The sequence below is a fragment of the Eptesicus fuscus genome, chromosome 1 (genome assembly GCF_027574615.1).
Source record: "Eptesicus fuscus isolate TK198812 chromosome 1, DD_ASM_mEF_20220401, whole genome shotgun sequence".
Lineage (NCBI taxonomy): Eukaryota > Metazoa > Chordata > Mammalia > Chiroptera > Vespertilionidae > Eptesicus > Eptesicus fuscus.
In genome coordinates this window covers 4,108,628-4,179,340 of record NC_072473.1, presented here as the reverse complement: position 1 = coordinate 4,179,340, position 70,713 = coordinate 4,108,628, and the positions used below count along the sequence as shown (strand labels likewise).

The 70,713-nt window shown below is 47.6% G+C and overlaps 2 protein-coding genes across 7 annotated transcripts; one reads left to right on the top strand and one right to left on the bottom strand.

The window, feature by feature from the left end:
• Window positions 1-29,085: 29,085 nt before the first annotated feature.
• On the bottom strand, window positions 29,086-45,018 carry MSL3 (MSL complex subunit 3). Of its 4 annotated transcripts, XM_054720362.1 has the most exons (13): window positions 44,861-45,018; window positions 43,531-43,613; window positions 43,044-43,139; window positions 42,605-42,702; window positions 41,483-41,568; window positions 40,824-40,946; window positions 39,639-39,799; window positions 38,500-38,658; window positions 37,511-37,770; window positions 36,557-36,666; window positions 33,533-33,632; window positions 33,068-33,152; window positions 29,086-29,811 (listed from the first exon to the last, which is right to left on the bottom strand). In XM_054720362.1, exons 1-13 carry the CDS (start codon window positions 44,960-44,962, stop codon window positions 29,712-29,714), a joined length of 1,563 nt encoding a protein of 520 aa, XP_054576337.1. In that variant the 5' UTR covers window positions 44,963-45,018; the 3' UTR covers window positions 29,086-29,711. The 4 variants fall into 4 exon arrangements, with proteins under 4 accessions (XP_054576337.1, XP_054576357.1, XP_054576348.1 ...); XM_054720382.1 differs by lacking the exons at window positions 43,531-43,613; window positions 44,861-45,018 and adding an exon at window positions 44,438-44,526; XM_054720373.1 differs by lacking the exons at window positions 41,483-41,568; window positions 43,044-43,139; window positions 43,531-43,613; window positions 44,861-45,018 and having other exon boundaries at window positions 42,605-42,671.
• Window positions 45,019-46,095: 1,077 nt separating this feature from the next.
• On the top strand, window positions 46,096-57,560 carry LOC129148944 (claudin-34-like). 3 transcript variants are annotated; one of them, XM_054715415.1, is made up of 2 exons: window positions 46,096-46,115; window positions 56,714-57,560. In XM_054715415.1, exon 2 carries the CDS (start codon window positions 56,733-56,735, stop codon window positions 57,375-57,377), a length of 645 nt encoding a protein of 214 aa, XP_054571390.1. In that variant the 5' UTR covers window positions 46,096-46,115; window positions 56,714-56,732; the 3' UTR covers window positions 57,378-57,560. The 3 variants fall into 3 exon arrangements, with proteins under 3 accessions (XP_054571390.1, XP_054571397.1, XP_054571386.1); XM_054715422.1 differs by lacking the exon at window positions 46,096-46,115 and adding an exon at window positions 46,457-46,480; XM_054715411.1 differs by lacking the exon at window positions 46,096-46,115 and adding an exon at window positions 50,446-50,495.
• Window positions 57,561-70,713: the final 13,153 nt, after the last annotated feature.

The window sequence follows — 70,713 nt, the reverse complement described above, 5'->3', positions numbered from 1 at the left end:
CCGGCAGAACCACTTCCGGGGTGAGAAGGTGAAACTCATCCAAGAAGATGGGTGACACCTGACTCACCTCCGCAGGCAGGCGGCCGGCCCCCAGGGGGGGCGGGGCAAGTATTTCTTCAAAAGACTCCCCCTTTGAGGGGCCCCTCTGCATCCCCTGGTGTCTGGCTTTTACCTGAGCCTCTCCCAGAACTACTAGCCATTCTTTTAACTGCCCTGGATCCCTCTCCCATGCATTGGACTGAATGAAACAATAAAGCATTTTGCAGCAATAAAGAAAGAAAGAAAGAAAGAAAGAAAGAAAGAAAGAAAGAAAGAAAGAAAGAAAGAAAGAAGGAAGGAAGGAAGGAAGGAAGGAAGGAAGGAAGGAAGGAAGGAAGGAAGGAAAGAAAGAAAGAAAGAAAGAAAGAAAGAAAGAAAGAAAGAAAGAAAGAAAGAAAGAAAGAAGAGTATACTATGGCAGTGGTTGGCAAACTCATTGGTCAGCAGAGCCAAATATCAACAGTACAACGATTGAAATTTCTTTTGAGAGCCAAATTTTGTAAACTTAAACTTCTTCTAACGCCACTTCTTCAAAATAGACTCGCCCAGGCCGTGGTATTTTGTGGAAGAGCCATGCTCAAGGGGCCAAAGAGCCGCATGTGGCTCGCGAGCCGCAGTTTGCCGACCACTGTACTATGGTAAGTGTTGGGGTTGAGTTTTTGTTTTGTTTTGTGAGTTTATTTTCCCCACACCGTGCCCTGTGCGTCTCTTCTCTGTGACTGTTCCTGAGTTCTATCTTTTTATGATAAACTGGTGGTCTGGTAAGTACAATGTTTCTGAGTTGTGCGAGCTGTCACCCCAAATTAATTGAACCCAGGAGAGGGTTGTTGGAACCTCCAATCTATAGCGGGTCTGTCAGAAGCACAGGTAACAACCTGCATTTGATACCATCTCCAGGTAGATAGTGTCAAAATGGAGTTCAAGTGTAGGACACCCGCTCTCTCACATTGAAGTTTCTCTCTCTCTCTCTCTCTCTCTCTCTCTCTCTCTCTCTCTCTCTCTCTCTCTCTCCCTCCTTTCCACTCTCTTTAAAAATCAATGAAAAAATATCCTCGGGTGAGGATTAAAAATATAATAATAATAAATTCAAGTGTAGGATACCAAGCTGGTATCAGAGAATTGCTTAGTGGTGTGGGGACCCTACCTCCCATACACATGCACCACACACACACACACACTCATACACACACACACACACACACACACACACACACACAATGGAATTGGGTGTCACAATCGTTAGAAGCACTTTAGACAATTAAATGGCAATAACATCAAGTCAGAAACATCAGTGAGAGAGGAACATCAATCAGCTGCCTCCTGCACACTCCCCACTGGGTATGTGCCCACAACTAAGGTACATGCCCTTGACCGGAATCGAAACCGGGACCCTTCAGTCCGCAGGCTGACGCTCTATCCACTGAGCCAAACCAGCTAGGGCCAGCTTTATTTCTAGAAGGAAAGATAAGCTTGGGTTACACTGCTAGGTACACTAGCTTCCTGAGTCTAAGAGAAAGGACTCTACTTTCCCTTTATCATTTCTGTAGACATTGAGCCACATTGTATGCCTATGTTTACTTTCAAGTAAGCAAGAATTAATATATTCATTATACTAAGCTTTGAATGCATGCAGTCCTCTATGACAAGGTTTGAGATAAGTTCTACTGCTTTGGAAAAAACGGGTTTTATGATAAAATCTTTTGGTTCCAAATAAACTAATAGTCAAAAATCTGCTAAATATGATTGTGATGGTTACATTTTATATGACAAGTTGTCTAAGCTGTGGTTGGTTGGTCAAACACTATTCAGTGAAGGTATTTTGTAGGTATGATTAACATCTACAATCAGTCATCTTGTTTTAATATTTTTATAGATTTTAGAGAGAGAGGAAGGGAGAGGGAGAGAAAGATGAGCATCAATGTGAGAGTGAAACATCAATAGGCTGCCTCCTGCATGCCCCTACCCAGGATCAAGCCCACAACCTGGGCTTGTGTCCTGATCAGGAGTGGAACCAGCGACCTTTGGTTGCACAGGATGATGCTACGCCAACTGAACCACACCAGCCAGGGCTATAGTCAGTTGTTGTTAAGTAAAGGAATTGCTGTCCCTAATGTGGGTGGGCCTTATCCAATCAGCTAAAGGCCTGAGAGCAAAAACTGAGGCTTCCTGGAGGAGTTCTGCCTTACGACTAACAGAGAAGGAGGCAGCTGATCGATGTTTCTCTCTCATTGATGTTTCTAACTCGATGTTATTGCCATTTAATTGTCTAAAGTGCTTCTAACGATTGTGACACCCAATTGCCTGAGTTTCTAGCCTGCTGGTCTACTCTACACATTGAGACCTTAAGACTTTAACATCGACTCCTGTCTGAGTTGCCAGCCTGCCAGCCTGCCTTACAGATTTCAGACTTGCCAGGCCTCACAATCCTGTGGGCCAATTCCTTAAAAGAAATCTCTTTAATGTATGCATATATACATATGTATGCATAATATATGTACATACAGGCGTGGGCAAATGTAGGTTTACAGTTGTGAGTACACAAAACACAGAGTTTATTATTGTATTATTTATTAATCATTGTATTATTTATTTGTATTATAATTATAAACCTACTTCTGCCCACTCTGTACATATACACACATATGCATGCATATACACACACACACACATATACCGAGTGGCCAGATTATTATGATCTCTGAACACATAATAATATATATATATATATATATATATATATATATATATATATATATATATATTAGAGGCCTGGTGCATGAATTCGTGCATGGGTGGGGTCCAGCCAGCCTGGCCAGAGGGAGGGGACATGGGCGGTTGGCCGGCCTGCCTGCTGGTCGAACTCCTGGTCAAGGGGACAATTTCCATATTAGCCTTTTATTATATAGTATATACACTGAGTGGCCGGATAATTATGCATTCAGAGATCATAATAATCTGGCCACTCAGTATATATATATCCTATTGGTCTGTGCCTCTAGAGAACCCTGAGTTATTTATGTATATATTTAATATGGCAAAAATTAATAAGAAAATTACATTAACCTGGCTGGTGTGGCCCAGTGGTTGAGGGTCGACCTATGAACCAGGAGGTCATGGTTCGATTCCCGTTCAGAGCACATGCCAGGTTGCAGGCTCCATTCCCAGTAGGGGGCGTGCAGGAGGCAGCTGACCAATGATTCTCTCTCATTGATGCTTCTCTTTCTCTCCCTTCCTCTCTGAGATCAATACAAATACATTTTTAAATGGGATTATAATTGAAAGAATGAACGAAATGTAATTTCTGAAAAGGATTAAAGTGGGGTGAAGAGCCTGATCCGCATGGCTCAATGGTTGAGCATCAACCTCTGAACCGGGAGGTCACAGTTCAATTCCCGGTCAAGGGCACATGCCCAAGTTGCAAGCTCGATCCCCAGTGAAGCACGTGCAGGAGGCAGCCAGTCGATGATTCTCTCTCATCATTGATGTTTTCTCTCTCTCTCTCTCCCTCTCCCTTCCTCTCTGAAACCAATAAAAATCTATGTAAAAATTACATGGAATGATCAGGAAGTATCCTCGGTGCTCCTGTGATTACGTGGCCCACCCGGTACCCTGGTACCCGAGGCGCTTCGGATCTCTGATGGATGGAGAAGGAGAAAGGGAGGGAGGCAGGTCCACCGGGAAAGTGAGCTCCTCTGGCGTTTCTCCTTGGAAAGGGGCTGGAGGTCGCTCGGAACAGCTGGCCGAGCTGCTGATCCAGACCGCCCGCCCTCGGCACCTCTTGGCCGCTTCGCCACGTGCCACTCAGAGAAGAAAAGGGCTGATGAGCGCTTCCGCACAGACGCCGAGGGAAGAGTTAGCTATTTCTAGAGACAATGCGCGATGCCTAAGAAATTATTTCCGATTGCGGAATGCATCTGTGGCAAAGAAACGCGTGTGAAAGCCGGCACACTCCTTTGTTCGCCAAACCCAGTTCAGCCAGATAATCTTGCCCACATGATCACAACGTGAGTTTTACAATAATTAGCAAGCTCTCTGCCAACGCCACGGAAGGCAGCTGAGTCTCTCAATTGCTGGCTTACCACTCCACAATCTCATGTTAACAGACCACTCTGAATAACTTATTTTTAGGACGTATGTTTTGCATGCCATTATTTTCACAAAGAGATGTTTTGTCCAATAAATTGTTTTTCACGTCCCTGACGGATTTTTACATAAGTAGCAAATGGCTTAAATGTAAAAGCACAAACCATAAAATTTCTTGAGGAAACCATAGGCATAGATCTCTTTGACCTTGGAGTCAGCAAAAATTTCATTAAACAGGACCCCAAATCATTAACCATAAAATAAAAGTGGTACGTTGCACTTCATCAAAATAAAAAACCTGCTCACCAAGACACCATTAAAAAAATAAAAAGGGCCCAGCCAGTGTAGCTCAGTGGTTGAGCATTGACCCATGAACCAGGAGGTCATGATTCAATTCCAGGTCAGGGCATATGCCCAGTAGGGGGGCGTGCAGGAGGCAGCCGATCCATGAGTCTCTCTCATCATTGATGTTTCTATCTCTCTCTCCCTCTCCCTCCTTCTCTGAAATCAATGAAAATGTATATTTTTAAAAAGGAATGCACTATTGATATATACAATGACATGAATGACTCAAAAATCAGTCTGTTGAGTGACCAAAACCAAATTGGAAAGAACACATATTGTATAGTTCTATTTATATCAATTTGTAGAAAAAAATAAAACTTTTATAGTGAAGAAATACATTTTCATAAAATGTTTCTGTTATCTGAGAAAAGTATTTTCTTTCAGATACACCCATTGACCCTGAGCTCACTCACTGTCTGAAAAATAAAGAGGCCTTGTTTTGGTCTTCTGCCCATCCATCTGCGTGTAGGAACTGACTAACCATAACTCAAGTCGAACATATTCATAGCCTGGAATAAAAAATCGTTTCTGCAAAATTAAGTCTGCATTACACTTGAGAACACTAATGTCAAAGAGACACAGTCTAAGGAAACTGTTTGGTCCCGGGCTGTAAGGCGACAGACTGAAGTTCAATGCCGAAGGCTGGCCCTGGAGTCTATTCTTTCCCACCCTGGCCACTGCACTGCTAAGACGGAAGATGCGGCCCATCGATTCTGCCAGCTGCGCTGCAATGTTGCATAGCTTGTAATCTCTGAAGCTTAAAAGAAAATCCATTTACAAAAATTCAGAGATACATCAAAATGACAGGGGAATAAAGTGCCTTCATTTTCAATTAACACCAGCCAGAGCTTTCGAAAACTGTAGCACCCTCACCCCCCTTTTCTTTACTTCGTCTGCCATCTCCCAACTTGATCATAAACATGTGTGGGAACAGAATTGATGGGATGTTTACAAAACAGATGTTTTCAAGGGATGTTAATAATATATTTAAACCTAACATCTACTTTTCCAAAGGGATATAGATTATAAGTGACAGAGTATGAGGTACACAAGAATGCATTAAAATATATGCCACAGAGAGACAAGGTCACGGGAGATGCTGTCTACTCGGTATTCACTGAAGAGCCACTCTGTAATGGAAAGTTCCCCCATGTCTCCTGAAGAATTAGGATTCTTTCACACTGTCACATGATGGACTATTTAGAAGCTAACTCAAAAAGTATAATATTTCACTGTACTTAGAACTGACAGGGGAAGAAATAAGAATATTTAGGATACTTTCTTCTTATGAACGACTCAATGAAGAATTTTAGCCCGGCCTGTGTGGCCCAGTGGTTGAGAGTTGACCCATGAATCAGGAGGTCATGGTTTGCTTTCCAGTCAGGACACATGCCCGAGTTGCAGGCTTAATCCCCAGTAGGGGGTGTTCGGGAGGCAGCCGATCAATGATACGCTCTCATCATTGATGTTTCTATCCTTCTCTCCCTCTCCCTTCCTCTCTCTGAAATCAATAAAAATATATGTATTTAAAAATAATTTTTTTTTTTGTGTGTGTGTGTGAGAGAGAGAGAGAGAGAGAGAGAGAGAGAGAGAGAGAATGTGTGTGCCCTTGGGACACTTGGCAATGTCGAGATAGTTTGGATTGATGCCACTGGGGAAGGGGTGCTAGTAGCATCTAGTTGGTAGAGGCCAGGGATGCTGCGAACTTTCATGGAATGCACACACCAGCTCCTCCCACTGTGAGGACGAACAATCCAGTCCAAAATGCCAGTCATGCTGACATTGGGAAATCCTGCCCTACAGTTAGGTGTAACTAGGTAGGTATATATTTACATATTATGCTTTTATTATATCCGATATGTAAATTGACCAAACGGCAGAACGACCGGTTGCTATGATGTACACTGACCACCAGGGAGCAGATGCTCAACCCAGGAGCTGCCCCTGGTGGTCAGTGGCTCCCACAGGGGGAATGCCGCTCAGCCAGAAGCCGGGCTCATGGCTGGCAAGCGCAGCAGCAGTGGCAGGAGCCTCTCCCACCTCTGCTGCAGGCAGGCGGTAAGGAGTAAGGGGTCCCGGACTGCGAGAGCCCCGGACTGTGAGGGTGATGTCCCCTGAGGGGTCCTGGATTGTGAGAGGGTGCAGGCCGGGCTGAGGGACCCTCCCCCCCAGTGCACGATTCTCGTGCACCAGGCCTCTAGTATATATATATATTAAAGGATCCTTCAGCATATATCAAGTTTGCATATATCATGCAATAGACACAAGGATAACAATTTGCATATTTAAGAAACACAATAATAATGTATATATAATAATGAATCCAGCCTGGATTATGTTTGTCTATGTCAAAACAGTAGTAAAATGGGATTTTGAATATTTTCGTGGCAATGGAGCCCATGAAAGCATCTTGGGGAGACACACAGATCTGGGTTCCGAGTCCTGGTTTTCCCTTGTTGGCTGCGTGTTATTTAGCTCCGTGTCTCACGGTCAGCTAAGCGGGGCCACAGAGCCCTCCAGGAGCTGCTGGGAGGCCTCAGTGAGCAAGGCTATGTAGCTCCGGCTCAGCAGGTGCTAAACGATGGAGCTTCTCTTCCTCTCTCTTCACAGAAACCCCCCAACAAGATTGCACAGCAGACATTTTAGGGGGCACTTAGCCAAGATTCGCTCCTCGACCTTGCCTCTCAGTTTCCAAAATCTCTTGCCGGGTAATTCAGCCTGCTCCGTGCTGTGTGTGTGAGGGATTCAACAGAAATCATAGAATGGATCTCCTACTTTTCTGTGGAAAAATCCCAATTCTGACCGAAATAAACAGGTAAATGAAGGAGCCACGTTCTGGACCTCACCCTTTCTGATTTTTAAAAAATATATATTTGTATTAACTTTAGAGAGGAAGGAAGAGGGAGAGAGAAGGGAAAACATCAATGATGAGAGAGAATCATTGAGGGCTGCCTCCTGCACGCCCCACTACTGGGGATCAAGCACACAACCTGAGCATGTGCCCTGACCAGGAATCGACCCGTGACCTCCTGGTTCATAGGTCGATGCTCAACCACTGAGCCACTCATCCGGTAGCCTTTCTGATTTTCATCCCCCAGAGCTGAGAAGTAGTCAGAACTGACAATAGAAACAGAAACAGGAAGAATGTATGGCTTGATTAACATAAAGATCTGTCCCTGGCAAGGTGCAGACAAATCCAGTTTTCATAGTTAGGATTGTACTTACCTTTCAAAAACACATGAAAACTTAGAGATGATTCTTTGCTGTTTTAATTTAAAAATAAGACTACAACATTAGCAAAACCACTCCAAGTTCAGAGCATACTTAAAGCAAAACTGCCCAGCTGGTGTAGCTCAATGGTTGAGCATTGACCCATGAACCAAGAGGTCACTGGTTCGATTCCTGGGCAGGGCACATGCTTGAGTTATGAGCTCGATCCCCAGTAGGGGGTGTGTGCAGGAGGCGGCTGATCAATGATTCTCTCTCATTGTTGTTTCTATCTCTCCCTCCTTCTTCCTCTCTTTCTCAAATCAATAAAAACATTTTTAAAAGATAAAATTTTAAAAAAGCAGAACCGGATGCTTTAAAACTATGGGGGTAGTATGCACAACTGTCTGAAAGTAAACTAGAATTCACTTTGAAGACTGAACAGAATATGTGTGTGAAAATGTGTGTGTGCATATAGGAAGATAGAGTAATAGGGATGCGTACACACACACACACACACACACACGCACACACACACACACAGCTAAGAGGAAATTAGGGTCCAAGAGTGACTCATGAGCCCATGCCCAACCCCAGCTGAGTCACCTGGACTGACACGCAGCTGGGAGCATGCTCTACCTAAGAAAGATGCTTCCACCCTTTCTCCCTGTGAGAGGGACTCACCTGAACTCAGATCGCCATAGGTGCCCTTCGTGACACAGAGGGTCCATTTTGTTCCCATGGACCCCAAAGGCTTGGGTCCTGGGTATTTAGCATTTCTGGACAAGTCCTGCCAACAGCTGGCAACCAAACCTAGACTTCCCCATGCCCATCTCCAGGTTGTTCCCCTTGGCCAGGGTGCTCTCATGCTCTCCTATAAGAATGAAAACTCACGAGGGGCAGGGTGACTCCACTAGGACATTGTGCCACACCAGCATGGCCATGGGTGAACCTGAGATGGTGTGGTGAAGGATTGAGAAGACAGACAAGAGAATAAAGCAGGGGCTAGGTGGGATGCTGCCCTCTGATTAGAGAGACAGTGCCACAGCCTGTAAGCCGAGTCTTTATTTTATAGCCAGATTCCATGAGGCAAAGTAAGGGCATGGTCAAGATGTTTACAACATTCTAGCAGTTTCGAATCTACTCAATTACATGCACCTGAACTCTATCAAGCTTTGTTTTGGCAGCACTTGCTGCACCTCCCGCAGACTACCTCACTTAGCCACCATGGGACCACAGGTTTGGACCATAAGGTCAAGCTTACAACCATAGCCTTTGGCTATAATTGTTCTGGGAGGGCTTTGCCCTCCAAGCTGGGACTTGCATGTGGCTTTGCCACGAGAGGATTTTGCCCTCTCATTAGTCCAAGGCTTGAACCAGTCCACTGTAGCCGCTCTCCACAGGACATGGCCTCAGATGCATATACAGAAAAAACCCTCCTTTACCTGCTCTCTGTGCAATACTGGGAGGGTGGGGTGCCCATGCCTCTCGTCTCTTGCCAGCCCTGTTCTTATAAGTCTACCCTTTCCCTAAAGGGCTTACTACTTACTCTATACTATGTAACATACAGTTTATCCAAATCTTTTTTTTTTTTGAAGCTACCATTTTTCTAAATAGTTTATTGATTTTGAGAGAGAGCGAGAGAGAGAGCGAGAGAGAGAGAGAGAGAGAGAGAGGTGAGAGAGAAGCATCGATTGGTTGCCTCCCACACATTGCCCCAACTGGGAATCAAACCCACAATCTCAGCATGTGCCCTGACCAGGAATCAAACCCGAAAACGTTTGGTGTATGGGATGATGCTCCAACCGACTGAGCCATCCAAAGTCTTCATACATGACCTGTGGTCAGACAAAGGAGCCGCCTGCGTGACAGAGTCAGCAGAAATATTGGGGATCATGTCTGGGTGGTGGAGCTGTGCGCGATGGCGATTTTCTTGTTTCTACTTTCCTGACTTGGTAAATTGCCTACCTTTGAGAACGGAGGAGGGGCTAGTCATTAGCGACAATGAACTTGACACCACCTCAATAGTAGCCCCTCAAAAGAAACAGCTCTACTTGGTGATTTGGCCTTGAAGTAACCGCTGGTTCCTCTACAGATGTAGTCTGTGAGATAGCGATTGTGAAGCTAATGTCATCTCAGCTCCCTGTTTACCCCCGTCAGCGCTGCGAAGAAAGAATCCGGTCCAGGTCTCTTTGCTTCGGCGGGTGACAGTCTCTGTCACAAAAGATTCTTTCTTCGCAAACGTCTTGCTGCATCTTTACAAAGTCGGTCTCCCTCCAGGACCTGCGGGGAACGCTATTCTTGTGAGAAATAATAAATCAAGCGAAATAAACTAGGGCCTAAAAAGGGATTTACACTTCCATTTACGAGAATGGAGAGTGGCAGTAGATGAGTCAAAGCCGCCTCATGGAATTCATTGTCCTAAAGAGGGTGCTTATCTGGCTCCCCAGCCCATCGGAGTGAAAGAAGCGAGTTAGGAGAGGGTTGGACAGAGAAGGCTCTGTGGGCTGCGAGGCTGGCGGCAGGGGGCAGACGGAAAGAAATGCCTGCCTGACTTGGTGAAAAAGAGGTATTAAGAGAGAGTTTAAAAGTAGATATAGCCCCGGCGGCCGGTTTGGCTCAGTGGATAGAGCGTCGGCCTGCGGACTCAAGGGTCCCAGGTTTGATTCCGGTCAAGGGCACGTACCTTGGTTGCGGGCACATCCCCAGTAGGGAGTGTGCAGGAGGCAGCTGAGTCGATGTTTCTCTCTCATCGATGTTTCTAACTATCTCTCTCCCTTTCTCTCTGTAAAAAAAAAAAAAAAATCAATAAAATATATTAAAAAAAAAAAGTAGATATAGCCCTGGCCGGGTTGGCTCAGTGGATAGAGCATCAGCCTGGGGACTGAAGAGTCCTGAGTTCTATCCCCAGTCAGGGCACATGCCCAGGCTGTAGGCTCGATCCCCAGTAGGGGTGTGTGCAGGAGGCAATCGATCCATGATTCTCTCTCATCACGGATGTCTCTCTCTCTCTCTCTCCCTCTCCCTTCCTCTCTGAAATCAATTAAAAAAATATTTTTAAAAGGTACATTGCAAGACCCCCCGTGGATGCCTGAAGCCGCGGATAGTACCGGACCCTATACACACTCTGTCTTTTCCTATATACTCATACCATGTGGGAAGGATCCTTGTCACGCCAAGGCAAAACGAGTATTACAGAACCAGGGAGCAATTCCCCGGTGAAGCCACTTAATTTCATGCAATTTAAAGCAGACGCCTGTTGATAAATTAGCTCCAGAACCGCCAACTGTGAAAAATGGGGCTGCAGTCAGAGGCGCCAAGACATAGATTATTTGTCAACAGGAGCAATGAGCCCCCAAAGCAAGTGACCCAGCTGACGGCGGGCCACGCCATGATTCCAGCAAGTCCCCAGCGAAAAGCACACGGTTGCCATTAATTACCAGATATTAGCTGTGTAATTCCATCTTAATCCCTTTCGTTGTGGTGGTGGTTAATCCTCGCCCGAGGATATTTTCCCATTGATTTTTAGAGAGAGCAGAAGGGAGGGAGAGGCAGAGAGAAACATCAATGTGAGAGAGAGACACATCGATTGGTTGCCTCCTGCATGAGCCCCGACCAGGGCCGGGGAACCTGCAACCGAGGTACGTGCCCTTGACCTGGAATCAAACCTGGGACCCTTCAGTCCTCGGGCCGATGCGCTATCCACTGAGCCACACCGCCTAGGGCTCAATCCATGTTTGAATCGGACAAAAGAAGCGCAAATGCTCTTTGCTTGTCTTGGTCGACATACATGACTCAGTCCTCCACACAGAACACTTTGCATCATGCGCTCTTTTCTGCATCCCCTGACAGCAGCCTCATTTTGTGGTGCATCCCGGGAAAGATTAGATTTGCTTCACATAGATAGAGAAAATCTGGGAACCAGAAAAATATCCTTGCGAAAAGGCTATCCTTCTTAAAGTATTGTTTGCAGTGGGACATTAAAGCTAAAATAAGCAGTTTACAAGTATCGAACAGTCGATCGGAAGAGTAATTTCTCAAAAAAATACGCGGACTGTCCACGGAAGGCACACAGATGTTTCTATTAAGGCAGCCGGGCCGAGAAGCGAATGGCGTGCTGTAAAGTGTGCATTCCCCACCTGCCAAGGCCCAGATCCTTATGAGGCAGCAATTTACACAGTCATCTAGGAAATCGAAATGAAATAACTGTCATTTCGAAGTCTTCTAAAAACTCGTTACTGGCACTTATAAATGACTCTGTACCTTTTAGAAAATATCGGAAAATGGGTATAGCCACTCCTTTATCCGCAGGAGATATGTTCCAAGACACACCCCACCCCCGTGGATGCCTGAGGCCATGCATAGCCCTATATACTAGTATACTGTGTTCTTTCCTATACATACATACCTAGGATAAAGCTTAACTTATAAATTAGGAGCAGTAAGATATTTTTTAAAATATATTTTTATTGGTTTCAGAGAGAAAAGGAGAGGGAGAGAGAGATAGAAACGTCAATGATGAGAGAGAATCATGGACCGGCTGCCTCCTGCATGTCCCCCTACTGGGGATCGAGCCTGCAACCCAGACATGTGCCCTGACCAGGAATTGAAACATGACCTCCTGGTTCATAGGTCAGTGCTCAACTACTGAGCCACGCCGGCCAGGCAGGCACAGTAAGATATTAACATCAATAACTAATAATAAAGTAGAACAATTATAACAATATCCTATATAATAAAAACCTAATATGCAAATTGTCCCCTCGATCGGGAGTTCAACTGCTTGCTATGATGTGTGCTGACCACCAGGGGGCAGCGAGAAACATGGCAGGCGTCAGCGACACCATGCTGACAGCGAGCAGCAGTGGAGGCACTGCCAGCCCCAATGGGCCCTGATGAGAGCAGGATCATAGCGGGATCATGGAGAGATGGTGGAGCAGGTGAGCAGGTAGTGCCAGGCCAAGGTGGGTGCGACCAACAGTGGTGGTACTGAGGGAGCCGGGTGGGGGCCCAGTGACTCAGGTGGAGGGGGTGTGCAGAGGGCCTGGAGGCCCAGGTGCTGCCCAGGGCCCAGAGGTCAGCTGGGACCTGCCCTTCCATAGCTGGCCAGGCCTAGGGACCACACCCATGCATGAATTTCATGCACCGGGCCTCTAGTACTATAATAAAAGTTATGTGAATGTGGTCTCTCTCTCTCAAAATATGTCATTGTTTGGGAGTCACCTTTTCCCTTTAAGGAAGTGCTTTACGGCTTCTCTGTGGCTTGCCCGAATGGCCGGCACCAGTGCTCTGTGCCTTGGGGCCATCAGTAAGAAAAACAAAGGTGACTTGAATGCAAGGCCTGCGGTACCACAGCGAGTGATCTGATAACCAAGACGGCTGCTAGTGCTAATGTGCGGGAACGTACAAAGCGTGGATGCGCTGGACAAAGGGAGGGTCCAATCCCAGGTGGAACAGGACTGGATGGCGTGAGATTGCATCACAGGCCACACAACAGCGAGCGAATGTAAAACATGAATTGTTGACTTCTGGGATTTTCCTTTTATTATTACCATTTCTCAAATATACTTTTATTGATTTCAGAGAGGGAGAGAGAATCATCAATGATGAAAGAGAATCAGGGATCGGCTGCCTCCTGCATGTCCCCTACTGAGGATCAGGCCCGCAACCCGGGCATGTGCCCTTGACCGGAATCGAACCCAGGACCCTTTAGGCTGTAGGCTGATGCTCTACCCACTGAGTCAAACTGGCCAGGGCCCTAGCGCAACCTTGGCTGCCTTCTCAAACCTGGCAGCACTGACGTCAGTGATCAGCCTCACAAATGTATTTAATGTCTCAATCTCGGTATCTCTGCAGAAGGTAACTCAACAGATGGTGGGAAAGGAAATAGGACAAACATCAAAGGAGACGTTCTGAAAGGCAGCTTCGTAGGGGTAAGGAAAGTGCCCGTCAGCTGGCCGGCGAATGAAAGGAAAGAATCTTTGCATCGCTGTGGATTGATGTGGGGAGCCGGCACGGCCATGGCATCCTCAGCCCCAGGGTGCCTTATGTGCCGCGCCAGCTCAGCCAGGTTCAGTGACCCTGAGAGGGGGCGGTGAAGGATTGAGAAAAGACAGACAAGAGAATGAAAGCTGGGACTCGGTGGGACACTGCTTCCTGAGAGACAAGCTGAGTCTTTATTTTGTAGCCAGATGCCAGGAGGCAAAGTAAGGGCGTGGTCAAGATGTTGACAACATTCTCGTGAGTTTCGATCCTCCTCAATTACATGCACCTGATCAAGCTCTGTTTCCTTGCAGCCTATATCACTCAGGCACGTGGGGCCAGTGTTCGGACCACAGGTTCAAGCTGACAACTACAGCTGTTGGCTATCACTGTGCTGGGAGGGCTCTGCCCTCCAAGCTGGGACTTGCACGTGCCCATGAGAGGACTGTGCCCTCTCATCAGTCCAAGGCTTGAACCTGTCCAAACACTGTAGCCGTGCCCCACAGATTGACTTTCCTCAAGGAGGCTGAAATGAACACAGCACTTCCCAGACACAGGCTGAGTGCCCAGCGCTGAAGCGAAACCTCGTGAAATGGAAAGGTAATGGGCAGGAAGCGTCCATTCGCAAGGGCCTAAGAGGCAGGCAAAACCCACTTCCACCTACAACCAAGATTACTCTACCCAGCCAAGCTATCATTCAGAATTGAAGGTCAGATAAAGAGCTTCACAGACAAGAAAAAGCTAAAGGAGTTCATCACCACCAAACCAGGATTACATGAAATGCTGAAGGGTATTCTTTAAGAAGAGGAGGAAGAAGAAAAAGGTAAAGATAAAAATTATGAACGACAAAATGACATCAAATACATACCTACCAACAAGTGAATCTAAAAATCAAGTGAATAAAAAATCTGATGAACAGATTGGACTGATGAATATAATAGAATCAGGGACATAGAAAGGGAGTGGACTGACAATTCTCAGGGGGAAGGGGGTGTGAGGGGTGCAGGAAGAGATTGGACAAAAATCTTACACCTATGGATGAAGACAGTGGCGGGGGGTAAGGGCATGGGGTGGGGAGGGAAATCGGGTGGAGGGGAGCTATGGGGGGAAAAAAAGAGGAACACCTGTAATAATCTGAACAATAAAGATTTATTAAAAAAAAACCACACAAACCCACTTCCAACCAAAGGTGTTAGCAATGAACTCTGTTTCTTTTTTATGTCACCTTGTTTATTGTTTATTTTTGGTTAATCCTCACCGGAGGATGCTTTTCCATTGATTTTTAGAGAGAGTGGAAGGGAGGGGAGAGACAGAGAGAAACATGCATGTGAGAGACACACATCGATTGGTTGCCTCCTGCACGTGCCCCAACCAGGGCCTGGGATCGAGCCTGCAACCGAGGTACATGACCTTGACCAGAATGGAACCCAGGACCCTTCAGTCCGAAGGCCGATGCTCTAGCCACTGAGCCAAACCGGCTAGGGGGGCATCTTTTTATTTCACTTTTGAGGCGGTTCCTGGAGACACTTGTGGGGGCACAGGAGCAGAACAGAGGGACGCCCGAGGGCAGGAGCGGGATGAGTGGACAGCAGTCCCCCCCCTCCCCCCCATGTAGGAGGCACTTGGTGTGGTCTGTGTGAAGCCACTGAATGAAGGGCCAGTGCTATTTTTAAAAAATAGATTTTTATTGATTTTTTACAGAGAGGAAGGGAGAGGGATAGAGAGCTAGAAACATCCATGAGAGAGAAACATCGATCAGCTGCACCCCCCACACTGGGGATGTGCCCGCAACCAAGGTACATGCCCTTGACCGGAATCGAACCTGGGACCTTTCAGTCCGCAGGCTGACACTCTATCCACTGAGCCAAACCGGTTTAAGCCAGTGCTATTTTTAAAAAATATATTTTTATTGATTTCAGAGAAGAAGGGAGAGGGAGAGAGAGAAACATCAATGAGGAGAGAGAATCATGGATCGGCTGCCTCCTGCACACCCCACACTGGGGATCGAGCCCGCAACCCAGGCATGTGCCTTGACCAGGAATCGAACCATGACCTCCTGGTTCATAGGTCAACGCTCAACCACTGAGCCACGCCGGCCGGACCCATGCTATTTTAATCAAACATGAGCTATCCAGACAGGAGTCCCAAGAGAAGCTAAAGTCCCTTCCCCCTTACAGAGCGTCACTGGGTGGAAGTGACTCCTGGCGCCGTGGGTGATCTCACGCCCTCTGTGCATACAGTGGCGCATACTCTCTGCAAACCTCACTGCACTTCCCTGGGGCAGAGACCGGGAACTAGGCCTGAGGCCCCTCCCTCTGTGGCCTCTGTGGGGGGGCAGCCGGAACCAGGTTGCAAGCGGGGAAATGTGGCCTCAGGACAGCAAAAGGCAACGCTTCCACAGTGGCCCCTGCAGACTGGCAGGGCGACCCCGCGGGCAGCTGGGGCTCTTCTGGTGTCTCACTTGCAGGTAGCAAAGAAAGTTTGTTAACTACAGAGGCCGCCGCAGGGTCTGAGAGTTGTAAAGGGCAATGGCATGACTAACATTTTGAAGAACACTCATATACTGTGCAAGATTGCATATTGGCCCTGCCCGTGTGGCTCAGTGGTAGGGCATCAACCTAGGAACCAGGAGATCAGGGTTCGATTCCTGGTCAGGGCACTTGCCCGGGTTGCAGGCTTAATCCCCAGTGTGGGGCGTGCAGGAGGCAGCCGATCAATGACTCTCTCTCATCACTGATGTTTCTCTTTCTCTCCTTCTCCCTTCCTTTCTGAAATCAATAAAGATATACACTGAGTGGCCAGATTATTATGATCTCTGAATGCATAATAATCTGGCCACTCAGTTTGTGTGTGTGTGTGTGTGTGTGTATATATGTGTGTGTATATATATATATATATATATATATATATATATATATATATAAAATTAGAGGCCCAGTGCATGAATTCGTGCATGGGTGGGGTCCGGCCAGCCTGGCCAGGGGGAGGAGACATGGGCGGTTGGCCAGCCTGCCTGCTGGTCAAACTCCTGGTCGAGGGGACAATTTGCATATTAGCCTTTTATTATATAGGATAGACATTGAGTGGCCAGATTATTATATGTTCAGAGATCATCATAATCTGGCCACTTAGTGTATATATATATTAAAAGTTTGCATGCTGTTTAGTTTCCCTATTTTAATTTCAAAAGGAAATACTTCTCTTTGGCGTTACTGCACACCATAATGCAGCTATGAGAAGAATAGGGTATTTGATTTCTAGAAGGCACATGCTTAAACATAGATGGAAAGAAGTCCCATTGGGGCTGAGGATGCAACTGCTATTCCCTGGACCTCTTGCACTGTACATGGCGTGCATGCTGATGAAACCTCTCTCCAGTCATCACCACCCATGGACGTGTGTGGATGTAAAAACAAAAAAACCCAGCCCTAACTGGTATGGCTCAGTGGATAGGGCGTTGGCCTGCAGACTCAAGGGTCCCAGGTTCGATTCCAGTCAAGGGCATGTACCTTGGTTGCGGGCACATCCCCAGTAGGGGGTGTGCAGGAGGCAGCTGATCGATGTTTCTCTCTCATCGATGTTTCTAACTATCCCTCTCCCTTCCTCTCTGTAAAAAATCAATAAAATATATTAAAAAGCAACACCCAGCCAGCGATGACCTTATAAAGCACTAACGTATCACGGATGAAATTCGAGACATTTCCAGAGAAATGCGGAGGTAAAAAGAAAAAGTGGTCAAGAGGATTTGGGAGCCCTGACTTTCCTTCTGCCTTGTTATTCAGAACCCAAGAACTCACATATGTGGAGCTGCGGGAGCATACAGCTAGTAAGTGTCTTTTAAAAATAGAAACTAAAAAAAATAAAATAAAAATAGAAACGAACCCACTGTTTGCCTTTTGCTTAACAGGCAGGATTTCACCTTATCACATAACCTTTCTCTGAGGACACCAAGTGAGTTTCTAGAATAATCTACAAGGCACGGTAAGCACAGGAGGAGAAAGGCTGTCTCGCCATGCATTGCTCTCAGGCAGTACACAGAGACCACATGTGATGCTTATGATGCTAATAGCATGGAGTCATGCTAATGACACACAACAACAGGTACAAGCTCACTACTGCTCACTCTTATATTCACTTGAGTTTCAGATCATTTATGTGGGGATTATCTGACTCTGGAATCTCCTTCCTATAATTAATTTTAAATCCCTTTGGAATGCAGGAAAACTACTATTTCTCTAGACCTGGGGTAGCCGAGTACAGCCCACAGGACAAATCCGGCCCACCACCTGCTTTTTGTAAAGTCCTGTTGTGCCCTGGCCGGTTTGGCTCAGCAGATAGAGCGTCGTCGGCCTGCAGACCAAAGGGTCCCGGGTTCGATTCCAGTCAAGGGCACATACCTTGGTTGCAGGCTCCTCCCCGTCCTGGGGCCTGGTCAGGGCACATGTAGGAGGTAACCAATCAATGTGTTTCTCTCACATTGATGTTTCTCTCACATCAATGTTTCTCTCTCTTTTCTACTCTCTCTAAAAGATCAATGGAAAAATAGCCTTGGGTGAGGATTAACAAAAAACAAAACAAACAAAAAGAAAGTCACGTGGGAAGCCAGCCTGTCTATTCATTTATATCCATATTGAGGCTTGGTGCATGGATTCGTGCACCAGTGGGGTCCCTCGGCCTGGCCTGCGCCCTATCCCAATCTGGGACCCCTCGGGGGATGTCAGACTGCCGGTTTCTGCCTGATCCCCGCAGGCCAGGCCGAGGGACCCCACTGGTGCACAAATCTGTGCACTGGGCCTCTAGTATGCATATAAGATCTTTGGTTAATCTCTTCCTGCCCGCCCCTCCACTGCCCTCTGAGATTCATCAGTCTGGTCCATGTTTCCATGCCTGTGCATTGAACATCTGTCCCCTGGTGGTTAGTTTGTATCATAGCTACTGGTTGAACAGTCCAACGGTCGAACAGTCGGAGTGTCACTTAGGCTTTTATATATATCCATATATATATAATCTCTGGCTGCTTTCATCTATAACGGAGTGGTTCAGAGGTTACAAAAGAGACTGGATGGCCCACGAAGTCTAAATTATTTATTATCTGGTCCTTTACCAAGCGATGCACTGGACATGTAATTATTTATCCTCGCTGTCTCTATGGATGATAATATCAGCGATGTAAAATTTCCATGTCTCATGTGCCATTTTCCTGAACGGAATGAATGGGATTGACACTGAGGTTGGTGGATGGTCTCTACAAACCCAGCTGCCAGCGAGTCCTCCCCTCCAGGTGTTGTGCTCTGCTCTCTCCATCTAGATGGAGTCTGTCTTCTTTCCCCTTGAATCGCTAACCCTGGGACCGGCTCTGACAGCACCACGTGGCAGGAGATGCCCAGCAGCTTCTGCTTTGCTCTTGGTGCCCTGAGGCACCACGTGGGAAGTCCGCCTCCCCTGCTGGAGACAGAGCCTCCCCTCCTCCCCCGGTCCCCAGATTTAGCAGACACCCCAGCTGAGGTGACAGTCTTGAGGGAAGCTGTGGGGCACGGCTACAGTGTTTGGACAGGTTCAAGCCTTGGACCGATGAGAGGGCACAGTCCTCTCGTGGCCACATGCAAGTCCCAGCTTGGAGGGCAGAGCCTCCCAGCAGTTATAGCCAACAGCTGGAGTTGTGAGCTTGAACCTGTGGTCCGAACACGTGGCCCCACGTGCCTGAGTGACGTGGGCTTGATAGAGTTCAGGTGCATGTAGTTGAGTAGGATGGAAACCCACGAGAAGGTTGTCAACATCTTGACCACGCCCTTCCTTTGCCTCGTGGCATCGGCTATAAAATAGACATGGCTTGTCCGTGGCGCTGTCACTGTCTCTCCATCAGAGAGGACAGTGTCCCACCAAGACCCAGCTTTCATTCTCTTGTCTGTCTTTTCTCAATCCTTCACCGGCCCCTCTCAGGGTCACCCTTGGCTGTGCTGGTGCGGCACAGGAAGCTATGTTGAATGTCCCTGTCCCAGTGGCCCCAAGGCAACAGCTCGTGGTGACAGCCTAGCTCAGTCTTGGCAACCAGCAGGCGATGCAGAGAAATCCTTGTTCGAAACCACCCATCTTTGTCATTACACAGCATACATGAACTCAAGGTTTTGATGTTCCATTTAGTATTTCAAAACTTTAGGATGTTTAAAAATAGTTCTACACCAAGCAACTCCATCATCTTCTTTTATATCTTTTTTTTAAAAAAAAATATTTTTTTATTGATTTCAGAGAGGAAGGGAGAGGGTAAGAGAGATAGAAGCATCAATGATGAGAATCTTGGATCAGCTGCCTCCTGCACGCCCCCTACTGGGGATTGAGCCTGCAACCTGGACATGTGCCTTTGGCCAGAATCGAACCCGGGACCCTTCAGTCCGCAGCTCTAGGCACTGAGCAAAACCAGGTAGGGCTTCTTTTAGATCTTAAAAGCAAGACACACTATTCTGTTCAGACGGCAGTGTGAGCAGGTGGGATGCCCACCACCTTCTAAACTACAGGGAAGACTCGGAGAGCCGTCTAAGACAGCAGAAGCTACAGCGCAGAAACGCAACTCTGGAAAGACCTCTTTTTTCCATCCACCGTCTCGGTGTCGGGGGTTTAAGAATCTCCTCTTTGAAGAAAGCTTCCCCCCCGCCCCTCTCTACTTGTCTTATTACACAGAAAACGGGTCAGGAGAAAGACAGGGATGGAAACCAAAAAGAGATGTTGAATGTCAGTCAGTCTTCCGGTGAGAGGCTGCTTGTAATTGACTAGTGCTGAAGGGATCCAAGTTGAGGACTCCCAGGGCAAGCGAAGAGAGTTAAGGAGAGGAAGGCAGTGAGAGGAGACACGGATGCAGACCTGAGAATGAAAGACCCCTCGGAGTCACCGAAGCTCGGGGCAGGGAGGGGCTTAGCCTCCCGTGGCGTGGGAGAAGGGGGCTCCGGCAAACGGAATTTCAATCTCAAAGAACAGAGGGACTTCCACTAACCACTGGGGCACGGCGCCTCCCAGAGGCGACGAGAGGAAAAAACTCCAAATGCTGCGGGCAGCTGGCGAGGGCGGCGGGATGCTGGCTGTGTTCCTGCTTGTTCCCGGTGCTCCCACCTTCTGCGCCTTATGGTGTCTAACCTTGTTTTGTTTGGGGGGGGGCGTGGGGGGGGTAGGACTGAGAATATCAGTATCTTATGATTTCCAGAGAAATGGGATTGTTGCTTAATAATATTGATACTACTACTAATTACACTTAACATTTTAGAAGTTTTTTTTAATCTAAGTAGGATGAAGAAAAAAATGAAAGCATAAAATAAATATTAGAAACCAGAAAAATATAGCATTATGTAGACACCCAAGAGCAAATTTCTTGAAAGAAAAAGCACAGAAATGAAAACGATCACCGTTGACAAACATAATCGAGAGAGAGAGAGAGAGAGAGAGAGAGAGAGAGAGAGAGAGAGAGGATGCCTCTCAAATTCCGAGTGTTTAAGTGGACCTAACAGCAGCTCCTGAAAATGTGAGAAATAGGCAGGCATGGCTGCGATATATTGGAAGAGCTAGATCAGGTTTGGCCAATTTATTCTGGAAAGGACCAGCTGATGCCTACTGGAGGCTGGGCGGGCCCGCCATCCGGTCTCCATCGCACCCCCTCCCTCTCCGCTAGCATTTGGGAACCACTGAATTCCGGAGTTAAAACCTTTTGCACTCGGATGTCGAGTGTGACTCGACACGGTTAGCATCAGTAGCAGCTCTTTTTATACTCTTTGAATGTATCAATAATTTGAAATATAAAAAAATCCCAATAAATAAGTTTGTATGAAAAGAAACTCCAGTTTTTTATTCTACTGCCACGCTTTGTAAAATCTGGGGTATTTAAAAAATTAAGTCCCGAGTAGAATAAAGGAATCGAGAAAAAAAAGCAAGCGAGTGCAAAGGGTTAAAGGTCAAAATCCGCCAAAGACACTGACGAGTTCATGAACGACAACTGAGTGCGAGGGCTTTCTAGAAGCATTTTCACCCCAAACCAGAGAGAGGGTCACTCTGATTGTCGGTCTGGACGCCAGCTGGCAAATGCACGCAGCGCCCCGACGGCGTGGATGGGATGCCTACGGGGGAGGGGCGCGGGGCTGGGGGGGGGACCCCGGGCTTTGGAAAAGGGCCTTTGGAGCTGAGGCCCCGACTTGGGAAGAAGGGGCGCCGCTCGGAGGCCGCCCCGGGAGCAGCTTGGGCATCGGGGCCGGGAGGCGGGAGCCAGGCGGCAGGAAGGCGGGCGCCCGGGGGTCCCTCTCCAGCGCCCTCTACTGGCGGAACCGGGAGCGAGCGGCCCAGGGCGCACGTGCGCGCAGACCCCAAAACTGGCAACACCCTGAAACTTCGTTATAGAACCTCCCCCAAGGGTACAGACTCCACTGTCTAGACCCCAAACCAGAGCCTTGATTCCCTAAAAAGCTTAAAGAAGGACGGAGCTGAAAAACTAGCCTCAGATGTTCCTTTTCAGAGTGATTTCCGGAACGAGCGAGAGGTTAGTTCACGAATCTTAGTCCTCATTTTAATCCTGACTGGGATCCGCCTGCCTTGGGAGTTTTAAAGGCACGGGTGTCGTTTTCCAATCGTTTCATTCCTCCCAATTTTTCTGTGCAAAATGCATGATGGGAGTTTTACTTCTACAAACCAGCGACTCTTACGCCAGTTGTAAGAATCTTCAACTGAGAGCAGCTGCACCTGTCAGAAATGGAAAACCCGCAGGCAGCTTTCAAATGCGCTTACACACCCACAGCCATCCGGGCATGTGGACATCATCCTATTAGATCAGCTGGTCTAGAAGGAGCTCAGAGGACAGAGGGCACACACAGTTTTTTAAAAAAAAAAAAAAAATATATATATATATATATATATATATATATATATATATATATATATATATTATTGATTTTTTTACAGAGAGGAAGGGAGACGGGATAGAGAGCCAGAAACATCGATGAGAGAGAAACATCGATCAGCTGCCTCCTGCACACCCCCTACTGGGGATGTGCCCACAGCCAAGGTACATGCCCTTGATCGGAATCGAACCTGGGACCCTTCAGTCCGCAGACCGACGCTCTATCCACTGAGCCAAACCGGTTTCGGCCACACACAATTTTTTGAGCACGTTTATTCTGAGGACAGTCTTCTTGTGTTTTAATCCACTTTTGAGCGGGGATGTGCAAAATCTAAGAACATTTATTTATTTATGTTTACATATGCTTTTGTATTGATTTTTAGAGAGAGAGAGAGGAAGGGAGAAGGACATCATTGATGGGCTGCCTCCTGCACGCCCCTACTGGGGGTCAAGCTGGCAACCCCAGCATATGCCCTGACCAGAAATCCAACCAACAACCTCTTGGTTCCTGGGTGGATGCTCAACTGCTGAACCACACCAGCCGGACAAAAATCGAAGCGCATTTAGCTGCTTACTGCTTAGACGTGGTTTTCTCCTATTTCCAGAGAGAATATTGTTTGCTCTAACCTTGATCATACCATGCATGGTATATTTACCATGTCATTCTTGGCATGATAAAATGCAGGTTTTCAAATGACCTTTCCATTGAGAAAACCGAAAGTACTGGGTTGCCTTATTGAGTAATAAATCCGAGACCCCTCAGAAACTACTGAATGGAGTGCGTTTGCCCTGTTCAAAACCATATATGAAATATCCCTTGGATGGCCAATGAACTCCTTTCCATGTCATTACTAGTTGCCCTGGAAACCAATAAGTGAGCAAAGTAGCAGACCATTATCTCTTCCCCTGCTTTTTATCACTGTAAATTTATCTTTCTTAAATTAAAAAAATTATTCTTTTAATATATATATATATATATATATATATATATATATATATTAAATACATTTTATTGATTTTTTACAGGAAGGAAGGGAGAGGGATAGAGTTAGAACCATCGATCAGCTGCTTCCTGCACACTCCCCACTGGGGATGTGCCCACAACCAAGGTACATGCCCTTGACCGGAATTGAACCTGGGGGCTGACGCTCTATCCACTGAGCCAAACCGGTCAGGGCCTTTTAATATATTTTTTTTTAATTGATTTCAGAGAGGAAGGGGGAGGGAGAGAGGGATAGAAACATCAACGATGAGCGAGAATCATGGATCGGCTGCCTCCTGCACGCCCCCTACTGGGGACTGAGCCTGAAACCCCAGGCATGTGCGCTTGACCGGGAATGGAACCGTGACCTCCTGGTTGATAGGTCGATGTTCAACCACTGAGCCACGCCAGTTGGGCAAATTTATTCATTTCTTATTTTTGTAATTTCTTTGAGCCCATCGAATAGCAATTCCCAATACTGCATAAAACACTGGGGTGGTGGTGGTGTGAGATGAGGTAATGTGGAAGGTTTCAAAATGATTTCAAGTTTGCATCCAGGTTTTCTTTTCTTAGCTCCCTGTGTTACAAATCTGTCCCGCAAGATGGCTGCCCTGAAACTTAACACCCAGAAACTCTGATAAAGCCAGGTCCCTGTCTAATGGGGTAACTCGAGACTCTAGAAGATGTGACAAGCATGTGCCTGCCCATCCAGCAATGCTGGGTGTCTGGCCTAGACTGGCGTTTGGACACAAGGAACGATGGAGAAGGGCTGTTTTGCAGCTGTTAGTGAGGGGAGTAGAGGCAATCTGCTTGTCCAGCAATGATGGAGGAATTAATAGGGCCGTGTGACAGGCCCTTACACAGCAGTTAGGATGAGAGTAAATGTGTATATATGTAAAAACACGAATTGATATGTAAATATGTATGTATTATACATATCAGGTATATAAACACACTAGAAGCCTGATGCACGAAGATTCGTGCTAGAATGGGCTTTCCTTTCCCTGGCTGCCGGCACCGCCTTTCCACTCCGGCCCAGCCCCTTTCCACTCAGGCCCTGGAGCCACCTCTTTCCGCTCCAGCCCCACCTTCCCATGCTGCCCAGAGGCCCTGAGAGACCAGGGGTAGGGCAAAACGCCTGCGTCCCGCCCGTCACTCGGCGCCTATGTATGCAAATTAACCACCATCTTTGTTGGGTTAATTTGCATATCACTCCTGATTGGCTGGTGGTGCAGTGGAGGTACGGTCAATTTGCATGCTTGTCTATTATTAGGTAAGATACCTGTGTGTATAAATATGCACCTATGTGTATGTCAAAAACATGCTGAAGAATACAAGAACAAGGAGTTCCATGTGTACAATGTGAGTCCACACCTCAACTCAGGCAAGTACAGCCTCTGGAAAAAGGACAGGTAGGCCTTGGCTGGCTAGCTCAGTTGGTAAGAGCATCGTCCTAATACACCAAGGTTGTGGGTTCGATCCCCAGTCAGAGCACATAACCAAGTGGGCCAACAAATCAATGTTTCCTTCTCTCTAATAAATTAAAATTTATTGTTTTTTTTTAAAGGACAGGGGTAGAGATCCAGGTAATGGTAAAGGGAATTTTAGTGAAATCCAAAATGTTTTCTTTTTAAAATAGTGGCTGGAAACAAATCTTTTTTAAAAAATATATTTTTATTGATGTCACTAGAGGCCCAGTGCATGATTGAATCATGCACGTGTAGGATCCCCTACACGCTTTCGCTTTCGATCACGGGGGAGCTGGGTGCCTGTCCGCTGGTGCACCAGGCCTTTCAGAAGCCTCCGCCCCGCCGGAGGCTTCTGAAAGGCCTGGTGCCTGAGCGGACAGGCACCCAGCTCCCACGCTTTTGCTTTTGATCGCTGGTGCCTGAGTGGACAGGCACCCAGCTCCCCCGCTTTTGATGGTCCGCGGTGGGACGTGAGCTCGCTGCCCCAGAGGCCCCTTTTGTGCCGCAGCACAGCCATGGCGCAGACGCTGAGCTCGAGCCGCCACTGGCGACGCGAGCTCAGCGTCCCGCCGGCCCAATCGGCCACCCCGGCCACCCCGAGTCCCGCCCCCCCATGCCTCCTGGCCAATCGTGGGCATAGTGAAGGTACGGTCAATTTGCATATTTGTCTATTATTAGGTAGGATAGAGCAGTGGTCGGCAAACTGCAGCTCCCGAGCCACATGCGGCTCTTTGGCCCCTTGAGTGTGGCTCTTCCACAAAATACCACGGCCTGGGCGAGTCTATTTTGAAGAAGTGGCGTTAGAAGAAGTTTAAGTTTAAAAAATTTGGCTCTCCAAAGAAATTTCGATCGTTGTACTGTTGATACTTGGTTCTGTTGACTAATGGGAGCTTGCCGACCACTGTCAAAGAGGGAGAGGGAGAGAGAGACAGTGACCCCCCGGTTCAGAGGGCAACGTGCAACCACTGAGCCGCACAGGCCCAGCTAGAAATACTTCTCAATCTGTCTACCAAGCCACGGTTCCTTCTGGACCACCACATTAATAAAGGGCTTCAGTGCAATGACTGGTTAAGCTTGAAGTGCTACAGAATATGAAAGGTCCGATGAACTATCATATATCAAAAGAACATCGTACTAGGTCTTTCCTCCAGTCCAGCACTTTCAGGTTTCACTTTGTTTTATGAACTGCCCACACGCATTTAAACAGCGCTCCTGCTGACACTAATAGGTGTGTTTCTATTCAGCTCACAAATCATCTCCGCCCAAATTATTTTCCGGAGAACAACGGACAACGAATAGAAGCTGACGATGGGAAATCGTCTCGCAAGTCACCTTTACAACGGTGGAGAGTGAGCAGTAAATAGAACTGCAGGCTGCGGTAATTTACCTTGTGCCACAGGAGATCTCCAAAACGACTTACTCAGTCATTCCCCGGGAGGCTGTAAAACCTGAGTGAGAATAGGAGGAATCGATAGGAAAACGCAGCCGAGCCCTTTACTACCTGTGCTTCTTCCTGACCTTCTGGAAGGATGAAGATGGATGTTGCAAAATGCTGAAACATGAAGACTTACAAAGATGAACTGGCTAGGATTTGCATTATTCTTAATGCATGTTATTTTCGAGGTCACGGACCCACTGATTAACCTTTTATTGCTTTTCATCATAATGTGGTATGTACTTAGTCCCATGTCCCTTCATGCACAAGAATTTGGAAGTGTGAGGACCTAAGTCCACATTTGCTCACGAAGGAAACTGCGTGAAGGCAGCGCTGGATTTCCTGAACGTCAGGGGAGGTGCGAGCCCAGCGCAGTGCGGAAAGGAACGCTGGCCGGCCCTGGGCAGTGAGGCCTGAAAGAATACTGGGTCCAACAGCCTTTAAATTCTCAAAAATGGGCTTTCACGGTGTCTTTTTCTTGAGGCTTAGCCATAGCCAATACCTAGATCTCCGTTTTAACTGAGATGTAATTCACCCGCCATAAAATTCACCGTAAAATTGTGTAATTCAGTGGTTTTGAGTATAAGATTCTGATGCTCAAGGGACTGAAATATTATTTGCAATACACCTTTACAGGAAAACGTGAACGCAATGGGTGTGACGCTTAACGGAAGGCTTGGCAGTTTAGGAAAGTAACAGTTTAAAAATGGACAAAAGGAAGGTAACGTATAATTTTTATAAGGATGGGCTAGGCCAGTGGTCGGCAAACTCATTAGTTAACAGAGCCAAATATCAACAGGACAACGACTGAAATTTCTTTGGAGAGCCACATTTTTTCAACTTCAACTTCTAACGCCACTTCTTCAAAACAGACTCACCCAGGCCATGGTATTTTGTGGAAGAGCCACACTCCAGGGGCCAAAGAGCCGCATGTGGCTCGCGAGCCGCGGTTTGCCGACCACTGGTCTAGGCATTCAAATCATATGTTAACTGGCCAGTTATTTGAAAAATTATTAACCTTTTGCACTCGGATGTCGAGATTAAAATTCCTCTTTGAATGTATCAATAATTTGAAATATAAAAAAATCCAAATAAATAAGTTTGTATGAAAAGAAACTCCCGTTTTTTATTCTACTGCCGCGCTTTGTAAAATCTGGGGTATTTAAAAAATTAAATCCCGAGTAGAATAAAGGAATCGAGAAAAAAGCAAGCGAGTGCAAAGGGTTAATACACAATAAAGAGATAATGTTAAAAAAAAAAAGGGGGGGATGATATTTTCAACAGTTAAGTCAACCTAGCTGCAAATACTCAGCTTCAGAGAAGTTGTGCTTCGGAAATGCCTTTGGCGGAAGAAAATCCTTTTTCATTGTTAGAAAATGAATGAACTGTAACCTCGACATACATGATTGTACAGATGTTCCACGAGGCAGTCTGTGTTCATCTCATTGGAGATCCTTATGAGCAGATGCTCGTGAGGGGAACCGTTCCTTCCCGGGCCATGAAGAGTTACCGACTCCACTTCGGCACCGCTGTACACACACTGCCTAAAGCCAATGGACCTTTTATTGCTTTTCATCACGCGGTATGTACTTAGTGAACCCCAAAGCTACTCCCGATCAGATACGGAAACCCGAGTTACTTAGCAACAACGTGCACTAAGATGATGTCGACTCCGATTTAGAGGTTCTGATTCTCACTGGTCAGTATATGCAGAAGTTTCTTTGATGAAACCATTTACCAATTGGAAAAAAAAAAAATTCCGCCCTAACCGGTTTGGCTCAGTGGACAAAGCGTTGGCCTGCGGACTGAAGGGTCCCAGGTTCGATTCAGGTCAAGGGCATGCACCTTGGTTGCGGGCACATCCCCAGAAGGGAGTGTGCAGGAGGCGGTTGATCGATGTTTCTAACTCTCTCTCTCTCTCTCCCTTCCTCTCTGTAAAAAAAATCAATAAAATATATATTTAAAAAAAAATTCCCTGTGGCCCGGCCGGCATGGCTCAGTGGTTGAGCGTTGACCTATGCACCAGGAGGTCACGGTTTGATTCCTGGTCAGGGCATATGCCCGGGTTGTGGACTTGATCCCCAGGAGGGGGCGTGCAGGAGGCAGCCGATCAATGATTCGCTCTCATCATTGATGTTTTTCTCTCTCTTCCTCTCTGAAATCAATAATAATAATAAAAAAATCCCTGTGGCCCTTGTTCATTGCCAGTGAGTGGCCTTTGGAAATTAAGGACAATGGAGCTGAGTTACAAAACAAGGCGAGCGCTATCCTCACGGCTGGAATGGGACCGCATCCCTCCCATCGAGTTAGGGTTTTCTAAGACATCCTGGCGGGCGAGTGACTGAACTATCAGCCACTGGGTGTTGTGAGGCCCGGGAGAGACTGCGATGAGGATCAGAAGGGGGACGTGAGGGACCGGCAGCCGGTCGGGACGGCAGGGGATAAACGGGTTGACCCCCGAGCAGCCCGGACTGCAGCAACAAGACAGCCAAGAGCTGCCCCAACTTCCGGTGCCCGCCTGCCAGCCCTGCCGCCAAGCGACACGACATCCAAGGCGAGGAAACCGAGGCCGTTAACAAGGAACAAAGGCGAACAGAACAGAAGGGGAAGTTCAGAGCCGAGAAGTCACCTTCCTGCTCCTCGCAATGAAGAAAGAGGACAAGGCCAGACCGGAAACTCTCTCCTCGCTCTTCCCTTCCCAACCAGACGGGCGCGGCTTTATTTAGAACCTCCAAAATAACATCTCACAGAACGGGAACCGTCACATGACACAACCAGGCAGGGCCGGGACATCTCAAACAAGTCAGGCAACGCTCTCTTTAGATCACCGGGAATCAGCTTCTCCGGGAAAGGAGCTGGCCGGGCAGCAATTCCTTCTAAAATACGTGGGGACTACTCTGCGGTGTCCGAGCAAGACTCAGATTTGTTCGAGTTGCTCAGTGTCATCTAAGAATCCCAAGTTTGCAAAAACAATTTTGCTTAGTGCTAACGAAGAACTAAAAAAAAAAAAAAAAAGGTGGTTATTGCTAATAACGCCAATGCCTACGGAAACAGCCGGACCTGCGCACACCTCCCCGGACATCTCACTGGGGACACGGAATGCCCTCTCCTGCCGCCACAGGGGACGCGTGCAGTGGCTGCGGTCAGATGTCAGAGGCTGATCGGGCATCGAGAAAGTACTACGGAACAGAAATCACTACAGTATGGAATAACTCAAATAACTGGGCCCGCCTCTGCCAGTGCCCCCCGAGGGTGGGCATCGCCTCTCCCACCGGGGCTCCCCAGCTCTCCACTGGGGCGCTAGTACATCGCCCTGGGGTTCTTAGTGCTGTAGTGCGCCTCGCAGGCGGCGACATAGGCGGACTCTGGGAAGAAGTCGTCGTGGTACTCTGCTAAAAACCTGCAAGGAGAAAGGCAGGCCGTCAGACAAAGGCAAGTACCCCATGATCGCCCGCGTATGTGGAGGCTAATGAAGCAAATAAACGGATGAATGGAGCGGATCTGGAGACATGGAACAGAGTGCGCGATCTCGGGGGGAAGGCGGGGAAGGAGGGGTGGGTGGGAGGTGATCAACCAAAGGACTTGTGTGCATATACTAGTATGCATGGCCCATGGATGTAGACAATAGGGCAGCCTGGGGAGGAGGGGAAGGGGTGGGGGGCAGGCTGGAGGGGGTCAAAGGAGGAAAAAAAGGGACATATGTAATACTTCCAACAATAAAGATAAAATTAAAAAAAAAACCAACTGGAAAAAGAGTCCTAACCAGTGTGGCTCAGTGGATAGAGCGTCTGCCTGGGGACTGAAAGGTCCCAGGTTCGATTCCGGTCAAGGGCATGTACCTGGGTTGTGGGCACATCCCCAGTAGGGAGTGTGCAGGAGGCAGCTGATCGATGTTTCTCTCTCATCGATGTTTCTAACTCTCTCTCCCTCTCCCTTCCTCTCTGTAAAAAAATCAATAAAATATATTAAAAAAAACAAACAAACAAAACTGGAAAAAGAAGAAATGGCTCCAGTGATTACCAAAGGGCTTACATACTAGCAAGTGAAATCTTAACTTCTGACCACTCTCACATGTCACTCTTTTTTGGTGTGAGGAAGAAAAATTAATCTAATCTTGATTTCTGTACACTGCACTGATTACTCTCACTGCACATATGCAGCTTCTACGTTAATTACTACTTCAGCAGAGTCCTTTCACAGTCAAGTGTACACACAGAAACAGACCTACACCCCGCTAGGTGGCAGCCTTGATTATCTAAACACTTCCGTGCAAAAAGGCCTCAGTGACTATTTCTTCCTTTTCCTGTTTTAGAAACGAACTCTAAAAAAATAGATTATAAACTCAGCAAGTGTCACTTGAGAGCTTCACAAGGCTTTCAGGGGCCAAGTTACACCGGAACTGAATGGGACAGCGAGTACAGAGGACTTCGGGTCCTAATTTGTCACGCCGGAAGTGTTCCAGTTCCAGCTTACAGAACCAAAACATAAGCAAGGCTGACTTATGTCGGGCATGGATGTCTGACCAAGTCTGTAAGACACAGATGCCACTCTGAAGTCACATGCTTCGCCGTGGAGGGCTAAACCTCTGCAATACCTTCTTCAGTAAAAACCGAGCCAAAATTCATTCAGGAGTGGGCTTTTCCTTCTTTGACTGTATCCTTTTTACAGCAACTAATGAGTCCACTGATTCTCTAGCCCAGTGGTCGGCAAACTCATTAGTCAACAGAGCGGCAAACCGTGGCTCGCGAGCCACAGTTGGCCGACCACTGCTCTAGTTGATGCCTTTGGATACATTTTCAAAACCAATTACTATATTTATTTGTAAATCTTTTAAAATTACTTCCTAAAATCCCAATTTCTATTTTGTTTGGGGCATACTTCAAAATTAGCAGTCTTTGCTATGCTAACTTATAGCTATCTCTTCAGAGTTGGTTGGCATTAATTGCTTTCAGCTTACAAAAATATTGTTTTATCTTCACCCGAGGATATGTTTATTGATTTTTAGAGAGAGAGAGGGGGAGGGGGAGAGAGAAAATCAATGTGAGAAACATTCACCAGTTGCCTCCCGTACAATCCCCAACCGGGGATTGAACCTGAAACCTGGGTACGTGCCCTGACTAGGACTCGAACCCGCAACCTTTCCGAGTATGGGACAATGCTCCAACCGAGTCACCCAGCCAGGGCTCAGCTTACAACATCTTTATGCCAAAGGGAATTGTGGGTTTGTCTGACAGGGAGGCTGGAAGGGAAGAGGATAATTTTGAAACTTGTTTATAATAAAATGTTACCATGTCTATTTTCACTCATGGGTCCTTTATTCGAAATGGCTACTTGAAAGTATCTTTTAAAAACTCCAAGACCCAGTTCTCTGGCTGGAGTGCTCCCCACTCTGTGGTACCTGATTAGCTCTTGCAGGTTGGGGCAAGAGCTTCAAGAGAAGGAAGAAATAGGACAAGCTGGGTGAGCAGGATGCCGGCAGCCTTGACCGCCAAGGAGAGGAACTGGTCAACAGACATCTGGGTGGGGGAGCCAGAGAGCTGGGCCACAGCATGGTGGGGACGGGGGAGTAGAGGTGGAGTAAATGGTCCTATGATGTGCTAAAATGACTGGCTCTATCAGGTGAAGGAAATGCCTCTCTCTGCAGTCACAAAAGAGGATCACGCTACAAAATAACTAAGTCCAACACAACACTTGCAAAAAAGGAAATGCGCAATATCAATGTCCACAACAGTCATTTATCTTAACTTTAAACCCCCAAATCCAACCTGTCAATGCTAATATTAAAGTTAATGTACTTGCAATAAAGAAAAGTCTAATACTTAAGGTACTCCAGCATAAAAAATACAAAAACTAAGTTATCAATCTTAATCACTGTGGATGGAGTGTCCGACTGCGGACTGAGGGGTCCCGGGCTCGATTCCGGTCAAGGGCATGTACCTTGGTTGCGGGCACGTCCCCAGTGGGGGGTGTGCAGGAGGCAGCTGATCGATGTTTCTCTCATTGATGATTCTAACTCTCTATCCCTCTCCCTTCCTCTCTGTAAAAAAAATCAATAAAATATATTTAAAATAAATATATACATGTATATATATATATATATACACACACACATACATATATATATGTATATATACATATATATATATACACACATATATACATATATATGTATGTATGTATGTATGTATTTATTTCAGAGAGAAAGGGAGAGGGAAAGACAGAAACGTCAATGATGAGAATCATTTATCCGCTGCCTCCTGCACACCCCACACTGGGGATCGAGCCTGCATCCCAGGCATGTGTCCTGACCCGCCCGGAATCAAACCATGATTATAGGTCGATGCTCAACCACTGAGCCACACCGGCCGGGCAAAATCAACTTTCTTCTCACAAGGTTATCCACCTGGATTCTTCCAGTGACACCAAAAATTTTACCTCCATACAACGAGCACCCTTGATTTAGAAAGCAGATAAATTATGGACAAAGGAAATAGCTAGAAGCCCCCTCTATTACAATTACAGTTAGAACTAACGATACTTAGGGAATCCTGCTACTACTTAAGTATCAGAGCTGGCTTCCACATCTGCTGAAGAGACATTCAGAAAAGTCAGATAGAAGGCAGTCGAGGTAACTTTTGACAAAGTAAGAAAAATACCTCAGAAAGAGATCAAAGTGCTTCAGTAAAGCCTTCAAGTTCTTCTCAGAAAAGGCCATCTTTCCAAGGATTTCTGGAAGTTTCACTGCATTAAAAAGAGAAGCCAAACCATTTACCATGGGCAGACTCTGGCAACGGGTAGGACACACCCAAGGATCGTCTGGGTCTGTTTATCCCTATTTGATCTGAAACGAACACCTACATTATCACCCAAAACTAAGAACTCTGAGAGAACACAAAGGCACAGCAAGAGTACAAATATTACAAATATAATTTTTAGGGAGTGTAAGATTTATTAAGGGCCTTTTTTTTAAAGAGGTACCTTTCAGTAATTTTTCTTAGACCCCAAATTACCACAAGATGTACATAAGCTAACAAGTGTGTTAAAATCAAAGCAAAAAAAAAAAAAAGGGGGGGGATGTGGGGGAGGAGGAAGAAGAAGAAAGCGGGACCGGGATTTCTTACCAAACAATCTCAGCAAGTGTTGTGCCCCGTAAATGTACGAGGGAGGAGGCGGCTGGTCGCCTGGAGGGTAACTGTCGGGCACAAGTTTCCAGGAGAGGACCTGGGAAAGGCACAAATGGAACGCTTCGTGATTGCATCTTAACACTCCGTTACCAACAGTCTCAACATCCGGAGTCCCGGCAGAAATCCCCGCGCTTTGCCATTCTGTGCCCAATCACGTGTCACACCCCCACCCCCACGCTTGCCGGCCCGCTGGCACCTCAGGAGTTGCTCCACAGCTGGACCAGGAAAGGGAGGAAATAGTGACAACTTCCTGACAAGGTGGAAGTTCTGAAGGTAGCCTTCCGACTTGCCCATGGAGTTCTTTGTGGGCATGATCTCAGGACATAGGAGCATATAATGTGTTTTTACGCTGAAGAGGATCAAGCTACAAAATAATGAAGTTCAACACAACACTTGCAAAAAAAAAAAAATGCACAATATAAAATATTGTGTAGAATTATTATGTAAATACATAGGGAAAAATATCAAGAAGTATATACCGAAATGTTAATGTTCGTGTTTTTTTTAGTGGTGGAATTATGATATAGATATACATATATGTTTTCCATATAGATTATGTACTAGCACACATATTATAGTTTTCTACTATAATTTTTCAAAACCTTTTTGCCTTTTAAATCAATCACAGGAGGATCCAACTTCCTTGGCAACACAGGGAGATACTTCTAATCATCTGAAAATTATGATAATAAATTAGAGGGAAAAATATGTCACTATCAAAATAAATATCAGCTTATAAAAATAAATGAAACTGTGGAAGAGAAGACTTAAAATTAGATTAGGGAAATATTTGACTTCCTGATTTTCAACAGCTACTACCTATAAATTAGCTGTAACTACTTAGGTCATTTTGCGCTTTTCCTTTATTGGAAATCCTGCTGTATTCGCGAAGGAAGCAGTAAAAAAAGAGCCCAAAGATGTTTCGAGTAATATTTCTATTGTTCCAAAATCCCGGAATTGCTGCTGTTATATTCACTGTGGAAGCTAATCTGACCCTCTGAATTGAGTGAAAACAGACGCCAACCTTGAAAATACCTACAATCTGGCCCTTTACAGCAAGTTTGCTGACCCTCCATCACCAAATGTTCTCTGCCTGGTAGTCACCTGCCCCCAGCCGCCGGAAACAAGGAAATCCCGCCCCAGGTGACAGTCACAGAACAGCCTGCGGGCCTGAGACATCTCCTGAATCCTGGAGACACTCACTGCCTACATCAGTTAAGTGGCCTTAAAAATCGAGTTTTAGCCCTAGCTGGTTTGGCTCAGTGGATAGAGCGTCCGCCTGCGGACGGGAGGGTCCCAGGTTCAATTCCAGTCAAGGGCACATGCCTGGGTTGCAGGCTTGATCCCCAGCAGGGGGCGTGCAGGAGGCAGCCGATCATTGATTCTCTCTTATCACTGATGTTTCTGTCTCTCTCTCCCTCTCTCTTCCTCCCTGAAATGAATAAAATATATATATATATATATATATATATATATATATATTTTTTTTTTTTTTTTTAAAGAGAGAGTTTTAGAAAGAAGCTTCCCGGGGCTGGGTGGGTAGCAAGAGATCAACCAAAGAACCTGTATGCATAGATGCATAACCCATGGACACAGACAATTGGGTGGTGAAGGCCTGGGGCAGGGGGCAGGGGGGAGGGGTGGGCTAGAAAGGGGACGTATGTAATACTTCAACAATAAAGATTTAAAAAAATAAAATGAAGTTTCCCCATCTGTAAAACGGAAACCCAGTGCAAGGTAAGAATATGGGGTAATTTAGGTCAAGGGCCTGGCATAATGCGGACACACAGCATGCCCTCAAAGGGATGACTGTTAATGTTATGAAGGATGGATTTTGTATTTTTACATGGTTGGGGAAATAGCAAAAAAAAAAGAACAACGTCTCATCACATATGGAAATGACCTGATATTCAAATTTGTGTGCGATTCAAGTCTTACTGGACACAGCGCACTCATTCGTTCATACAGTGTCTATGGCCATTGTGGAGTTGGGCAGTCTTGTCAGACACTGTGTGGCCAAAGCTTAAAATATTTACTCTCTGGCCTTTTGCAGAGAAAGTGTTCTGATGTCTATTCTATAAAATGAAAATACAGGCCCTGGCCGGTTTGGCTCAGCAGATAGAGCGTCGGCCTGTGAACTCAAGGGTCCCCGGTTTGATTCCGGTCAAGGACATGTACCTTGGTTGCGGGCACATCCCCAGTGAGGGGTGTGCAGGAGGCAGCTGAGTGATGTTTCTCTCTCATCGATGTTTCTAACTCTCTATCCCTCTCCCTTCCTCTCTGTAAAAAAATTAATAAAATATATATTTTTAAAAAATTGCCCTGGCCAGTTTGGCTCAGTGGATAGAGCATCGGCCTGTGGACTGAAGGGTCTCAGGTTCGATTCTGGTCAAGGGCACATGCCTGGGTTGCAGGCTCGATCCCCAGTAGGGGGCGTGCAGGAGGCAGCTGATCAATGATTCTCTCATCATTGATGCTTCTCTCTCTCTCCCCCTCTTCCTTCCTCTCTGAAATCAATAAAGAAATATATTTTTAAAAAACAAACAAAAAAATCAATATATAAAAAAAACCCTGAAAATACAGGAGGTGCTCGGATCACATCATTTCGTTACAATGTTGATGAGATGCCAGGAATTGAACTTGTTTATATCCATTGGCCGGTGGTAAAACTGGTTTCACTGTATGTTGTTTTGCTTCAAGTCCAAGCACCTGTCCTTGACGCCAAGTGAGGACTTAGTGTACTCATGTTTCAGCCCTATCAGTTTCTTAAGATAAAAGATACATGTAAGTGCAACAACGTTCTCATTTTCGAAACCCAAGAACACATTGTTACACATCACCCGAAGGGTCCTGTTCATGGCCGCAGCAACAGGGGCTTCTGAGGAAACCCCGTTTCCTGCCGCAGGGCTTAAGCAACCACCAAAGGCTCGCCGGGGCGAGCAGCAGACACGCGCTCTCTACCTCATTGATCTCATTGGTTCTTCTGCCTTCGAAGCTGGCGAACACCGCGCTGCCTTCCTTGCTGGGCGTCACAGGGACAGGCGAGGAGGATCTGCTATGCACCGGTGTTTCTTCGGAAGGAACAGATGTCAGTTATTCACTCAGCAATCACATGGCTGGGAGGAGAAAGTGCTGGAAGACATGACCCAGCAGAGGACTTCCCCATCTCTAGCAATAAGACCCTCCTATTATAAGACAGCACCTAGAATATTCTTTGGCCAAAAAAAAGGACTCAACTATTAATAGAAGCTATAGCACGATGAACCTGGAAAACTTCATGCTGAGTCGCAGGCAAGAGGCCACATATTGTATGATTCAATTGGTAGCCATTCATGCCCAGTGGCAAACCCATAGGGGCTGCAAGCAAGTGGTGGGCGCCCAGCATCAGGGGAGGGAATGGGGAGTGACTGATCACTGACTTGTGACCCAGAGCGAATCCAGGCGCACCAAGCATCCAGCCACAGCAAGCATGGCAAACTCGCGGCCCGCAGGCCTCATTTAAATAGACGAGGCATGCCCTGACTGGTGTGGCTCAGTGGATAGAGAGTTCGGTCTGTGGACTGAAGAGTCCCAGGTTCGATTCCAATCAAGGGCATGTACCTTGGGTGCATGCACATCCCCAGTGGGGGGTGTGCAGGAGGCAGCTGATGGATGTTTCTCTCTCATCGATGTTTCTAACTCTCTATCCCTCTCCCTTCCTCTCTGTAAAAAATCAATAAAATATATTTAAAATAAATAAATAAATAAATAAGCGAGGCATGCGGCCCGCCAGCTGCAAGTCTGACATGCTGGAGCTACCGAGCTGGAGCCGAGCGGGCTGGTGTCTCTGCCAGCTGCTCCCGGGCTGTGGGAAAGGCCTCCCCATCCTCAGCCAGCCTCCCGCTGGCCGGACCCGGTGCCCAGGAAGGGACCTACTCTTCTCCAGGTGCAGGAACAGCTTGGGCATGCTGGCGGACGCGTCCTGCTGCCGGCGCTTGGGCTGCGGCGAGGCGCTGCTCTCGGACAGCCGGTCGCTGTTGGCCGAGTGGCGCGTGGAGCGCCGCAGGGACTGCAGGGCTTCGGGCTCCGCTTTGCGCCGCTTGGGGGTGGCCAGTTCCCCGGCCGCCGGGCTCTCCGTGGACTGCGGGGTGGACGGGTTCAACAAAGGCGGGCTTGGCGAGAGCTCCTCCTGGCTCCTGCGGGAGAGAGGGCGCGGTGTCGTGGGCCCCGGCGCGGGGGCACCTTTGCAGGACCTCACAGCGCCCCGGGGACACTGGGACCTGGAGGTTCGGGGTAGGGCCTGGGGACACCGGCGCAGGTCCCCAGGGAGTTGTTGGGGGCCTCTGCCCTGCGGGGACAGCAACAGGAGAGGAAGCCAGGCTGAGAAGAGACACCACGAGGCGGCGAGAGAACCAGGAGGCAGGAGCCGCGAAGGGAGGAGAGGAGGAAGGGAAAGGTGGCAAGGGGAAGCTGGGAGTGTCCTGGGGCAAAGGCAGGGGGGTGAGCAGGCAGGAGGGGATGCACGAGTGGCCATCACGAGACAGACCGCGCAGGAGAGGCACGAGGGAGACGCAGCTTGTGCGGATGGGACAGACGTGTGGTCGGGGACTTCTGTGTCCCTCCAGGAAGAGAGATGTGGGCGTGCTTGGTCAGCGAACGCGGTGCCACAGCCCCGCAGAAGGCCAGGAACCTTGACTTGAAGGCCACAAGCCTCCTCCCTGAACAGTGTCTGCTCCAGGGAGCGGGAGCGAGGCTCAGAAGGCACCTCCCCGAGTCCCACACCCAGCAAGCGAGGGAGCTACGTTGATACCCACATCCCCCGCGCCCACCCCCCCACCCCCCAAGCCTGCTCTCCTCACTCCGCTGCTCTTGGGGAGGGGGAGAGCCGCTCAAAATCCAACCCAGGTCTCCATGCTGGGACTTACCTACTGCTGCTAGTGGCACTTTCCTTAATGGGAAGAAAAAATTTGGACGAAGTCACCTTTTTGTACTGAACTTGTTCGTACGGATACAGCAAAAGCAATGGGAGAGTATAATCAAAGGTTATCCTTAATCCATCCACCATCTCCTTGCAAAGGTCAACGCTGGAAGGATTGAAAAGCAGCGATCAGAGACGCGAGACACGGAACTTGCCAAAATGTCACCCCGAGGCTGTCCATTCGGAAGAAGGCCGAGTTTTAAACACGGTATACCCCACCCACACACCTGAAGAACAAAATGCATCCGGAGATGCCACCAGCAACCAAGGATTCAGCGGGAACACTGGCTTGTGATATCAAGCGCGGGGAGTCTGGCGTGATTTGAACCCCCGACACTGACCACACGCATGCGCTCAGGGGCCCCCAAGGAGCCCAAGCAGCTTGTGCTGCAGAAGGTGGACAGACCCCCATTACTGCGGGCGGAAGGGGCGGGACCCACGAAGGCCTCACACCTGTTTGAACTCGAACACTCTACGTGTCCGACCCGACTCCATCCGGCTGAGACGCGGGCACTGAGGCCAACCAAGGGGACGGTTCCTCAGGCCAGAATAAAGGCATGTTTGTAAACAAGCTTGGATCAGATCCTCACTGCCATGCTGGTGCTTCAACCGTTACCTCCCTAACTTAGATCACTGAACAAACTGGTCTTGGCGTTGCATCCAGGCCAGATGCAGTTATTGAACATTAAAAAAAAAAACACATTTTGCCGAGACCGGTTTGGCTCAGTGGATAGAGCGTCGGCCTGTGGACTGAAGGGTCCCGGGTTCGATTCCGGTCAAGGGCATGTACATTGGTTGCGGGCACATCCCCGGTGGGGAGTGTGCAGGAGGCAGCTGGTCGATGTTTCTCTCTCATCGATGTTTCTGACTCTCTATCCTCTCCCTTCCTCTGTAAAAAATCAATAAAATATATTAAAAAAATATTTAAAAAACAAACACATTTTGATATTAAATTGCATATTAAGTGACATAGTAAACGAATTCATAATGCTGAAATGGAGACAGTGTTACCTCTTCTAAATAAAAGTCACTTCTCTGCTACACACACAGAGACCCATCCGATGCCAACCCCCGTCCCCCACTCACTTCTTTTCTGCTGGGATGTAATTCACATTCATGCTGGCATGGGACATAGCGTGATGGTGCCGGGGCCGCTCATTGGCGGAAAAGGCGGCGTTGATAGCGAAATGCTTCACGTAGGATTCCAAGATCGTGATGATGTTGGTCTGGCACGGGAGTTTCACTAACTGTCAACAGAAACGGACACACAGCTGCTGCACACATCCCACCGGATCGGCCACCTACTCCAGCCAACGGAGGTCTTTCTACATCGCTTTCCAAACTCAAAAAGCAAGCCTACTCTGTGGGAAAAGAATCTTTTAAATAAACACACTTTGAAGCTCTTTGATGGGTTTCTGTGTACCGATCGCATCACCATGTACATCACAGCATTAATTTTTTAAATGAACGCGAGCAGTGAGTCTTATGTTAGTGATCCATTCGAACCACCTGGGGGGCCTCGCAGGCTAGTTTCACTGCCCCCCCCCCCCCACCACAACAGAGCCCACGTCCTCTTACCCTCTGGGTGGAAGTGCAGGCAGCAGGTCTTTGCAAAGCTCCCTAGAGCAGTGGTCGGCAAACTCATTAGTCCACAGAGCCAAATATCAACAGGACAACGATTGAAATTTCTTTTGAGAGCCGAATTTTTTAAACTTAAACTATAGAGGTAGGTACATTGTTATTAACTTAATTATTAAGGTACTCCTAAGCTGGCCTTTGCTCAAAACTCAAGGGGCGCCGAAACCGGTTTGGCTCCGTGGATAGAGCGTCGGCCTGCGGACTAAAGGTCCCAGGTTCGATTCCGGTCAAGGGCATGTACCTTGGTTGCGGGCACATCCCCAGGAGGGAGCTGTGCAGGAGGCAGCTGGTCGGTGTTTCTCTCTCATCAATGTTTCTAGCTCTCTATCCCTCTCCCTTCCTCTCTGTAAAAAAATCAATAATATATAAAAAACAAACACAAAAACAACTCAAGGGGCCAAAGAGCCGCATGTGGCTCGCGAGCCGCAGTTTGCCGATCACTGCCCTAGAGGGTTCTACGGGGCAGCCTGGGTGGGAAAGACCGTGTCCACTTGAATGCAATCAGCAGCAGGGCGCTACTGTCAGATAACCGTGAAACCTGACTCGGTATCCCACTTAACACGGAGGTTTCATCGCCCCAAGGTTCGCAAGGACTGGGCTCTGGGAGCAGGTTCTGGGAGACCCCACACGTACCCGCTTCCTCCTGTTGATGTAGTAGCAATCGTCCTCCAGCTTCTTCTTTAGAACGTCGGGGATGTCTATAGTTATTGCTCTCTCTTCCATCGCCCTCTTCCTGCGCGACTCCAGTCCGACCTTCTGCGACATGAAAATTGCGTAGTTTTAACCGCCTTAAAACAGCAGGGGAGTCCATAGCCAGAGGACGAACACTTGCAAGCCTCGATGGTACAAAGCCAGTTAATCCTCCACATTTCCCCCGGTAATGATACGTGTTCTGCTGACAAGCGCATTCAAGGCCACGCTCATTCGCTTTAGGACACTAACCGCATTGCAAATGCTTGCTTTCTTCCCCATTTCATTTCACAGGTAGGACTGAAGGCAGGCAGGAGATGCTAAGCTGACACATAGCATTTACAAGCAGTCACCATTGTCAAAACCAAGTTCACAATGTCACTGCAAAGTAAGAGGTCACCATGACTCGTGCCAATACTTTCTGGCTGTAAGGAGCCACTGAGGGGGCCAGACGGTGACTATAGACGAGAGTTACTTTTCATTAAACAGGAAGTGCAGCTTTATAAGAGTTGGTTCAAAATGTATTTTTACGCAATGATTCGCGACTGGAGAGTTCTACCACTAAAATCAATACCAAAGAGTTTTCACAATGAAACCTTTACCACTTCCGTCTTTTCTTCAATGTCACTTTCTTCACTTATTGCGCCATCCTTGTCTTCACTGCTGTCACCAGAGGAAGTGCTTACAGCTAGGTGAGACACAAACACCAAGCAACCCTGGGTTAGCCAATTCCCAGCTCTTCCAGTTCCTCAGGGCGGGGTGTGGCCTACTGCCGGTATCCACCAGCTGCAGTCCTACATACGTTTTAAACGCCGAACGCACATATCGTACCTTTCAGAATGGAAATTTATTTTGAAAAACAGAACACCGATTTCAATGAACGTAAAACACACCCAAGAAAATGATCTGAGCCCTAGCCGGTTTGGCTCAGTGGAGAGTGTCAGCCTGCGGTGGACTGAAGGGTCCCAGGTTCGATTGCGGAGCAGGGCATAATGCCCAGGCTGCGGCTCAATCCCCAGTAGGGGGCGTGCAGGAGGCAGGCAATCCATGATTCTCTCTCATCATGGATGTTTCTATCTCTCTCTCTCCCTCTCCCTTCCTCTCTGACATCAATAAAAATATATTTTAAAAAAAGAAAAAGAAATAAAGGCAATGATCTGAAAGTGTTTAGTCATCTAGGATCCCATGGTTATCTGCTGTGGAAAGTGAGGCTCAGGCCCAGGAGGTACCATAGGAATGGACTCCTGAGGAATGAGTATAGACACTGGCCGAGAAGGCAGCGATCGGAAGCATGTCTGATGAGGACGAATTATGATTTTATCGACTGCTAACTTACTTGTCAAAATCGAAAGGGGCAAATATCATATGTAATGAGCTAAAAACCTTTCCCTGTGTAATTTCAATGATCCCTCCCCCCTCAGTCCTGCAGTAGGTATAAAAGAACTAGGTAAAAGTTCTTTTATTATTACTTTTTAAATAAATTTTTATTGACTTCAGAGAGGAAGGGAGAGGGAGAGGGGAGAGAGAGAAAAATCAATGAAGAGAGAGAATCATGGATTGGCTGCCTCCTGCACGCCCCCTACAGGGGATGGAGCCTGCAACCCGGGCATGTGCCCTGACCGGTGACCAGGATCCTGGTTCATAGGTCGGCGCTCAACCACTGAGCCATGCTGGCTGGGAGGCAAAAGTTCATTTAACCAGAGAAAATAACTCAGGCCACTCACAGTTCTCATCGCTTTTATCTTTTTCTTCAACGGGGAGGCTTTTTAAGACAGAATCAACACCAGGCAATCGGCAGCGCTTTTTCTTCCTTCCTGTGCTTCTGGAAAACAGAAAAACACACGAATGAAATAAATTTGGATGTTGACTGATAAGGGTCTCGAGGTAAAAAAGCAAGAGAGAACAACCAAGATTCTTAAGCATCTGACAAATAATTCAGCTTTAGAACATAAATGGTGATCTCCACTTCAGATTATGATACTACTACATAGACAACATCCGCTTGGAAAACACAGCAGTTACTTACAACAGACACTCTTCGCTGACACATTTTTAATAAGTCAAATTGCATAATAAACCACGCTTGTCATATGTTTACTTTTATATCCTACAAATTCTACACATTAAGAGAAAACCCATTTGTCAGGATTGTTGAATTCTCACAGGCGAGCTACAGCTTTTCTTGCCAATTTTCGCTGTAATCTCCTATTTTCGTCGGTATCCCGGAGGACATGATCTTCAGCTGCCCACCTATCCCAGCTACAAAACAAACAAAAAAGGATATGAAATTCAGTATGTTAATTCGCTATAAAACAAGTGCCAAAAGCACCTCGCAGGAACGAAGTGTCCCAGAATGACTTACATTTTGAAAAACTATTTAAATATTTTAAAATCACAAAAAAATGCAAACAAACTGAAAAAGGAACTCATTTAGACATAGAAGCAACTGGGGCTCCCCGAATTACCCACAGAGAACTCAAATAGAACCAACTTAAAAGTGATCATTCTTCTGCATAGGCAAAGTTTGACTTAAAAAAGCAAAAATAGGACATGAAACTTTTCTACAAGTGTTTCTAAAACTTAACAAAACCCAACGTTCCTGTGCTGCAAAGATGATCAATTTCCAGTCAGGTCTAACAAATACACTCACCTTCTGTTCCAACCATTAAAATGGATTAGATATTCTGGGATCTTTCTGCCTTTTTCGTCTTTCCCAACAATAACATCCACAATCTGAAACCAGAAAATATTGTCCACAAATGACTGAATATACAGAACACTGGAAGCTAGATCAGGAAAACTAGATCATAGACCTTTTTTGAAAAGAAAAGGAAGTATTCGCTCCTTTTTTAGACCGCGAGCTGTGCTGAAACATTTTTCCTTTCAATTCCATTTTTTTCCTGACTGGATGCCTCAAAAAAGGAAACATCCCTCCAACCTCCCCGTGATTGGTCTCTGAGTGCGGGACTGGGTGCATCTTTTAAAGCCATTGGCCAGCCAACTTGTCAGTAAAGAAGAGTCCTGGCCAGACAGGAGAGCTGCAGCCCTGAGGCCTCTGGGAGTTGTAGTCTCTCCAGCTCCACTGTGTCCCGAGCCCCAGCCCTTCCAGCGGTGTCCCCAGAGGGAACATCTGGGGCAAATGATGGGGCGTGTCACCCCGGGGGATACTCATGGCGGGGAGGGAGGAGGGAAATCAGAGACAAGGGTTGCCGGGGCGGAACCCTAAAATATAACTCACAGAACCCGGGGTCCTTGGTAAGTCCCCCAATGGGCAGCGCTGCTCGGACGCACCAGGGACCCCGGGCCAAACCCACCACCAGACTGCGATGCCCACTCCCTCTCGCCATCCAGACCTGAGGGGCTACAAATGTGACTCAGACCCCCGCGAGCCCCCTGATGGGCAGGGGGTGCGCCTTGGAGATGGAAAACATAAAGGCCCTAAAGGAAGATAACACTGGGTCACCCTAGCCCTTGGACCCTACGGGAGGGTCCCAAGCACGACTGTGGCCCCAGGACAATGACGTCGCGAGCCGATAGGCGGCGCTGTGGATTAGGACCTGGGTCGGTCGGTCACGGTGTCACACGGGAGCCCACGAGGCGCTCCGCGCAGGACGAAGGGACTTAAGGCGCCATTCCGTGAGCGGTTTCCTGGACACGCAGCCCACGCTACGGTCACGTGCACACCGCGACTCACGGCGAAAACCTCGCGACACCTCAGACGCGAGCTTTCGGGCCGCGCGTGCGCAGTCCCGTACGCCGGCCGGAAGCGGAAGCACTCCTGCCCCGAGTCCCCAGCGCGGCGCCCGCGAACGCCCCCTGCCTTCCGCGCGGCGCGGCGCAGGCCCAGGTGTCACAGGCAGGGAGCACCCAGGCCCGGCCGCTTCCCCTTCTCCCCGCCGCCATCCGCACCCGCACCCACACCCGCATTCCGTCCCGGGGTCCCCGACCCGCGCCTCCTCCCTGTCCCTCCGCGGCGGCACCTTGGCATCGTACAGCACTCGCGCCTTGGTGGGGTCAGGCTCGAAGCACAGGACTTTCTCCCCTGAGTGGAATTTAAATTTCATGCCCTCGCTCGCGCTCATTTGCTCATCGTGGCGGAGGGCGAGGCTCCGGGGCGGGCGGAGCGCGCGCGGTGGGGGACAAGGGGGGGCGGGGAGGTGGTGCACTGCGGCGGGGGGTGGGAGGGAGGGAACGGGGAATGGCGGAGGCTGCGGCCGCCCCGCCCTCGGTCCCGCCTCTGCCCGCCCCGAGTCGCTGCTGGCCCTCGAAATCGCGGATCGCGCGCTCTGTCCCCACCCCCGCCCACCCTCAGGGAGCCCCCGCGAGTCTCCCCCGGGCTCGGGCAGCCTGCGATCGGAGAACGCCAGCCATATTCCAGCTCTGCCCGCAGAGCGGCCGCTCCCGCCCTCGTGGGAAAGGCAGCTGACGCGGGCTGCTCCCACGATGTCATCGCGCCGCGCGCGCGCGCGCTGGAGCCGGAGTGTGGGAAGTTCTTCGGGGAGAGCCGGCCTGGGGTGGAGCTGGCGTGGGGAGGCCGGCCGGCGGCTGCCCTCCAGCGGCGGCTCGCCGGGCCCTGGCCGCGCCGGCCACCTCCGCGGAGCTGCGCGTCGCCGCGTCTGGCTGCTGGAGGAAGACCTGGGGCTGGAGTCGGGTGTAGATGGGCAGTGGCTTTGGGCTGAGAGGGTTGAGGGGTGGCGGAGGGTGGTGAGGGAGTGAATCAAGCACTGAGGCAAACCTGGGCAAGGACGAGCAGGTGGCAGGCCTGGGGCCCGCAGTGACAGCGGCGAGCAGTGGGCAGGAGTAATGAGTCTAGGCTTCCCAACCCCCAGCTCTCAAAGTTGCTCCCTCGCAGTCTGTCTTCAATACATGAGAACCCCAATGGTGGGAGGTACTGCTAGGCTCCTTGCCAAGTGCCTACACAGAGGGGCCGGGAGGGACTTGATGGACGAATGACAAGCGCAGGGAGGCGGTTTGAAGGGCAAACTGACAGAGACCCAAAAGCCCGGGTGCTGTTTTTTAGCGGCGCCTTTTTTTTTTTTTTTTTTAATTAAACTTCCCCCTTCCCTTCTGTTCAGGAATGGGAAGTTTCTGTGCGGTGCAGTTGCTGGATTGAGACCCGGCTGGGACCAGCTGTGAGGCTCTGTGGTCGCAGTGAACGGCCAGTTCTCCACATTCTGGGCTCTGTTGTTGCCTCCAGAAACGGGCACTTGCCTCCTCCCCCTCACTGGCTTTCCGGTACACATCCTTCACCTTTCAGGTTGCACGTGGCCATGAGAAAAGCCCACAAGCTTCCCCAGATGCGTCATATACCCCTCCCAGCCCCCTCTCTCTCCATTTCTGGCATTGACTTTCTGCTCAGCAGCAGATTTTCCTTTGCAAAATGCCCTCTTTCAGATGCTCAGCTCCTTGAGGGCGGGAGGGCGGGCTGGGGAACACCTTCAGTGCCTCATTGCATACTCCTATAACACAACACATATTTAATGACTGAACAGAGGACAGATTTATGAAATAGGATCCACCAAACTCAGTGACCAATTGGATGGGAAGTGGGAGAGGGAGGAATCTTGGGAGACGGACAGACTTTGGACATAATGAGTTGGGTGAGTGATCGGTCCCTTGGCCAGAAGAAGGGCTATTGGAGGAGGGACAGGTTGGGGGAAGACAGCCACATCATACAGTGGAGAAGCCAGAACTGGGCCCATAATTCCCCTTCAGGCTGTGGTGTATCAGGGTTGAGATCTTCATGGTGGGTTTCCCCATACAGGACAGGGAGAGTTCTGGGGCACAAGTCATTTCGTGTTATAGCTAAACCGTAACTGAAATATTAGCCTTTTTCTTTTTCCGGCTGGTGAATGGAGATTTCCTCTTCAGACTAACCTTTCTGAGCAAGACTTTAGATGCTTTCTTTTGTTTCCCTCCATTTCCACCCCTTCTTATGTCCTTGAGCAAAGCCTTTGCCCTTGTCCCCTTACAAAGTCCAAGAATGCAGAAGCCTTGGGGAGCCTAAAAGCGACAAATCCCATCAGTGGCAGCCTCCCTTGCAGCCCTGCTCCAGATTAGCAGCCGCTAGAGGTCTCCATCTCTAATGTGGGTGGAGCATTATTTTCCCTTTTGGGTGTAGAGGTAAAAAGCACAGGGTGGGCTCTGGCACGGGGTCCCACACTTGTCACTTCCTAGTCTTGTTACAGAACTCAAGGGGTTCAGTGTTGAAGAACGAGGTGTTGTTGTCACAAAGTAGTTTTATTTATTTGTAGCAAGTAAAGGAGACGGGGATTCAGACCCAAAGCTCTGGCGCCCTGAATTGTTTCCTTGCAGTTGGCTACAGGTACCAGGTGGCTACATGTACCCAATTGCCTACATGTATCCAGTTGAGTACCCGTCAAGCTCATCCTAGTACAGCTGCATCTGGAAAATATTGTGCTACATTTTAACATTTAGAAGAACAATATTTGGTAATAACATTTAGAAATGCCTGGACATTCAGACCCTGTCCCATCTAATAGTTTGTGATCTTGGACAAGTGATTAGTCTCTCGCTGAGACAGTTTTCTGACATTTATTTATTTTTAAATAAGTTATTTTTTTAAAACTCAGAGAGACAGGGGAGAAACCAAGATGGCGGCATAGGTAAACACCTATACTGCTGTCTTGCACAACAATTTCAAAACTGTGACTGGAAGACAGAGCGGACATCGTCCAGAACCAGCGGAAAGCTAGCTGAATGGAAATTCTACAACTAGAAGGAAATATAAAAGGACACTGAGACTCAGAGGAGCTGAGGAGGACAGAGGTGCAGAGACCTGCGCGCGCGCGGGAAGGGTGGGCGGCTGAATACGTGGCTGGCCTACTCGCAGCGCTCGGAGAGGGCAGGCAGCAAGCGTGAGGCTAGCTTTCTCATTCGGGAGGGAAACAAAAGCTCCCGCCTGCACTGAACTCCAGTTCTGGGTGAGACTGTGAGTACCAGACTCATTCGGGGAGAAACTGGACTGTCTGGCAGCAGGCAAAACTCGAGAGCAGCCTTCTCTCAGTAGTTTGCGCAGCCATTGCCAAGGGACACTGAGAACAGGGCCCTCTTGGGGGGGGGGGGCTGACGGGAAGCCAAGGCTGTCTGCTCCACCCTGAGCCTCCGCCCCATCCACGCTGAGCACAGAACCCCTCCCAGCAGAGACACTGCTGATCCTCACAGTCAACTGGCCTGGAGGTCAACTCCCCCCAGTGATACCAACAACAATCAAGGCTTAACTGCAACAAGACTGCACACACAGCCCACAAAGGGCTGCACCAAGAGTGTCCGCCTCAGGTAACTGGGAAGGCTGAGCCACTGGGCCCTATAGGACACCTAGCACACAAAGCCACTCCATCAACTCAGGGAAGCAGCCAAAATGTGGAGACAAAGAGGCAGGTCACAAATGAAGGAAATGGAGGAAAGCAAATGACTGGATATAGAGTTCAAAACCACGGTTGTAAGGCTTTTCAAGAATTTCCTAGAAAAGACCAATGAATTTAATGAGACCCTCGAGGTTTTGAAAAAGGATCAACTAGAAATTAAGCATACACTGACTGAAATAAAAAATATTATACAGAGACCTAAAAGCAGACTAGAGGATTACAAGAACCAAGTAAAGATTTGGAATACAAAGAAGTAAAAAAAACAAAAACAAAAAACAAAAACCACTCAACCAGAAAAGCAAAAAGCAAAAAGAATCCAAAAAGTTAAAGATAGTGTAAGAAGCCTCTGGGACGACTTCAAGCGTACCAACATCAGAATTATGGGGGTGCCAGAAGAAGAGAGAGAGCAAGATACTGAAAACCTATTTAAAGAAATAGTGACTGAAAACTTCCCCTACCTGGTGAAAGAAATAGACTCACAAGTCCAGGAAGCACACAGAACCCCAAACAAAAGGAATCCAAAGAGGACCACACCAAGACACATCATAATTAAAATGCCAAGAGCAAAAGACAAAGAGAATATTAAAAGCAGCACGAGAAAAACAGTTATTTACCTACAAGGGAGCACCCATTCAATTGTCAGCTGATTTCTCAACAGAAACTATGCAGGCCAGACGTGAGTGGCAAGAAATATTCAAAGTGATGAATAGCAAGAACCTACAACCAAGATTACTCTACTCAGCAAAGCTATCATTCAGAATCGAAGGTCAGATAAAGTGCTTCACAGATAAGAAAAAGCTAAAGGAGTTCATCACCGCCAAACCAGAATTATATGAAATGCTGAAAGGTATTCTTTAAGAAGAGGAAGAAGAAAAAGGTAAAGATAAAAATTATGAACAACAAATACATATCTATCAACCAGTGAATCTAAAAACCAAGTGAATAAAAAATCTGATGAACAGAATAAACTGGTGAATATAATAGAATCAGGGGCATAGAAAAGGAGTGGACTGACAATTATAGGGGGGAAGGGGTGTGGGGGGTGCGGGAAGAGAGTGAACAAAAAGTGTACACCTATGGATGAGGACAGTGTGGGGGGAGAGGTAAGGGCAGAGGGTGGGGTGGGAACCGGGTGGAGGGGAGCTATGGGGGGGAAAAAGAGGAACAATTGCAATAATCTGAACAATAAAGATTTATTAAATTACAAAAAAAAATCACTAAGAAAAAACCCCCAGAAAGACAGGAAGAGAGGGAGGGAAAGAGAAACACTGATATAAAAGAGAAATATTGATCAGCTGCCCCCCTCATACACCCCATCCAGGATGGAGCCCACAACCTGGACATGTGCCCTGACCCAGAATCAATCCCAAGATCCTTCAGTGCACAGGCCGACACCCAACCAACTGAGCCCCACGGGCCAGGGCCCGTTTTCTTTCCTAGGGTTGTGTTAAGAAGAAACCGGTCTGTTCAGTGTACATGCTTTGCGTAGTGCCTGGCATAACCTAAATGCTAGGTAAAGGCTTGCTATTAACATTCCTCAGCCATTTGTCCTTGTCCGCCATTCCTTCAACAAATATTTACGGAGCCTCCGTGTGCTGGATGCTAGACACACACAGAAGAACACGCATGACCCCTGTCTCCAAGCGGACACATTTCCGGAAGGGCGAGGCTGCTGGGTGCTCTGATGAAGCTGGAGTCCGGGAGATCAGACAAGTGTTTCCTTCTCTAGGAGGAGGGACAGTGTCAGAAAAGCTCCAAAGAGGAAGTTGCTCTTTTTAATATTTTTGAGTTTTTAGAAATATATTATTGATTTCAGAGAGGAAGGGAGAGGGGAAGAGAGAGAGAAACATCAATGATGAGAGAGAATCATGAAACTGCTGCCTCCTGCACGCCCCACACTGGGGATCCTCAAGGTGCATCTTCTTTCCTTCCTTCCTTCCTTCACAACCCAGGCATGTGCCCTTGAGCAGAATAGAAACCAGGACCTTCAGTCCCCAGGCCAACACTCTATCCAATGAACCAAACCAGCCAGGGCAATACTTCACTTCTTGAAGATCGGCTCCGTGACTCTGGCCCTTTAAGAAGACTACTGTCACAGGCCTGCAGACCAGCCCTGGGTGCCATGGAAACATGAGAATGTTTGGTTTCCTTATTTCTGTTACTGCTTGGCAGTGGCTACCAGTGGTACCTCTGAGACTTCCTCCTCCTGCCTTTTTGTATTGCTTGGGTAACCATTGCGCTTTATTTTCCCCCCTGGTTAAGAAAGTCCTGAGTTTTGTTGCGTGGGGGGTGGGGTGGGGGGGCGGCGTCACTTTATTCAATCCTTTTGTATACTCTGTGAACAGGTTTACTGTCATCAGTGGTCTTACAGGAGAGATGAACCCTAGCCACCTTCCTGCCTTCCTTCCTTCCTTCCTTCCCACCTGCTCTACTTCCTTCCTTCCTTCCTTCTCTCCTTTCTTTCTTCTACCTCCCTTCTTCCCCTTTTTCCTTCCTTCCTTCCTTCCTTCCTTCCTTCCTTCCTTCCTTCCTTCCTTCCTTCCTTCCTTCTCTCCTTTCCTTCCTACCTTCTCTCCTTCATTCCTTTCTACTTTCTTCACTCCTTTCCTTTCAACCTTCCTTCTTTTCTTCCCTCCTTCCTCCATTTTGTCTTTCCTTCCATCTTTCTTTTCTTCTTTCCTTCCTTCCTTCCACCCATTCTTCCATCATTCTTTTCTTCCTACCTTCTCTCCTTCCTTTTCTTTATGCTTCCTTCCTTCCTTCCTTCCTTCCTTCCTTCCTTCCTTCCTTCCTTCCATCTATCCATTCTTCCTTCCTTTATTCCTTTCATCCTTCCTTCTTGCCCTCCTTCCTTCCATCCATCGACCCTTCCTTCCTTCTTCCTTCCTTCCTTCCTTCCTTCCTTCCTTCCTTCCTTCCTTCCATCTATCCATTCTTCCTTCCTTTATTCCTTTCATCCTTCCTTCTTGCCCTCCTTCCTTCCATCCATCGACCCTTCCTTCCTTCTTCCTTCCTTCTTTCCTTCCTTCCTTCCTTCCTTCCTTCCTTCCTTCCATCTATCCATCCTTCCTTCCTATCTTCCTTTCATTCTTCCTTCCTTACTTCCACCCTTCCTTTCTTCCTTCCATCCATCCATTCTTCCTTCCCATTCATCCTGTCTTCCTTCCTTCCATCCATCAATCCTTCCATCCTTGCATTCTTCCTTTCTCCCTTTCTTCATTTCTTCCTTCTTTCCTTCCTTCCTCCTTAGACCCTTCCTTTCTTGCTTGCTTGCTTCCTTCCTTCCTGCCATCTATGCATCCACCCGTCCTTCTTTTCTTCCTTTCATACTTACTGCCTTCCTTTCTTCCTTCTTCCATCCTTCCTTCCTGCCATCCATCCAACCTTCCTTCCATCCTTCCATTTTTTGCTCCTTCATTCCTTCCTACCTCCCTTGCTTTCTTCCATCCTTCCTTCCTTCCTTCCTTCCTTCCATACATTCTTCCTTCCTTTTATTCTTTCTTTCCCTTCCTTCCTTCTTTCCTTCCTTCCATCCTTCCTCCTATTTATCATTCCTTCCTTCCTTCCTTCCTTTCTTTCTTTCTTTCTTTCTTTCTTTCTTTCTTTCTTTCTTTCTTTCTTTCTTTCTTTTTTTCTTTCTTTCTTTCTTCTTTCCTTCCTTCCTACCTTACCCCCTTCCTTTCTTTCTTGCTTTGTTTCTTTCTTCCTTCCTTTCTCCCTTCCTTCCATCTTTGCATCCTTTCTGACATTTATCCATCCATACTTCCTTCCTTCCTTCCTTTCATACTTCCTGCCTTTCTTTCTTCCATCTTCCATCCTTCCTTCCTGCCATCTTTCTAACCTTCCTTCCATCCTTCCATCTTTCTCTCCTTCCTTCCGACCTCCTTTGCTTCTTTCCATACATCCTTCCTTTCTTCCTTCCATTCTTCCGTCCTTTTATTCTCTTTCCCTTCCTTCCTTCCTTCCTTCCTTCCTTCCTTCCTTCCTTCCTTCCTTCCTTCCTTCTTTTCTTCCTTCTTTTCTTCCTTCTATTTATCATTCCTTCCTTCCATCCATTCATCCATCATTCCTTCCTTTTTCCATTCTTTCTTCCATCCATCCTCCCTTTCTTCCTTCCATCCTTCCTTCCTTCCTTTATTCCTTCCTTACTTCCTCCTATCCATCACTCCTTCCTTCCTTCCTTCCTTCCTTCCTTCCTTCCTTCCTTCCTTCCATCTATCCATCCTTCCTTCCTATCTTCCTTTCATTCTTCCTTCCTTACTTCCACCCTTCCTTTCTTCCTTCCATCCATCCATTCTTCCTTCCCATTCATCCTGTCTTCCTTCCTTCCATCCATCAATCCTTCCATCCTTGCATTCTTCCTTTCTCCCTTTCTTCATTTCTTCCTTCTTTCCTTCCTTCCTCCTTAGACCCTTCCTTTCTTGCTTGCTTGCTTCCTTCCTTCCTGCCACTTATCCATCCATCCTTACTTCCTTCCTTTCATACTTCCTGCCTTCCTTTCTTCCTTCTTCCATCCTTCCTTCCTGCCATCTTTCTAACCTTCCTTCCATCCTTCCATTTTTTGCTCCTTCATTCCTTCCTACCTCCCTTGCTTTCTTCCTTCCTTCCTTCCTTCCTTCCTTCCATACATTCTTCCTTCCTTTTATTCTTTCTTTCCCTTCCTTCCTTCTTTCCTTCCTTCCATCCTTCCTCCTATTTATCATTCCTTCCTTCCTTCCTTCCTTTCTTCCTTCCTTCCTTCCTTTCTTTCTTTCTTCTTTCCTTCCTTCCTACCTTACCCCCTTCCTTTCTTTCTTGCTTTGTTTCTTTCTTCCTTCCTTTCTCCCTTCCTTCCATCTTTGCATCCTTTCTGACATTTATCCATCCATACTTCCTTCCTTCCTTCCTTTCATACTTCCTGCCTTTCTTTCTTCCATCTTCCATCCTTCCTTCCTGCCATCTTTCTAACCTTCCTTCCATCCTTCCATCTTTCTCTCCTTCCTTCCGACCTCCTTTGCTTCTTTCCATACATCCTTCCTTTCTTCCTTCCATTCTTCCATCCTTTTATTCTCTTTCCCTTCCTTCCTTCCTTCCTTCCTTCCTTCCTTCCTTCCTTCCTTCCTTCCTTCTTTTCTTCCTTCTATTTATCATTCCTTCCTTCCATCCATTCATCCATCATTCCTTCCTTTTTCCATTCTTTCTTCCTTCCATCCTTCCTTCCTTCCTTTATTCCTTCCTTACTTCCTCCTATCCATCACTCCTTCCTTCCTTCCTTCCTTCCTTCCTTCCTTCCTTCCTTCCTTCCTTCCTTCCATCTATCCATCCTTCCTTCCTATCTTCCTTTCATTCTTCCTTCCTTACTTCCACCCTTCCTTTCTTCCTTCCATCCATCCATTCTTCCTTCCCATTCATCCTGTCTTCCTTCCTTCCATCCATCAATCCTTCCATCCTTGCATTCTTCCTTTCTCCCTTTCTTCATTTCTTCCTTCTTTCCTTCCTTCCTCCTTAGACCCTTCCTTTCTTGCTTGCTTGCTTCCTTCCTTCCTGCCACTTATCCATCCATCCTTACTTCCTTCCTTTCATACTTCCTGCCTTCCTTTCTTCCTTCTTCCATCCTTCCTTCCTGCCATCTTTCTAACCTTCCTTCCATCCTTCCATTTTTTGCTCCTTCATTCCTTCCTACCTCCCTTGCTTTCTTCCTTCCTTCCTTCCTTCCTTCCTTCCTTCCTTCCTTCCTTCCTTCCTTCCATACATTCTTCCTTCCTTTTATTCTTTCTTTCCCTTCCTTCCTTCTTTCCTTCCTTCCATCCTTCCTCCTATTTATCATTCCTTCCTTCCTTCCTTCCTTTCTTCCTTCCTTCCTTCCTTTCTTTCTTTCTTCTTTCCTTCCTTCCTACCTTACCCCCTTCCTTTCTTTCTTGCTTTGTTTCTTTCTTCCTTCCTTTCTCCCTTCCTTCCATCTTTGCATCCTTTCTGACATTTATCCATCCATACTTCCTTCCTTCCTTCCTTTCATACTTCCTGCCTTTCTTTCTTCCATCTTCCATCCTTCCTTCCTGCCATCTTTCTAACCTTCCTTCCATCCTTCCATCTTTCTCTCCTTCCTTCCGACCTCCTTTGCTTCTTTCCATACATCCTTCCTTTCTTCCTTCCATTCTTCCGTCCTTTTATTCTCTTTCCCTTCCTTCCTTCCTTCCTTCCTTCCTTCCTTCCTTCCTTCCTTCCTTCCTTTCTTCCTTCTTTTCTTCCTTCTATTTATCATTCCTTCCTTCCATCCATTCATCCATCATTCCTTCCTTTTTCCATTCTTTCTTCCATCCATCCTCCCTTTCTTCCTTCCATCCTTCCTTCCTTCCTTTATTCCTTCCTTACTTCCTCCTATCCATCACTCCTTCCTTCCTTCCTTCCTTCCTTCCTTCCTTCCTTCCTTCCTTCCTTCCTTCCTTCCTTCCTTCTTTTCTTTTCTTTTCTTCTTTCTTTCTTTCTTTCTTTCTTTCTTTCTTTCTTTTCTTTTTCTTTCTTTCTTTCTTTCTTTCTTTCTTTCTTTCTTTCTTTCTTTCCCTTCCCCTCCCTCCCTCCCTCCCTCTTCCTTCCTTCCTTCCTTCCTTCCTTCCTTCCTTCCTTCCTTTTATATAAGACTAGAGGCCCAGTGCATGAAATTCGTGCACGGAGGGGGGTTGTCCCTCAGCCCAGCCTGTACCCTCTCCAATATGGGACCCCTTGAGGGATGTCCGACTGCCTGTTTAGGCCTGATCCCGGTGGGATCGGACCTAAACGGGTAGTCGGACATCCCTCTCACAATCCAGGACTGCTGGCTCCCAACTGCTTGCCTGCCTACCTTCCTGATTGCCCCTAACCGCTTCTGCCTGCCAGCCTGATCACCCCCTAACCACTCTGCTGCCAGCCTGTTTGCCCCCAACTTCCCTCCTCTGCCGGCCTGGTCACCCCTAAGTGCCCTCTCCTGCAGGGTTGATCACCTCCAACTGCCCTCCCTTGCAGGCTTGGTCCCTCTCAACTGCCCTCCCTTGCAGGCAGGGTGCCTCCCAACTGCCCTCCCTTGCAGGCCGGGTGCCTCCCAATTGCCCTCTCCTGCTGGCCATCTTGTGGTGGCCATCTTGTGTCCACATGGGGGCAGGATCTTTGACCACATGGGGCAGCTATATTGTGTGTTGCAGTGATGATCAATCTGCATATTACTCTTTTATTAGATAGGATAGAGGCCTGGTACAGGGGTGGGGGCCACCTGGTTTGCCCTGAAGGGCGTCCCGGATCAGATGGGGGTTCCCTTGGGGTGTGGGGCGGCCTGAGCGAGGGGCCTGTGGTGGTTTGCAGGCTGGCCACGCCCCCTGGCAACCCAAGCAGAGGCCCTGGTATCTGGAATTTATTTTCCTTCTACAATTGAAACTTTGTAGCCTGGAGTGGAGCCAAGCCTGGGGCTCCCTCCGAGGCCAGCAGCCATTTGTGTTGGGGTTATAATTGAAACTTTGTTGCCTTAAGCGGGTGGGCCCGGCCAGGATGTGCAGAAAGCTTTGCTTCCCCTGTTGCCGGCGGCAACCCTGGCCTGCTCTCTCAAGCTCCATTCTGCCACCATTTGTTTGAATTTGTTTACCTTCTATAATTGAAACTTTGTAGCTTGAGTGGAGGCTTAGGCCTGGCAAGGGCAGGTGGAAAGCTTGGCTTCCTCTGTTACCTAGGAAACCTTGCTCTCTGTGGCTGTAGCCATCTTGGTTTGGGTTAATTTGCATACTCGCTCTGATTGGATGTGGGCGTGGCTTGTGGGTGTGTTGGCGGTATGGTCAATTTGCATATTTGTCTATTATCAGATAGGATTTGTCTTGTAAAAAATATATTTTTCTTGACTTTAGAGAGAGAGGAAGAGAGAGAAACATCAGTGATGAGAAATAATCATGGATTGGCTGCCTCCTGCATGCCCCACACTAGGGTCAAGCGTACATCAGGGGCATGTGTCCTGATCAGGAATCGAACCCTAACCTCTTGGTTCTTAGCTTGATGCTCAACCACGCCGGCTGGGCTGTAGCCAATCTTAATTGTGTCTTTCAACAAATGGCCAGAAGTGGAACTGCCGATTTGAAAGTTTGTACATATTTTGATTGACTTTAGAGACAGAGAGAGGGAGAGAGAGAAACATCGATTTGGGGTTCCACTGACTGATGCATTCATTGGTTGATTCTTGTATGTTCCCTGACCAGGGATTGAGCTCTACAACCTGGGCCTGTTGGGAAGACGCTCTAACCACTTAACTATCCTGCAGGATAAAAGTCTGTGTACTTTAAGGCTTTCAGTAAATCTTGCCCAAGGACCCTTCACCAGCAGAGCATGGAGGTCAAGTGTCTCCATTCTCGAATATGGCATTTCCTTCTCCAATATAGCACTGCTCACCCCTGGGGGGGGGGGCAGTTCCAGCCTGTGGGTCCCACCCTCATGTCGCTCTCTATTGGTTTGCAGATCCCCTGGATACAGAGCCATGGCCTTGTTCGACAAGGCCAATTGCCAGGCAGCGAGTTTAGCCATCAACATCCTGGGATGGCTCTTGACCATGGTTTGCATGGGCCAGGCTAATTGGCGAGTATGGTACATAGAGAGCAGCCCCGAGCCTCCCTGGGGGCTGGCCTATGTAGGGATGTGGAAGGTCTGCACTTACCAGCCCAACAGCCTCCAGACCAGACCCATAGCCTGTCACCGCTACACCTACACTGACACCTACCTGCCAATGGATATCCGCATCTCTCAGAACTTCTTGCTGGCCGCCAGCCTCCTCGGTCTCCTGGGGAAATGGCTCATGGTCATGGGCCTGCGGAGAGTGTACACGGGACAGCTTCAGAAGGACACCACCTACAATCTGTTCCTCATTTCCAGAATCCTGAGCATCGTCGCTGGTTCATTTATCTTCATCGCTGTGCTCTCTAACTACCACGCGGTGAAGAATGAAGAGGGCATACACTTCCCGCCATCCTTCCACATCCCGTTCAGTCCGGAGCGGCAAGAGATTGGCAGCACCGTGTATCTGGCGGTTCTGGCTGCATGCCTGATGCTGTTGAGTGGGCTGTTTACCATCTCTTTCCAGCTGCCCCGCAACAGTCAAATGTACCCCCAAGTCTCTCAAGTGTGAAATTCCCGGTTGCATAGCTTTGCAAATCCACGATGAGCAGTTTATGGGGGTGAAGTAACTATGAAATAGATCCAAGGACTCATGACCAGGACAAAGGTCATCTTGAACAGCAAGTGGCCATATCCTGCTATGTGCAAATTGGGCTCATTGATTGGTTAAGAAACTTTCATTAAAAAAATTGCAAAATAACCACTTTCCACCTGTCTTACTGAATCTGCATATTAATTATTATTGAGTAAACTAAAGAACTTGTGCATGAAATTCATGCCCATTAAAAGGGGATTAATTAGAAGAAATATTTTAATATTGCTATTTGCCATTCTCTATAATAGAAGTGACAGAGATGAAAGAAAATTAGTAAAATGTTTATGAAAATCTTCCTCCTGTCAGAGTCAGGGGCTCACCATGGGACTCAGAGTCAAGTCCCCGCCCACCCACGTGCACCTCAAAATTGTGCAAGACCCAGATGCAGCCAGCCTTGCCCCCAATTGGGCTAGATCCAGACCTGGCTGGTCCCACTTTTGTCAAGCCCTGCTGGAATGGGGGGGGGTGCAGTGTCAGGTCCCCTGGCCTGAAGCTGGGGTGGGGGTCATGGCCTGAGTTCCCCCAGTCTGGGGTGGGGCGGGGGTAGTGGCCTGAAGTCCTCTGTCAAGCTCTGCCAGGCGGGGGTGTGTCCTGAGGTCCCCCTTGAAGCCCTGGTGGATGGGGGGCACGGCCTGAGGTCCCCTGTCAAGCCCCATGGGGGCGCAGCCTCAGGTCTTGCTGATTGCTCGTTAAGACTCTTTACGGGAACTTGGCCTATGCGGTGGGTGCAGCCATCTTGTGTTATGGAAACCCTGCCTCCGCTGTGGGCACCGCCTTCTTTGTGGTGGAGTTAGGGTCAATTTGCATATTCCCTCTTTATTATACAGGATAATCAATGCTATATATATATATATACTCTGTGGAAATGAGAGTTGCTGGGATTCTCACAGCTCCCTCTCAAACTCCCACTAAAAACAGCCGGCCTGAGCTTCCCTGGCATGGCCCTAACACCTCTCCACCACATGCAATTCCCCAGATGTGCAAAAGCAGAACAGCGGGAGGAATCCCCCTTCCATGACCAGACTCAACAGTTACCGCGCTTTTGCCATATTCGCTTTCTCTCTCCTTCCTTCCCTTCTTTTCCTCTACTTTTCTTTCTCCGAAGAACTTTAACGCAAACTCCAGATATCACGTTCCTTCATCCCTTTGCACTTCAAGATTATTCTCTAAAAAAAGGACATTTCCTTGCATAACCATAGTATACTTTTAAAGATAACAACTATTTCTTATGAACATCAAATGAGTACCAGAGTTTTTTAAATGCTTCAAAAGTAGTTCTACACTTTTATTTATTTTCATTTTTGCAAAAGATATTCAATCTTCCTCTTAAGTCTTTGTTTTTTGTTAAGAGAGTGAAGCTCGATTTCTTTTAAAAAATTATTTTCATCGATTTCAGAACAGAAGGGAGAGGGAGAGAGAGATTGAAACATCAATGATGAGAGACAATCATTGATTGCCTGCATCTTACACATCCCTACTGGGGATCAAGCCCCAAGTAAGGAATCAAACCGTGACCTCCTGGTTCCTAGGTCGATGCTCAACCACAGAGCCTCATCGGCTAGGCTGAAATGAGCTTCTTCTCAAAGAGAATTTAAGTCTCTGAGAGAGCACAGTGTTTGAAAAAAATTCACCTGGGGCAAAAGTCCATCAGCTATTCAATTATGTGTTCCAAGGACATGGCCTGTGACGCTAGAATGGTCAATGGAACCGTTGCCTCTGGGCTTTGAATCCATCTGTGGGCCACGGATTCTCCCCTCTTCCCTCTCAGGGAGCGAGTGTGAAGTGGGAGAAGCGTTCTTTAGGAAATGGCCCTTCGCTGCCTGCCATGATTTGCACACTGTCCTTAGAACTGGGAGGAAGTCACAGCCTCTGCATTGAGTGAGAGACCCTGGCCCACATCCCAGGGGTTTGAAAGGAGCCTCTGGGTCCCATGGGACATTCAGGGCTGGCCTTGGGCCAAGTCTTACCCATTCTCCATGCAGCTCCAGGAATGGCTGGGAAATGGTTCCTAGGTAAACACCATTAGTCGGTCTTATTTTTAAAAATATGTATATTTTCATTGATTTTACAGAGAGGAGGGGAGAGGGATAGGGAGTTGGAAACATCCGTGAGAGAGAAACATCCATCAGCTGCCTCCTGCACGCCTCCTACTGGGGATTGAGCCTGCAACCAAGGTACATGCCCTTGACCAGAATCAAACCCGGGACCCTTCACGCCATGGGCGACTATCTATCCACTGAGCCAGGTTTGAAAGAGGGTGTATGTTATTTAAGTGAGTCAAACCACTGGTTATTTGAACAAAGAAGCTCCTGGGAGACATGCTTTTCATGAGGACCTGTTTCTGGAACCTGATACCCTGCAGAGGGTGGCACGCTGCCTCCTGCTGGTCACGAGTGGGATGACGGAACCTCTGGGTCTGTGGCAAGCTGTCTCTTGACCCCCTCTTTACCTTCAGTGTCAACAGAGAGCAAGAGGACAGGTCCTGAGGGTTCAGACGCAGAAGGTGAGGCGGCCACCAGGGCGGGTCTGCTCTGGGAAGCGTGGTGGGGAGAAGAGTTCCAAGCCCCTGCCAAGGGCGCTTTGGGAATGACTGTGTAAGGGCCTCACTTTATTCTTGTCGCACAGGAATAGGCAAGAGGTGTCCTGTGCATTTCCCGCGGGTGCAGCACAGCGAGGGCACCCGAGGGCGGTGGCATTTCTCTCCTCCTCCCCCTGGGAATCCTCCCACGGGGCCCAGGAGCCAGAGGCTGCCCGGTGGCCTTTGGGCTCGGGGCCAGCGTGGGGCAGTGCCGGGCCCTTTTTGGGGGGCGCCAGGCAGGGAGGGGTCCCAGTGACAGCACTCGCGGAGGGAGGCCGAGCAGAGGCAGCGCCTGGGTCACAGTGTGCGCTCCTGGAACCAGCAGGTGCAGGGCAGGGGCAGGGCGCCCGCCCCGTGAGCTGAGTGTTTCCTGACTCAGGAGTCACTTTGCCCTTTCTCTTCCTTGTTCTCCCTGTTTGCCCCCCCCTTTGGCCCTTTCTTCTCCTCCCTGCCCACCTCCATCCCCAGCTCACGTGTCCCATGGAGACAGTAAGTGTGCAAGTGGGAGCAGAGTTGGGTGAAGGCCATATGTAAGGTAGAGGAGAGGGGGGAGGGGAAGGGAGGGGAAGGGAGCTCTGCAAGTGGAACAGAACAGAGGCCCCCAGAGGACCCAGGTCAGCTTCCCCCCACCGTCCTGGGCCAAGGCCCGTTCAGGGAGGCCGCCCGGTGGCCTGGTCCTGGCTCCCATCACGACACACTTTCTCCCCTCCCCGTGGCCCTTCCTCCAGGCTTTCTACTTAGGACTCGGATGAATCACGGGGCCTATCTGCTCTAAGACCTCAAGAAGGACATTTCCATTGGAGAAGGCCTTCAACTCTTTTTAAAAAATATATTGTTATAGATTTCAGAGAGGAAGGCAGAGGGAGAGAAAAAACATCAATGGTGACAGAGAGTCATGGATCGGCTGCCTCCTGCACGCCCCCTAATGAGGATGGAGCCTGCAACCCAGGCATGTGCCCTGACCAGGAATCCAACCCTGACCTCCTGGTTCACAGGTCGACACTCAACCACCAAGGCCTACTTGGTCAATCTTAAAGCCAAATTGCATTCACCTGAGGCCTCCCACGCCCCCGTACCAGGTTCTAAGAGGGACGCAGTGTCTCCCGGGCCCCGGCTCCGTTTCTGTTCGGATCCAGCCCAATTCCAGGCAGTTTCTGGACCAGTCTGGAAAGAGATGCTCAGATAAAGCCTGCAAGCTCCTAACACCGAGGCAGGGGCGCTGGGATGCAGGACTCAGAGGGACTTGCCCGCATCTCCTGTGGCAGCGAGAAGGCCGCGCACTCCAGGGCCCAGCAGGTACCTGGGTCCTTGCTCCTTGTTCCTGAGGCTGTTGGGGGGAGGGCCGGGTGAGGGGCTCCTTTGGGTCCCTGTTGTGACGCCAGAGCTGCTGAAAGAGAAACGGAGGCATATTGACAATATTTTGAGTTTATTTGTTAAAAAATCGATTCAGATTGGATAGCTTCAAGCCAGAAGTGGTTAGGAGGCCGTGTTGACAGGAGTGGAGGAAAGGCGGAAATCGTGGCAAGAAGGAAAGGAAGGAAGGACAGATTGGGGTGGAGGCAGCCAGCTGGCTGTTTGTGATTGGCTGTCCTTGGCGTTTGGCTGTGGTAATCTTTTTATTTTAAATTTATTTTATTGTTTAAAGTATTACACATAGTAGTACATAAGGCCGTGGTAATCTTGAGGCGTTTCCAGGCTGAGATTATGGTTTGCTTGCGAGGCCTGTGGGACGCTGGAGCCGCCTCAGGGTAGAGCCCTCCTTGTTTAATTAATGTAACAGTCTTGAGCTGAGGTTTATGTTTTGTTCCCTCTCATTTTCCAGTGTTTGCATGGGGGGGGGGGGGGGGGTTAGAGGATGGAGAGCCATCAAATCTTTTTTTTTTTTAATTTCATGTTCTTTATTGATTTCAGAGAGGAAGGGAAAGGGAGAGAGAGATAGAACCATCAATGATGAGTGAGAACCATTGATCGAGCCCACAACTCAGACATGTGCCCTTGACTGGAATCAAACCCGGACACTCTATCCACTGAGCCAAACCGGCCTGGGCTAATCATCGATAACAAATCTTTATTTCCCATTGGAGGTCGCCACCTAGTGGGTAGCTGACCTGCAGCGGTCCCTTCTGCATAGCAAGGCGTCCACGTGGCAGGTCTAGTTACTTGCTCACCCGTGGCCCCTGGTGGGGCCTCAATTTTGTTCAGGTGTTGCCTCCCAAGCTCTGAGATGAGACCTCCTCCAAGAGGTCAGGCCGGGGTGAGACATGGTTAGGCTAACGCAGTAGGGCTGGCTTCTGAGTATACACCCGTGGAAGTATGAAAACCTGTGCCATCTAGCCAGTTTGGCTCAGTGGATACAGCATCAGCCTACAGACCAAAGAGTCCCGGGTTCAATTCCGGTCAAGGGCACATACCTTGGTTGCAGGCTCCTGAGGGAGACAACCAATCCATGTGTGTCTCTCACATCCATGTTTCTCCCTGTCTCTCCCTCTCCTTGAAAACCAGTGGAAAAGTATCCTCGGCTGAGGATTCAAAACCCAACCAAACCAAACCTGTTGGTGAACATTAGAATTTTGGTTCCGGCATTTTGTTGTGGATCAGGGGGCAGAGCAGGGGAGAGGGCACTTCCTCTCTTCCTAGAAAAGAGGTCCACGTGGTATAGTGTCTCCTCTTTCTCACTGGGCTTAGAGTTGGCGTGGGAAGGCTGAGGAGGAGGGCAAACGTTAGGTGGGGTCACCCCTTTGGGGCCTCGGTGCCCAAGATTTGGTACTCTCATCGTGTAGGCTCAGCCTGGTGTTTTGCGGGGTGAACTGAGGCAGGTACTTGCCAGGTTTCCTGTTCTATGGTCAAGAACGTTCCTGGCCAGGCCCAGCTGGTTTGGTGCAGTGGATAGAGCATTGGCCTGCGGACCAATGGGTCCCGGGTTCCATTCCGGTCAAGGACATGTACCTTAGTTGCAGGCTCCTCCCTGGCCTGTGCCCTGGTAGCACTCGTGCAGGAGGCAGCCAATCCATGTGTTTTTCTCACGTCGATGTTTCTCTCTTTCCCTCTCTCTTTCACTCTCCCTAAAAATCAATGGAAAAACATCCTTGGGCGAGGATTAAAAAAAGAAAAGAATGTTCATTGCCTACTGGATGCCTACATGCAGCATATAATTAGGCTGTGATGAGGTCAGAGCTGTGGGCATGGCCCTTTAACCTCCCCTCCCACACGGTACTTAACGAGGGGCAGTGGGTGCTTGTGAAGACGATGCAGGTGATGTTTACATCCGTTGGCAAGTTTGAGGGAAAGCATCGGCATTGGATTGGTCCCTAGTGACAAGGCCAAAAGTAACTTTTGGTTCTCAGCCTTCTTAGCCAAGACACAGTGCTCGAAGCTAGGGCTTACTACGTGCAACAGAACCAAATGATCACTAATAGCAGCTACTTATGAAGGGGCGGTGTGCCGGGCTTTTTATTCCGCACTAGTGTTCCCATTGCAGGAAAAATCCTGCAATAGGGTTTCCTGCTGCACTCTCCCCCGGCCCCACCTCCGCTCCTTCCTTCTCCCCCGGCCCGCCTTCTCCGCCAGCCCGCCCTGCTCTCCTTCCTTCTCCCCCGGCCCCGCCTCCGCTCCTTCCTTCTCCTCCCCCCGGGCTTGCTTGCTTCTCCGAAGCTTTGCTCCCTTCAGCATCTCTTGGCTTCTTTCTAGGCTGTCTTGATATGCAAATTAGCTGCCATCTTTGTTGGGGTAATTTGCATACTTGTCCTGATTGGTTGGTGGGCGTGGTTTGGCTGGTGGGCGTGGCTTGGGCATAGCAAAGGTGCGGTCAATTTGCATATTTGTCTATTATTAGGTAGGATTTTCTCCAATCCCATATAGACAGTCCTCCGAGGCAGGGATTATTATCTGCACAGAAAATCCAGACAACGAAGGCCCGGGGGCATTCAGGGGCTTGCCCAAGGAGGCGCATCAGCACAGGGGCCTCCCACTCAGGTTCCAGTTCCTGCTGCTTTCTCAGTTTCCTTGTTCAGATCCCAACAGGTTTTACAAGCTTTGAAAAGGGCCGGGAAAAGCCTAAAGAGGTTTCAGATGTCAGCGTCTTAATCGTGCAGTGTGACCTCTGCCCTCTGCACCTGTGACAGATCAAATTAGCACCAGCATGGGAGGGACGCGCGAGTTTCCATGACAACAGGGCATGAGCTGAGTGCCACAATCACTTCAGTGTTGGTCACTGCCAGTCAGGTCAGCTACCAGAGCCAGATTCGAAATCTCCTTCCAGCCAGAATTCCAGAGAAATGGATAGAAAATGGTTTCATACAAGGTCCTAAGTATCAAATCATTTATACAAATTGAACTAAATAATAACGTATGTCTCCAAATGCCAAGAACTCTTTAAAGCTTAATTGAAGTTTGGTGTAAGAATTTTCAAGGGGCCCAGCTGGCGTTGCTCAGTGGCTGAGCCTAGACCTAAGAACCAGGAGGTCACAGTTGGATTCCTGGTCAGGGCACATGCCCAGGTTGCAGGCTCGATCCCCCGTAGGGGACTTGCAGGAAGGAGGTGGAGGTGAAGGGGGTCCTAATATGAGGTGACAGAAGATTTGACTTTGAGTGGTGGGCACACAGTGCAATATGCAGATCTTGTCACATCGGAACCCACACCTGAAACCTATATGATAAAGTCGACGAATGTCATCCCAATAAATTTAATTAAAAAAAATAAGAGGCACACAGAGGCAGTGGGTGGTAGAAACTGTATTCTAACCTAGGTCATTTTGTTCCATATTTTATGTAGTGTGTGTGTTTGTGTGTGCGCACACAACTCCATCTCCTCATCTGTCGATTGAGTGGGATATTCATATGTAACTCAGAGGATTGCTGGGAATATTAATTGATAATATACTGAAAAGTACTTAGAATTGTGCCTGGTACATAATTGTTTGTCGTCGTGTTCATCATCAGCATCATCATCCACTGTATTCTGCTCCTTCAATCTCTTATGAGCTTTGTCAAATCTCAGCCCTGAACTAGCCATGAGCACTATTTTTAAGACTTTGCTTTGCTGTGGGGATGCATGGTTAGGCAAACTTACGAAAACGGTGTGAAACCAGACACATGCAGACTTTCCTGATCTAATACCGAAATGAACACATTGACGTTTATGGTGGGCGCAACTCAGAACTTGAGCCTTAGAGACCTGTACCTGTTCTACCCAGCAGCACTTGTACATCAGGGACACGTTTCTGTTGCAATAAATCTTTAACGTAAATTCTGATGTCCGAAAGAGACGTGTGTCCTAGGAGGGGAAGCACAGTGACTGAGAGACACTGAGAACAGGAAAGAGAGGGCCAGGGAGTGTGCCCATGTTGATCATTCATTCTTCCTCTTCTTGTCTTTAGATTAAGTTTTTAAAGAAGTGTTTCGTAGGCACTGCGTACTAGAGGAGAGACTGGAAGATAGCAGCAGGAAAGTATGTTCCTGGCCTCATGAAACTACAGTCTAGACCAGTGATGGCGAACCTATGACACGCGTGTCAGCACTGACACACGTAGCCATTTCTGATGACACGTGGCCGCATGCCGAGGGTGAAACATTTGCCGCTCCTGAGGATGAAACATTTGCAACTAGAGTCTTGGAGTTAGTTTTTTCCTCAAAGTGACACACTACCCGAGTTATGCTCAGTTTTTTGGTGAAGTTTGACACACCAAGCTCAAAAGGTTGCCCATCACTGGTCTAGACCAAGCATGTCAAGCTCAAAGGCTAACATGGGCCAAATAAACAAGGTTTAAGTGTATGTGGGCCATCAAAACACAAAAGCTTCCGTTTTCATAGACACGTAGGTCTATTGCGATAGAGACATGCTGAATACAAAGGGCTGAAATAAATGAGTCATCGTTGTCATAAAATAATAGAACATTTTAATAAAAATTAATATTTTTTCTTGAACATTAACTTAACAGACACTGAATAACTGCACAAATTAATAAGCATAACGCAAATAAACCTATTTTTCTTGTTCTCCAAAAGCGAAATATTTCCTGTTGCGAGCACCAAACAAGTCAGTCCAAGACTAATGACATGGCCATCGGCTGCTAAAATATTCACTGCTGGTATTAGTGGAGAGAAATGGTGCACCTGCGCCTGAGGGGTGTAAGGGAAATGAACGCAACACGATGATAGTCATCAGTCATTAGCGAACGGTGTAGTTTGTTATTAATAATTATGTATAACAGGATATTGTAAAAATTAAGTAAAGAACTTTTTATTAAAATGTTTCTTACATACTGTTATATTGGTTGGGCTGCAAAAATATTCGTTGTGGGCCACATGCGGCCTGTGGGCCACGAGTTTGACATGCTTGGTCAAGATCAATGGTGGGCAAACTCATTAGTCAACAGAGCCAAATATCAACAGTACAACGATTGAAATTTCTTTTGAGAGCCGAAAACCGACTTCTGCGCATGGGCCACGAAGTTTCAATCACACTGTACGTGCACGCCCGCACGTGGTATTTTGTGGAAGAGCCACACTCAAGGGGCCAAAGAGCCGCATGTGGCTTGCGAGCTGCAGTTTGCCGACCACTGGTCTAGATGACTAGACAGACCAGTTTGCAAACTCAGCAAAGAAAAAGAATGTAATGAATGACAGAGAAAGGCGAGGGTGTTAGAGGAACAGATGGGGCAAACAAGGTCATGTCTGAAGGTTATGGAAGGGTTTTCTGGGGGAGATACTGTGCTGAAAGGGAAGAGAGACTTCGAGAGAAGAGGAGCATGTGCAAGGATTTACTAGTAGAAGATTCGAACAAAGCCTGCTCAGAGGGAGCTTCGTGAGTTGCTTAATGTCTAGTGTGGCCTCTTTGACCTCAGTTGACAGTGGAAAAATGTTAAGGATGTCACATGAGCTCGCTGTGTTTCCTAAATTCTTGTACTGGATTGTGGCTGATCTAAGTCACCTATCTTATAAACATCGTCGGGTCTTCTCATTAAGATGGATAGATTAAAAGTGATAACTTTATAGTTTACTGTCTTGAATCTTTTCTACCATTTCTCCCCTTGTTTATATCCCAAAGGAAAAACACAAATAACACTGGATTCATTTTATAAACAGAAAACTCCTAGATTCCCTATAAAGACAGTGTCTCTGCCCAAATAGATTTGTGCTATCAAACTTCCCTTTTTTGGAAATCTTTAAAAATTTTCATCCAACAATGTTTAAAAACACAGTTTTTAGGATTATAATAAACTGATCTTGTAAAACAGCACTTGGGACAAGTCAGGCATTTTTTTACTCATTGTTTAAACTGTGTTATTTCAACTAGACCTAAATATTAATTCACTTTTATTAGCTTACTAACAGTTTCAAGTGATTTAAAAATGAGAACTGGTTATTTTGCAGATAGGTTTCTCACAGACTTCAGACCAGTAGACCTTCCAAAGGGAGCATGAAAACGGCAAAATGTACAGCGCTTTGATTTTTTAAAATATGTTCTTATTGATTTCCGAGAGAGGGAGAGAGGGATAGAAACATCAGTGATGAGAGAGAATCATGGATCAGCTTATGGTGCTCTGATTTTTAAGTTCTTTCATAAGTGAGGATGGTAAAGCTTATGGGATTGCATATATATATATATATATATATATATATATATATACACACTGAGATACACTGAGTGGCCAGATTATTATGATCTCTGAATGCATACTAATCTGGCCACTCAGTGTTTATCCTATATAATAAAAGGCTAATATGCAAATTGTCCCCTTGACCAGGAGTTCGACCAGCAGGCAGGCTGGCCAACTGCCCATGTCTCCTCCCCCTGGCCAGGCTGGCCGGACCCCACCCATGCACGAAATACATATTGATGTTGCTTAGACCAGATTTTAAGTTCTGAGGGGCAAAAAGTGTGGCTGAGTTATCTAATTATTCTGGAAGGCAAAGGAAGGTGATGAGTGTTAATGTAAATTTTGTGGAAGAAATAAAAACAAAGTAAATCTAAAACCCATGACATCACTGTTTCCTCCCAATCACCCTTTCTTTAACCTCGAGAACACTTGAATCCTTTGGATCTCATTTTCCATATACAAACGGAAGGTAGCCATGTTACCTTCCTAATTATTAGCAATCATTAACTTCCTAAAGGCTTTATAGAGATGGTAGTAGCCCTAGCCGGGTTAGCTCAGTGGATAGAGCGTTGGCCTGCAGACTGAAGGGTCCCAGGTTCGATTTCTGTCAAGGGCAAAGGCAACCAATTGATGTGTTTCTCTCACATTGCTGTCTCTCTCTGTCTTTCCCTCTCTCTTCCACTCTCCCTAAAAATATCAATGGAAAAATATCCTCAGGTGAGGATTAATAAAAACAAAACAAAACAAAACAAAACGATGGTAGTAAAGGACTAGGGTTATAATTTGGCAATAAAAGACAATATCCTACTGGGAACCAAGTTATTTCCTAGGAAGTTATGTTTGTTAGCAGGTAAGTTCTAAACTTCAGTAAATGACCATTCTGCCTAAGTGACAGTTTCATTTAGTAAGCAACATATAGGTGTTTTAATCACAACAGTTGATTGGCATGCATGTCTTAGCAGTATGTAGGCATCCCTAACATGATTTAAATCTTTAGAGTCCACCTGAATTGATTCTGAGCATTTAAACAAGCAGTACAGCCTTAGGGAAAGGTATACCTGTATCTCTTCTTTCAATCCAATAATTTCTTCATAGTCCCCAGAGGGATGCATTATGTGTGCAATTAAAATGTCTTTCATCTTCCCGGCTGGTGTGGCTCAGTGGTTGAGCATCGACCTATGAACCAGGAGGTCACGGTTCAATTCCCAATCAGGGCACATGCCCGGGTTGTGGGCTCGATCCCTAGTGTGGGGCGTGCAGGAGGCAGCCAGTCAATGATGATTCCTCATCGTTGATGTTTTTGTGACTCTTGCACTCTCCCTTCCTCTTTGAAATCAGTCTTTCATCAAGATCTCTGATGACCTCCTTTTCTTCTCATCCTACACCAGGAATTCTTTTAAATTTCTTTCTTCTATAAACTTTGTTATAAGTAATATATTCAGTTGGTACAAAATTCCAAAGACACAAAGAGTGACGAGTGTAGAGTCTCATTTGCTTTCTACTCTCAGCTGCCTAATTTCTTTTTAGGGGACCCTCTGTTAGGAATTTTTTATGTCTTTACAGATTCATTCTATGCATGTGGAGGCACACGCCCGAGGCACTGTATGGTACTATGTGCATTATTATTGTGGGTCATGCTTCTATTGCTGCTAGAGATGGAATGTTTGCTCCATAAGTGATGTGTTGAAAAGCTAATGGCCAAGGTGATGGTAGGAGGTGGGCCTTTGGGAGGTGATTAGATCACAAGGCAGAGCTCTCATGGTGGGGATTGGTGCCTTTAGGAAGGAGACCCCACGTGATGATACAAAGAGAAGTCTCTGGGTCCAAAGAGGGCCCATACCTGACCATACTGGTGTCCTGGTCTCAGACTTCTAGCTTCCAGAGCTGTAAGAAACAGACTCCTGTTGTTTTTAAGCTACCCAGTTTGTGGTATTTTGTTATAGCATCCCGAATGGACTAAGGTAATTGTTTAATAATGTATTGTTATTACGCCATAACTGGGTTGGCTAAGTGGATAAAGCATCAGCCTCTGGACTGAAGGGTCCTGGGTTTGATTCCGGTCAAGGCATGTTGCCTGGGTTTCGGACTCGATCCCCAGTAGGGAACGTGCAAGAGGCAGCCAATCAATGATCCTCTCTAATCATTGATGTTCCTATCTCTCTTTCTCCCTCTCCCTTCCTCTCTGAAATTAATAAAAGTATATATTTTAAAAGATATAATAATATATTGTGTAGCTTGTTCCATATAGAAACAGAGAGCTGTATCATTTATTTTTTTGGTGGATATATACTATCCCTGCATATGGATGTACAATTCCTTCTTGTATCCATTAGAATTTAATGCAGGAAGTATAAATTTACTCTTATTTCTGGCATGAAGAGACTTTAAAAAAGTTATTTAGATGACAATGAAGTGATTGAAAGGGACCAAGGAGTGAAAGTCATGGGTTGCCACTGAACTGTTGATTTCAAAGTGACACACTTTAGCCATGATCTGGAATTCTAGAAGCTGCTGTCACTATAGCCACCGAGTGTCACTGTTGTCTCATACCCAGGAAGCTGGGGAGTAGACCCTGGGAGACGGAGGCCAGCAGGCACACACGCTCATGCCTGTCTGAGGCTTGCAGCCTGCACCGGGTCAGAGAGATGGGCCTTGTCTCACTTCCAGCTTGGACTTCCAGCTGGTACTCTTGTCATATAAGAGCAGCGAATGGCAGAGCCTACATAAAATAGAAGAGGGAGTAGAAATGGATAACAAGGGCCGACTGACCAACACTTCGTTGACTATTCAGTATACATACCCAGCCTTCCACCTGTTGCGAAATGACAATCCCATGAGCCTTGTGCAATGTCATTATACGTATGCAAGTGCAAATAGATTCACCCTTTCCCCATAACAGAGAGAACCAATTCCATTGTTATAGTGACCAACTAGGTGATTATCTTTCCACATTTATAGCCCTGAAGAGCAGCACTTCTCAGAATTTAATGTACATAGGAATCAACTGGGGATCTTGTTGAAATGCAAATTCCGCAATATCTGGTTTGGCTCAGTGGATAGAGGGTTGGCCTGCAGA

Bases quoted from the DNA above. Each gene is read 5' to 3' on its own strand.
- MSL3 (XM_054720362.1), bottom strand. From the start codon at position 44,962: ATGAGCGCGAGCGAGGGCATGAAATTTAAATTCCACTCAGGGGAGAAA. The intron at 38,659-39,638 runs GTGAGTGGGGGA...CAATCCTTCCAG, and splicing joins TACATCCCAGCAGAAAAGAA to CGTTGACCTTTGCAAGGAGA. The intron at 33,633-36,556 runs GTAGAGAGCGCG...TGCCTTTCCCAG, and splicing joins GAACCAATGAGATCAATGAG to GTCCTCTCCTGGAAACTTGT.
- LOC129148944 (XM_054715415.1), top strand. From the start codon at position 56,733: ATGGCCTTGTTCGACAAGGCCAATTGCCAGGCAGCGAGTTTAGCCATC.